Below are 61,911 nucleotides of genomic sequence, written 5' to 3' on the forward strand. Positions count from 1 at the left end.
TCCCCTAGAGACCCAAAGTGTCACTGGTTGGATGATATCACCACAGCTGCAGGAAAGCAGTGCTTCAAGTTGGCAGGCCTGGGCCACATGCCAACCCCTGGAATCAGAGGTGAAGTCAACTCTATCACAGTCACAGTGGCTGAGAGAAAAGGAAAGGGGCAATTTTCCCAGGTGACAGCATATCAGTACCAAGAAAAGGAAAATAGATGCTGGGTTATGAAACTCATACATGTCCTCGACAGTGGTATACATTTTTCATCAAATTCAAAATCAAGTTCCAATGTTTTAAAGGAACAAGACTGGGAAAGATTATTTCTTAATCTAATAGAGCATGCATGCTCAGTCTGACTGTCACATTCAACTCTTTGCAACCCCATAGACAGTAGACTGCCAGTCTCCTCTGTCCCTGGAATTTTCCAGGCAAGAATACTGGAGTGGGTTGCCATTTCCTCTCCAAGGGATCTTCTCAACCCAGGGTTTGAAACTGCATCTCTTGCATCTCCTGCATTAGCAGGTGGATTCTTTACCACTGTGCCACCTGGGAAGCCCATTAATCTAATACAGCAGACAATTATTTTCCCAAATAAAGAAAATACTGATGTCAGGGACTTCCCTGGTGGTCCAGTGGCTAGGACTCCACAATTCCAATGCAGGTTGCCCAGGTTCAATTCCTTGTGAGCTGACTAGATCCCACATCGCTGCAATTATTAAATAAGAGCTCGCATGCTGCATTGAAGATCCTGCATGCTGCAACTGAGACCCACACAAATTAAAAAAAGGTCAAAAGTAATACCCACAGTCACATAGTGGGAGCATACTATTAAAACAGGAACATATCATCTCCTCACACAGATTCTCAACTTCTTCGGATTTCTTTCTTATTGTTTTGTTGTTTAGTTGCTCAATTGTATTCTACTCCACAACCCTATGGATTGCAGCCCACCAGGATCCTCTGTCCATGGGATTTCCCAGGCAAGAATACCTGATGGGTTGTCCTTTTCTACTCCAGGGGATCTTCCTGAATCAGATGAAATCCGAGTCTCTTGCATTGGCAGGTGGGTTCTTTACCACTGAGCCACCAAGGGATGGGCTTATTCTGATTTACTTAATCTTTATTCAGTGAAGATGCACATTTACTTTCTTTCAATGTTAACACTGTGCCACTTCCCAGGAGGCACAATGGTAAAGAATCTGCCTGCCACTGCAGGGGATGTGGGCTCGATCCCTAGGTCAGAAAGATCCCCTGGAGGAAGAAATGGCAACCCACTTGAGTATTCTTACCTGGAAAATTCCATGGACAGAGGAGCCTGGCAGGCTATAATCCATGGGGTTGCAAAGAGTTGAACACAACTGAGTGACTGAGTACACCTTATCTGCAGATAACCTGATCATACATGTAGAAAATATGGTGTTATTCACAGAACTACTAAAACTATCAGGAAATTTCATGAGGTTGCAGCAAATACTAAACATTGGAGGGAGCTAACTCCTCCCCCAAAGACTTAACTAATTGTCCCCAAACTTTTCTACATTGATCAGAAACAAGGTCAGTAGGCCATAAAGTTACAGTTCTATAGTTTCTGAGTTGTTTGATCTTCTGCAAGCTAAGGTTTTTACTTTGGGAGGAATCAGACCTACTGGTAAAGGTGGTCGGCAAACTAGAATTCTGGGGGGGAGGCACACTTTTGAGTAGCAACCACCTACTGTAGGCCAATAGCCTTAAAAAATCAATAGAAAAGTAAAATTTTATCTCAGTATTTCTACCCTTTGGAACCTATCTTGAGGACATAACCAATCAGGCAAAGACTTATACAGAAGAATTCCACTGAATCATTATTAGGGACAAATAGAAACATATTAAATGTTTAACAAGAGATAGGAATACTGGACCACCTGAACTTCCTCTTGAGAAGTCTGTATGCCTGTCAGGAAGCAACAGTTAGAAATGGACATGGAACAACAGACTGGTTCCAATAGGGAAAGGAGTACATCAAGGCTGTATATTGTCACCCTGCTTATTTAACTTATATGCAGAGTACATCATGAGAAACACTGGGCTGGATGAAGCACAAGCTGGAATCAAGATTGCTGGGAGAAACATCAATAACCTCAGATATGCAGATGACAGCACCCTTATGGCAGAAAGTGAAGAGGAACTAAAGAATCTGTTGATGAAAGTGAAAGAGGAGAGTGAAAAAGTTGGCTTAAAGCTCAACATTCATAAAACTAAGATCATGGCATCTGGTCCCATCACTTCATGGGAAATAGATGGGGAAACAGTGGAAACAGTGTCAGACTTTATTTTGGGGGGCTCCAAAATCACACTGCAGATGGTGATTGCAGCCATGAAATTAAAAGACACTTACTCCTAGGAAGGAAAGTTATGACCAACCTAGACAGCAAAGGCAATGCCAAAGAATGCTCAAACTACTGCACAATTGCACTCATCTCACAGGCTAGTAATGCTCAAAGTTCTGTAAGCCAGGCTTCAGCAGTACATGAACCATGAACTTCCAGATGTTCAAGCTGGTTTTAGAAAAGGCAGAGGAACCAGAGATCAAATTGCCAACATTCGCTGGATCATCAAAAAAGCAAGAGAGTTCCAGAAAAACATCTATTTCTGCTTTATTGACTATGCCAAAGCCTTTGACTGTGTGGATCACAATAAACTGTGGAAAATTCTGAAAGAAACGGGAATACCAGACCACCTGACCTGCCTCTTGAGAAACCTATATGAGGTCAGGAAGCAACAGTTAGAAATGGACATGGAACAACAGACTGGTTCCAAATTGGAAAAGGAGTACGTCAAGGCTGTATGCTGTCACCCTGCTTATTTAACTTATATGCCGAGTACATTATGAGAAATGCTGGGCTGGAAGAAGCACGAGCTGGAATCAAGAGTTCTGGGAGAAATATCAATAACCTCAGATATGCAGATGACACCACCCTTATGGCAGAAAGTGAAGAGGAACTAAAGAGCCTTTTGATGAAAGTGAAAGAGGAGAGTTAAAAAGTTGGCTTAAAGCCCAACATTCAGAAAACAAAGATCATGGCATCTGGTCCCATCACTTCATGGGAAATAGATGGGGAAACAGTGGAAACAGTGTCAGACTTTATTTTGGGGGGCTCCAAAATCACACTGCAGATGGTGATTGCAGCCATGAAATTAAAAGATGCTTATTCCTTGGAAGGAAAGTTATGACCAACCTAGATAGCATATTCAAAAGCAGAGACATTACTTTGCCAACAAAGGTCCATCTAGTCAAGGCTATGGTTTTTCCAGTAGTCATGTATGGATGTGAGAGTTGGACTGTGAAGAAAGCTGAGCACTGAAGAATTGATGTTTTTGAACTGTGGTGTTGGAGAAGACTCTTGAGAGTCCCTTGGACTGCAAGGAAATCCAAGCAGTCCATTCTAAAGGAGATCAGCCCTGGGTGTTCTTTGGAAGGACTGATGCTAAAGCTGAAACTCCAGTACTTTGTCCACCTCATGCGAAGAGTTGACTCATTGGAAAAGACTCTGATGCTGGGAGGGATTGGGGGCAGAAGGAAAAGGGGACGACAGAGGATGAGATGGCTGCATGGCATCAGGGACTCGATGGACGTGAGATTGAGTGAACTCTGGGAGTTGGTGATGGACAGGGAGGCCTGGCGTGCTGCAATTCATTGGGTCACAAAGAGTTGGACACGACTGAGCGACTGAACTGAACTGAACTGAGACAGCACATTAAAAAGCAGAGACATTGCTTTCCCAACAAAGGTCCATCTAGTCAAGGCCATGGTTTTTCCACTAGTCATGTATGGATGTGAGAGTTGGAATATAAAATAAAGCTGAGTGCTGAAAAATTGATGCTTTTGAACTGTAGTGTTGGAGAAGACTCTTGAGAGTCCCTTGGACTATAAGGAGATCCAACCAGTCCATCCTAAAGGAGATCAGTCCTGAATATTCATTGGAAGGACTGATGTTGAAGCTGAAACTCCAGTACTTTGGCCACCTGATGCGAAGAACTGACTCATTTGAAAAGACCCTGATACTGGGAAAGATTGAAGGTGGCAGAAGAGGATGACAGAAGTTGCGATGTTTGAATGGCATCACGGACTCAGTGGATATGTTTAGGTAAACTCCAGGAGTAGGTGATGGACAGGGATGCCTGGCGTGCTGCAGCCCATGGGGTTGCAAAGAATTGGACATGACTGAGAGACTGAACTGAACTGACTGAACACTTACATTATGCTACTTCTTATATGCATCCAAATACATGTTTTTGAATAAATTTTTGAAAGACAAAATGCTTATATGTTAAATAAAAACAATTCCAGGAAAAAATTAATACTGAATATGCAAAAATTAATTATTGTTATAGATGATGTGACAATCAGTTGTGTCCAACACTGTGACCCCATGGACTATACAATCCATGGAATTCTCCAGGTCAGAATGCTGGAATGCATAGCCTTTCCCTTCTCAGGAGATCTTCCCAACCCAGGGCTCGAACCCAGGTCTCCCTCATTAAAGGCGTATTCTTTACCAGCTGAGCCATATAAATGCCAATATAAAACTAAGAAAATATTCCAAAGTACCGACCACAGTTAATGCTGAATGAGAAGCCATAATAGATTTTAATTTTCTTCCATTTCCTAAATTGTCTTCAATTATACTGTACTACTAGACTATCTGAAGCCCAGAACCTTCCCTTGAAACCAAGGAGAAAGGCAAGAAACTGTGGAGGCCCAGTATTTGAAAATATATTCAGACACAGAATGATAGTTCAGCTTTATTTTATGCTACAAGAAATACTGAAACACCCTCCTCCTCCAGCCAGTGGAAAACAACAGGGCCAAGAGTGCCTAAGGCCAATATAAGCAAACAATTAGGCCCTCATAATAAATCCCTCTTCTCCTCCTGGTCACCTCTATCTCCCTCCTCCCTCTTCTCTTCTCCATGTAACTCTGTGAACCTCTTTGGGTGCCACTCACTGTGGAGAATCTTTTCACCATTAACCTAGATGTTTTATCATCTGTGCTATATGGATGGAGAATTCTTGAGGCTACTGTAAGAATAAGACTGAAAGCCAGAGGCAGGAGGCTTAAATCCAAAACTTGAGAACACCAGAAAACTCCTAACTCCAGGGAACATGAATTGACAAGAGCTCATCCAAAAGCCTCCATACCTACACTTAAACCAAGCTCCACCCAAGAGCCAACAAATTCCAGAGCAAGACATACCATGCTGATTCTCCAGCAACACAGGAACACAGCCCTGAGCATTAAAATACAGGCTGCCCAATGTCATGCCAAAGCCACAGACACCCCAAAAATCACACTGGACACTTCATTGCACTCCAGAGAGAAGAGATCCAGCTCCACCCACCAGAACACAGATGCAAGCTTCCCTAACCAGGAAATCTTGACAAGCCACTCGTCCAACCCCACCCACACAGAGCAACCTCCAAAATAAAGAGGAACCACATACTTCCAGCCTACAGAAAGGCCACCCCAAACACAGCAATCTAAACAAATGACACTGGGAAGACCCAGAGGGAGGGGATGGGGAGGGAGGTGGGAGGGGGGTTCAGGATGGAGAACACATGTACACCCATGGCATATTCATGTCAATGTATGGCAAAACCAATACAATATTGTAAAGTAATTAGCCTTCAATTAAAATAAATAAATTTATATTTAAAAAGAAATAAACAAATGAAAAGGCAAAGAAATAGTCAGCAGGTAAAGGAACATGATAAATGCCGACCAAACCAAACCAAAGAGGAGGAGATAGGGAGTCTACCTGAAAAAGAATTCAGAATAATGATAGTAAAGAGGATCCAAAATCTTGAAAACGAAATGGAGTTACAGGTAAATAGACTAGAGACAAGGATTGAGAAGATTCAAGAAATGTTTATCAAGGACCGAGAAGAAATAAAAAAGAGTCAATCAATAATGAATAATGCAATAACTGAGATCAAAACCACTCTGGAGGGAACCAACAGTAGAATAACTGAGGCAAAGGATAAGATAAGTGAGGTGGAAGATAGAAAGGTGGAAATAAATGAAGGAGAGAGGAAAAAAGAATTAAAAGAAATGAGGACAGCCTCAGAGACCTCTGGAACAATGTTAAATTCCCCAACATTCAAATCATAGGAGTCCCAGAAGAAGAAGACAAAAAGAAAGGGCATGAGAAAACACTTGAGGAGATAACAGTTGAAAACTTCCCTAAAATGGGGAAGGAAATAGCCACCCAAGTCCAAGAAACCCAGCAAGGATCTCATTCAAATATGAAGGAGAAATCAAAAGCTTTACAGACTAGCAAAACCTGAGAGAATTCAGCACGACCAAACCAGCTCTTCAACAAATGCTAAAGCATTTATTTCATTTACTTAATTTATTTCTCAGGAAACAGAAAAAAGGTTTATAAACTTGAACCCAAAACAACAAAGTAAATGGCAATGGGGTCATACTTATCAATAATTACCTTAAATGTAAATGGGTTGAATGCCCCAAACAAAAGACAAAGACTGGCTGAATGGATACAAAAACAAGACCCCTATATATTCTGTCTACAAGAAACCCACCTCAAAACAAGGGACACATACAGACTGAAAGTGAAGGGCTGGAAAAAGATATTCCATGCAAATGGAGACCAAAAGAAAGCAAGAGTAGCAATACTCATATCAGATAAAATAGACTTTGAAATAAAGGCTGTGAAAAGAGACAAAGAAGGACACTACATAATGATCAAAGGATCGATCCAAGAAGAAAATGTAACTATTATATATATATATATATATATATATATATATATATATATATAAAACAATTATTTTATATATATATAGGTGTGTGTGTGTATGTATATATATATATATTTACATATATATATGCACCCAACATAGGAGCAGCACAATATGTAAAGGAAATGCTAACAAGTATGAAAGGGGAAATTAACAGTAACAAAATAATAGTGGGAGACTTTAATACCCCACTTACACCCATGGATAGATCAACTAAACAGAAAATTAACAAGGAAACACAAACTTTAAATGGACCAGTTAGACCTAATTGATATCTGTAGGACATTTCACCCCAAAACAATGAATTTCACCTTTTTCTCAAGTGCACATGGAACATTCTCCAGGATAGATCACATCCTGGGCAATAAATCTAGCCTTGGTAAATTCAAAAAACTGTGTAATCATTTCAAGCATCTTTTCTGATCACAATGCAGTTAAGATTAGATGTCAACTACAGGGGAAAAAAACTATTAAAAATACAAACATATGGAGGCTAAAGAACATGCTTCAGAATAACCAGCAAATCAGAAGAAATCAAAAAAGAAATCAAAATATGCATTGAAACAAATGAAAACGAAAACACAACCCAAAACCTATGGGATTTAGGGAAAGCAGTGCTAAGTGGAAGTTTCATAGCAATACAAGCTTACCTCAAGAAACAAGAGAAAAGTAGAATACATAACCTAACTTTACACCTAAAGCAACAAGAAAAAGAAGAAATGAAAAACTCCAGGGTTAGTAGAAGGAAAGAAATCATAAACATTAGGGCAGAAATAAATGAAAAAGAAACAAAGAAGACTATAGCAAAACTCAACAAAACTAAAAGCTGGTTCTTTGAGCAGATAAATAAAATAGACAAACCAGTAGCCAGACTCATCAAGAAAAAAAGGAAGAAGAATCAATTCAACAAAATTAGAAATAAAAATGGAGAAATCGCAACAGACAACACAGAAATACAAAGGATCATAAGAGACTACTATCAGCAACTATAGGCCAATAAAATGGACAACTTGGAAGAAATGGACAAATTCTTAGAAAAGTATAACTTTCCAAAACTGAACCAGGGAGAAATAGAAAATCTTAACAGACCCATCACAAGCACGGAAATCGAAACAGGAATCAAAAATCTTCCAACAAACAAAAGCCCGGGACCAGATGGCTTCACAGCTGAATTCTACCAAAAATTTAGAGATCTAACACCTATCCTACTCAAACTCTTCCAGAAAATTGCAGAGGAAGGAAAACTGCCAAACTCATTCTATGAGGCCGCCAACACCCTAATACCAAAACCAGACAAAGATGCCACAAAAAAAGAGAACAACAGGCCAATATCTCTGATGAACATAGATGCAAAAATCCTCAACAAAATTCTAGCAAACAGAATCCAACAACATATTAAAATGATCATACGTCATGACCAAGTGGGCTTTATCCTAGGGATGCATGGATTCTTCAATATCCACAAAGCAATCAATGTAATACACCACATTAACAAATTGAAAGATAAAAACCATATGATTATCTCAATAGATGCAGAGAAAGCTCTTGATAAAATTCAACATCCATTTATGATAAAAAAAAAAAAATCCCTCCAGAAAGCAGGTATGGAAGGAACATACCTCAACATAATAAAAGCCATATATGATAAACCCACAGCAAACATTATCCTCAATGGTGAAAAACTGAGAGTATTTCCCCTAAAGTCAGGAATAAGACAAGGGTTCCCACTCTCAGCACTACTATTTAACATAGTTTTGGAAGTTTTACTCACAGCAATCAGGTAAGAAAAAGAAATAAAAGGAATCCAGATTGGAAAAGAAGTAAAACTCTCACTGTTTGCAAATGAGATGATTCTCTACATAGAAAACCCCAAAGACACCACCAGAAAATTACTAGAGGTAATCAATGAATATAGTAAAGTTGCAGGATATAAAATTAACACACAGAAATCCCTTGCATTCCTATACACTAACAATGAGAAAACAGAAAGAGAAATTAAGGAAACAATTCCATTCACCATTGCAATGAAAAGAATAAAATACTTAGGAATAAATCTACCTAAAGAAACAAAAGACCTACATATAGAAAACTATAAAACACTGATGAAAGAAATCAAAGATGACACAAATAGATGGGGAAATATACCATCTTCATGGATGGGAAGAATCAATATAGTGAAAATGAGTATACTACCCAAAGCAATCTATAGATTCAATGCAATCCATATCAAGCTACCAACGATATTCTTCAGAGAACTAGAACAAATAATTTCACAATTTGTATGGAAATACAAAAAACCTCGAGTAGCCAAAGCAATCTTGAGAAAAAAGAATGGAACTGGAGGAATCAACCTGCCTGACTTCAGATTATACTATAAAGCTACAGTCATCAAGACAATATGGTACTGGCACAAAGACAGAAATATAGATCAATGGAACAAAATAGAAAGCCCAGAGATAAATCCATGCACATATGGACACCTTATCTTTGACAAAGGTGGCAAGAATATACAACGGAGAAAAGACAATCTCTTTAACAAGTGGTGCTGGGAAAACTTGGAAAAGCATGAAACTAGAACACTTTCTAACACCATACACAAAATTAAACTCAAAATTGGTTAAAGATCTAAATTGAAGACCAGAAACTATAAAAGTCCTAGAGGAAAACATAGGCAAAACACTCTCTGACATAAATCACAGCAGGATTCTCTATCACCCACCTCCCAGAGTAATGGAAATAAAAGGAAAAATTAACAAATGGCATCTAATTAAACTGAAAAGCATTTGCACAACAAAGGAAACTATAAGTAAGATGAAAAGACAGCCTTCAGAATGGGAGAAAATAATAGCAAATGAAGCAACTGACAAAAAGTCAGTCTCAAGAATATACAAGCAGCTCATGCAGCTCAATTCCAGAAAAATAAACGACCCAATCAAAAAGTGGGCCAAAGAACTAAACAGACATTTCTCCAAAGAAGACATACAGATAGCTAACAAACACATGAAAAGATGCTCAACATCACTCATTATTAGAGAAATGCAAATCAAAACCACAATGAGATACCATCTCACGGCAGTCAGAATGGTTCCCATCTGAAAGTCTACAAACAATAAATGCTGGAGAGGGTGCGGAGAAAAGGGAACCCTCTTACACTGTTGGTGGGAATGCAAACCAGTACAGCCACTATGGAGAACAGTATGGAGATTCCTTAAAAAACTGAGAACAGAACTCCCATACGACCCAGCAATCCCACTGCTGGGCATACACACCAGGAAACAAGAATTGAAAGAGACACTTGTACCCCAATGTTCATTGCAGCACTGTTTACAATAGCTAGGACATGCAAGCAACCTAGATGTCCATCAGCAGATGAATGGATAAGAAAGCTGTGGTACATATACACAATGGAGTATTACTCAGCTATTAAAAAGAATACATTTGAATCAGTTCTAATGAGGTGGATGAAACTGGAGCCTATTATACAGAGTGAAGTAAGTCAGAAAGAAAAACACCAATACAGTATATTAAGGCAGATATATGAAGTTTAGCAAGATGGTAACCATGACCCTATGTGGAAGACAGCAAAAGAGACACAGATATACAGAACAGACTTTTGGACTCTGTGGGAGAAGGCGAGGGTGGGATGCTTTGAGAGAATATCCTTGAAACATGTATATTACCATATGTAAAACAGATCACCAGTCCAGGTTCAGTGCATGACACAGGGTGCTCAAGGCCGGCAAACTGGGATGACCCTGAGGGATGGGATCGGGAGGTAGGTGGGAGCGGGGTTCAGAATGGGGGATACATGTGCACCCATTGCTGATTCTTGTCAATGTATGGCAAAAACCACTACAATACTGCAAAGTAATTAGCCTCCAATTAAAACAAATAAATTAAAAAAAACTAAAAACAGAACTACCAAATGACCCAGTAATCCCACTACTGAGCATATACCCAGAAAAAAACATAATTCAAAAATGTATATGCACTCCAGTGTTCACAGCAGCACTTTTTATATCCAAGACAGGGAAGAAATCTAAATGTCCATCAATAGATAAATGGATTTTAAAAGACGTGGTACATATATACAATGAAATATCAGCCATAAAAGAGAAAAAAATCATGCCATTTGCAGCCATATGGATGGACATAAAGACTGTGATACTGAGTGAAGTCAGTCAGACAGGGAAACACAAATATCATATGATATCGCTTATATGTGAAATCTAAAAAATGGTAGAAATAAACTTATTTACAAAACAGAAATAGAGTCATAGATGTAGAAAACAAACTTATGTTAACAAGGGGGAAAGCATGGTGTGGGTGGGAACAAATTGGGAGATTGGGATTGACATATACACTCTACTATATATAAAATAGATAATAAGCACCTCCTGTATAGCACAGGGAACACTATTCAGTACTCTGTAATGGCCTATATGGAAAAGAATCTAAAAAAGAGTGGATATATGTATATATATAAGTGAATCAACATTCAGAAAATGAAGATCATGGCATCCGGTCCCATCACTTCATGAGAAACAGATGGGGAAACAGTGTCAGGCTTTATTTTTGGGGGCTCCAAAATCACTGCAGATGGTGACTGCAGCCATGAAATTAAAAGACGCTTACTCCTTGGAAGAAAAGTTATGAGCAACCTAGATAGCATATTCAAAAGCATAGACATTACTTTGCCAACAAAGGTCCGTCTAGTCAAGGCTATGGTTTTTCCAGTGGTCATGTATGGATGTGAGAGTTGGACTGTGAAGAAAGCTGAGTGCCGAAGAATTGATGCTTTTGAACTGTGGTGTTAGAGAAGACTCTTTGAGAGTCCCTTGGACTGCAAGGAGATCCAACCAGTCCATTCTGAAGGAGATCAGCCCTGGGATTTCTTTGGAGGGAATGATGCTGAAGCTGAAACTCCAGTACTTCGGCCACCTCATGCGAAGAGTTGACTCATTGGAAAAGACTCCGATGCTGGGAGGGATTGGGGGCAGAAGGAGAAGGGGACGACAGAGGATGAGATGGCTGTATGGCATCACTGACTCGATGGACGTGGGTCTGAGTGAACTCTGGGAGTTGGTGATGGACAGGGAGGCCTGACGTGCTGCAATTCATGGGGTCGCAGAGTCGGACACGACTGAGTGACTGAACTGAACTGATAAGTGAATCATTTTGTTGTACACCTGAAACTAACACAGAATTGTAAATCAACCATTGTTGTTCAGTCACTCAGTTGTGTTCGACACTTTGCGACCCCATAGACTTCAGCATGCCAGGTCTCTCTATCCCTCACCATCTCCTGGAGTTTGCCCAAGTTCATGTTCATCTCTGATGCTGTCCAGCCATCTCAACCTCTGACACCCTCTTCTCCTTCTACCCTCAATCTTTCCCAGCATCAGGGACTTTTCCAATGAGTCGTCTGTTCACATCAGGTGACCAAAATACTGGAGCTTTGGCTTCAACATCCGTCCTTCCAGTGAATATTCAGGGTTTTCCTTTAGGATTGACTGGTTTCATCTCCTTTCTGTCCAAGGCACTTTTAGGAGTCTTCTCTAGCACCACTGCTTGAAGGCATCAATTCTTTGGCACTCAGCTTTCTTAACTGTCTAGCTCTCACAACCATATGTGACCACTGAGAAGACCTTAGCCTTGAATACAGGGACCTTTGTCGGCAGAGTAATGTCTCTGATTTTAACAGCCTCTCTAGGTTTGCCATCCTTTTCTTGCCAAGAAGCAATCATCTTCTGATTTCATGGCTGCAGTCACCATCTGTGGTGATTTTGAAGCCCAAGAAGAGGAAATCTGTAACTACTTCCACCTTTTCCCCTTCTATTTGCCATGCAGTAATGAGGCTGGATGCCATGATCTTAGTTTTTTAAATATTTAGTCTTAAGCCAGCTTTTTCATTATCCTCCTTCACCCTCATCAAGAGGCTCTTTAGTTCCTCTTTGCTTTCTACCGTTAGACTGGTATCATCCGCGTATCTGAGGTTGTTGATGTTTCTCCTGCTTATCTTGATTTCAGCTTGTAACTCATCCAGCTTGGTATTTCATGATGTGCTCACCATATAGATCAAACAGACAGCATTTAGAGTAAGCAGACAGCCCTGTAGTTTTCCTTTCTCAATCTTGAACCAATCAGTTGTTCCATACAGGGTTCTAACTGTTGCTTTTTGACCCGCATACAGGTTTCTCAGGAGACAGGTACGATGGGCTGGTATTCCCATCTCTGTAAGAGCTTTCCACAGTTTGTCATGATCCACATAGTCAAAGACCTTACTTAGCACAGTCGAAGAAAGAGAGGTAGATGTTTTTCTGAAACTACCTTGCTTTCTCTATAATCCAGCGAATGTTGACAATTTGACCTCTAGTTCCTCTTCCTTTTCTAAAACGGACTTCCCTGGTGGCTCAGACAGTAAAGCATCTGCCTACAATGCAGGAGATCTGGGTTTGATCCCTGGGTCAAGAAGATCCTCTGGAGAAGGAAATGGAAACCCACTCTAGTACTCTTGCCTGGAAAATCCCATGGATGGAGGAGTGTGATAGGCTACAGTCCATGGAGTCACAAAGAGTTGGACATGACTGAGAGACTTCACTTTCACTTTCTTTCTTGTGGACATCTGGAAGCTCTTGGTTCGCATAATGCTGAAGCCTAGCATGCAAGATTTTAAGCATGACCTTACTAGCATGGGAGATGATTTGGCCCCTTTCATGCATCATAGCCTTGTTGTGGCGAAGGGGCTTGCATAACTCAGTGAAGCTATGAGCCATGACGTGCAGAGCCACCCAAGACAGATGGGCCGTAGCAGAAGAGTTCGGACAAAACGTGATCCACCAGAGGAGGGAATGGCAAACCACCCCAGTATACTTGCTGTGAGAACCTCATGAACTGTAAAAAAGGCCAAATCAATGATACTCCAACATAAATTTTAAAAAAACGTCATTTGCAAATATTTTCTCCCATTCAGTAGGTGGCCTTTTTGTTTTTATCAATAGTTTCATTCACTGTGGAAAATTTCCTGTTTGAATAGGTCCCATTTGTGTATTTCTGCTTGTATTTCTGTTCCCTGGGATGTCTCATGCAAACTGTCCTGTTCAGGGTGCCTTGTGGCATTGAGTGCTTGGTGGTTTAACTGTATACTGTTCACTGTCCAAAAAAAAAAAAAAACTTTTTTTGTGAGGATTCTTTGTTGCCTCCTTTTGCTAGGCATTTAATGGTACTATTATGGGATGGATTGTGCCACAGACTGAATGTTTGTGTCCCCTCAAAATTCATGTGTTGAAATCCTGACCTGAAAAATTATGGACTTTGGAGGTGGGGCCTTTGGGAGATGATCTGGGTCATGAGAGTAGAGCCCTCATGAATGGAATTAGTGCCCTGATAAAAGAGACCCCAAAGAGCTCGCTCACCCGTTCTGCCATGTGAGGACACAAGAAGGTGGCTGCTTATGAAGCACAAGTAGGCCATCTCCAGACACGAGATCCGCTGGTACCATGACCTTGGACTTCCAGCCTGTCTATAGTAGACTGTGCTAGTCTGTGATAGCAGCCCAACCTGACAAGCCATAGTGTCCCCCAAAAAGATGTTTAAGACCTAAGCTCCACTGCCTGTAAATGTGACCGTATTTGGAAATGGGGTCTCTTTAGATGTAATCAAGTTAAGATGTAGTCATACAGGCTTGGGGTAGCCCTAATCCAATGACTGGTGCCCTTATAAGAAAAGAAAGTGAGACATAGAGACACACAGGGAGAAGGCCATATAAAAATGAGGCAGAGACTGAAGTGACACGTCTAAGAGTCAAAGAACACCAAGGACCACAGGCCACCAATGTGAGGCTGGGAGCAAGGTGTGGAACAGGATTGCCCTCAGAGTCTGAAGCATGAGGTGCCCCTGCTCCCAACTGGATTTCAGAAAGAGAATAAATTTTTGTTAAGCCATCCAGTTTGTGGTCATGTGTTACAACAGCCCTGAGAAAGTCACATGGGTGCTATCAGCCCAGGAACACTTGGAACCAAATTTAGGCCTTGAAGTCCCTAAAGCACCCCAGCTACTCAAACCCAAACAGCACAGAGCCAGGCCTACAACCCCAAATTCATGCTTTGGTATCCTGTGTCTGTGAGCACCTCATCAACACTCCCTGCAGCCCCAGCGCTGGGGTGAGTTGGGTTGACTTTCGGCCTCCCTTGTGTTCAGTTCCAGAACCTGCATCCTTGGGGCACAGTAGCCTCAGTGGCCTCCTTCTCAGACTCCCATTTCCTCTCAGCTTTCACTCTCGTTGGTTCTAAACTGCTTTAACAGATTTGAAGAATATTTCATCTGTCATTTGTAGTTATTTTCAACAGAAAATTTTGACTACTACTGCCCACGGTTAGAGAAGCCCAGGCTTGTTCTGTCACACTCCTGGATGCTGACTGAATCCTCATTCTGGTACTGCAGACATCTACGTGATTCTGAGAGATCAATCCCCACCTCGGCCCAGACCCACAACGCTCAGACGCAATGGAACCTGCAGAATTCACAGAACAGCTCCATCCCTGGGTCTCCCTGCTTCCAGACGCATCAGACCTACCACACGCCCTGTGCTCTGCTCCACCCAGGATGCGATAGTATCGGCTGTGCCTGCACCCCGCCCCTGACACGCACACCCCTCCCTATGGGGGGGTTCTCCTCTAAAGAAAGGACAGAGCAGGGGCACCTGCATCGAGAGACCAAGGCAGACAGTCCCCTGTTCTCTTCTGACCTGCGATGAGTGCACACGGGGCTTCTCAGCAAACTCATTGCCTATCCTCGCGCTGGTCCAGGGGTTCCACCCTATAGTGGACAGAGATGTAAAACAAACCAGAAAAGATTGGAGACTCCAACAGGGCAATGGATTTAGGATGGAGACTTTAGATGAAGGTAATGTTTCAACTGCAAGCTGAACAACAAAAAGAAACGAGCCATGCAAAGATTTGGGAAAGGGCATCCTCTGCTATGGCTGAGGGCTGGGGGGGAGGGGGGCAAAAGGGGCAAAAGCCTAAAGATACAGTCAAGGAAGGGGAAGAGGGTGACATTGACTCTTGGTAAGAACATGCCAGTCAACCTCTGGCACTCAGGAATGGCCAACTGTGGCTGACTTCTTTGCAGCCTAAGGTCAGGACCCTGGGCCAACCCAGCTCCCTTTTGAGTCCCCATCTGAGAAAACAGGGCTAGCAAGAGAATGTAATTTGTTCCAGCCAACATTTGACTGAGCACCCCCTCCTTCCCCCTTTCTCCAAGTCTTTCCTAAGAAGGCTCCCCACATGTGAACCCCTGCTCTGTCCCTTTGAGATGTCCATGTACCTCCAACAACCCAGGAGAGGCTTTCTAGGGGACCTGAGAGTCATTCCTTTGAAATGGGATCCTCAGGAAGGACAGGGCCTGAGTCTACCCATCTCTGAGTAGGATGGAATCGTAACATCCAAGAACTGACCCCGGGGACGGACACTGCTGACCTCACCACATTGACCCTGACCAACCCGCTGTGGGTTTTCACTGGAGACCCTGCTCACTGACCCCACCTCACTCTCCCTTCAAATCACCAGCACTCCTGTGCCAATCAGAAGGGTGCCTGGCACCCTCGCCTGCTGACCAAACAAAACCAGTTCCTACCCCTTTACCTAAAGGCCAGTTGAGCTGCTCCACAACTGCATATCCTAATGCTGCTGACATGAAACAGATGAGGACCGGGCAGGTAGAGATATGGAGTTAGTATCTAATGGGGATAAGGTTTCCATTAGGGAAGACGAAAAGGTTCTGGGAATGGATGGTGGGGTGGTTGCCCAACCATGTGAATATGCTTCTTGCCACTAAACTGTGCACTTAAAATGGTTAAAATGGTAAATCTTATGTGTATTTTACTACAAGAAAAAAAAAAAAAAAAAAACACCTGCATCATTAAAGTGTTTGGAGTCTGTAAGACTGTTCTAACTCTGTTGCAGAGGAAGAGGGTGGGAAGATTTGGGAGAATGGCATTGAAACATGTATAGTATCATGTATGAAACGAGTTGCCAGTCCAGGTTCTATGCACGATATTGGATGCTTGGGGCTGGTGCACTGAGACAGCCCAGAGGGAAGGTATGGGGAGGGAGGAGGGAGGAGGGTTCAGGATGGGGGAACACATGTATACCTGTAGCGGATTCATTTTGATATTTGGCAAAACTAATACAATTTGTGAAGTTTAAAAATAAAATAAAATTTAAAAAAAAGTGTTTGGAGAACACCTTTGAAAATAAACTTTTAACAATCAGCTTTTAAAAACATAATTTGCAGCTTGGAATTATGTGTTATTAGGTTTAAAGAGTGAGTCACATTATCTTTGAAGTTGCAAGGATTAACAAGCAGTTAGTTAGTTAGCAGTCAGTGTGTGTGTGTGTTTTGTTTTGAGCACCCAATGCAGTCCCTGGGGATGTGCTCAGAGACGTGCAACTGTTAGGAAGTCAGTGCTCACCAATGACTGGGTAACACAAGCACAAAAGCCAGGGGTGGCCACCCCTGTGCTTAGCAGAGCAGTTAATGCAACCGAGAACATGGGCACCTCTGCCATAGAGCACTGTTTATGATGCCTGTGGCAGCCCCACAATGCCACTAGACTCACGAAATCACTTTTGCTTCTTGCTGTATGTTCAGTTGGTTGCACTTAACTGCTCTCAGAGTCAGCAGGGAAGGTCCCATCACAGGTCAGTGTGTGGTCAGCACATTTTCTCATGCCATTTCTGAGTATCCACACAACGGTAACCTCGATGGGGCTAAAGAAGTCTTTACAAAGAAATGAAGAAATGCAGCGAAGGCTTGTGATGGTTCGCCACAAGCGAAACAAATGCAGATAGACTGCAACTGAGTCCCATCAGCTACAGCAGGGCCACCTGGCCCACCTCATGGATGCAATGACAATGTGCTCCAAATTGTACCCACCTGGATTTGGGGGACCACCACCCCCCCACACACAGTGTAGTGTGCAGTTTGACCCTAAGTTGAAATGTCTGTTTTGGAGTCTTGTGGTTTCTATCTTGACTCCAGTTCCAGCCCTGGCCAAGGCTGTTCAAGCACCCCCCTTGCCACAGCTTTGCCACCACGAAGGAAGGAGACACTTGGCTATGTCAGGGCAGAGGTTGCAGAAACCATGAAGCAGCCACACTGCGCACCACCAGCCTGCAAAATGCGGCTGCTGCAGTCCTATTTCCCTTCCTCTGATTCTCCATCCACCCCAGCGGAACAGCATGCAAACAACAGCCTGCTCTCAGCAGTGACTGAAATGAAAGTCAAACCTTGGATGGTCCCATTTTATGGATGGGGAGCCTGAGACTCAGAAAGGTAAAATCACCAATGCAAGCCTCACACCGCAGACAGGCCTAGGGAACACACTGCAGGGCTCCAGCTCCTCTCCAAGGAGCCACTGCTGCTCTCTGCACCTCGGCAAAGCCTGCCGAGGGATGTGTCAGGCCTGGCCCTTCCAATGATGTCCTTCTGTGGCCAAGGAACACACTCAGCCCTGCCCCCTTTCTGACCCATCAGCAGGCAGCGGACCATGGAAGGCCTCCAATTCACCACGGAGGTGGAGCAGCTGTTTTCTAACAGCAGACTCCTATATGCTGTCACCTAAATGCTCTCTTCAGCCTCCTATAAAACAGAGCTGGGGACTTCCCTGGTGGTCCAGTGGGTAAGAATCCGCCTGCCAGTGCGGGGAACGTGGGTTCAAGCCCTGGGCCAGGAAGACCCCACATGCCAAGGAGCAACTACTGAGCCTGCACACCTAGAGCCCAGGCTCTGCAACAAGAGAAGACACTGCAGGGAGAAGCTGGTGCACCGCAACTAGAGAAAGCCCTCAGAACAACAAAGACCCAGCAGAGCCGAAAAGAAATAAGACACTTTTGGAAAAAACTGTTAGGCATCCCACATTATGGGTGGAAATGTGTCCCCTCCAAGAAGACACCGGGCAGCCCTCACCGCAGGCCCTGAGGATGCCACCCACTGCATGTGGACACTGGGTCTTCTCAGGGGTGATCGAGTTAAAGGGAGGTCACGAGGGTGGCCCTAATCCAATGGGACTGTGTCCTTATAAAAGGGGACACTTGGAGATGCAGACACGCACAGAGGAAAGATAACGTGAAGACACAGGGCGCAGACGGCCTCTCCCATCCCAGGAGAGAGGCCTGGAACACACCCTCTCTCACGGCCATCAGGAGAAACTGACCCTGCCCAGTCCTGGATCGTGGACTTCCGGCCTCCACGACTGGGAAACAATACGTTTCTGTTGTTTGCAGCAACCCCCCTCCAAAGTATACACACACAGCTCAGAAACAAGGAGTCTGCCCTCGTACCACCTGCTGCCAGCCACTCGCAGGCAAATCTCTTGGCTGCTCCCACCCCGGACCAAGTTCACAGTAACATACATTCTCTATCAAAGTAATACATGCAAATGATATGCATCCAGAAAATACATAAAACACATAAGGCAAACTTAATCACTGGTAATCCTACCACCACAGCCATCCAAACGGTAACAGCGCACACACAACAGTTCTCCTTTTATTGGGGTCACACTTCATATATCGCTATGTCTGCTGGCTTTTTCACACCCACGTGCTCCAGAGTGGGTTCCAGGTGATGAGGTAGCCACGGCTCCAGAAGTGTTGCCTCCTACTCCACGGCCTTTGGTGGCTACAGATGGCTGCTGCAGCCAGCACCCTGACAGTGCCGAAGTCGCAGATTTAAGGAGGCTGGGACACTCCCTATGTGCTTGTCCATCCCACCCGACCAGCCCCATGGCAGTGGGTCCCCACGCATTGTCAACAGGGCACTGGAAGTCAGCGTTTGTTGCCATTTTGACATCACTTTTTGTCTAGTTTGAGTCTATGTTGTTCTAGTCATTCATGAGGAAGAAATGCTTTTGTATTGTGCTTATTTGATTGCTCTTAACGTGCATTCTCTTAACCAGGTAATGGAGCAGGGTGTGTGGAAGCAATGGGCAATGCCAACATGGAGGTCCTATCTGTCCATCTCCACCACCCAAACCCACGGTCGTGAGGGTCCAGGGGCCACCTGCTTCCCTCACAGGAGGAATCCACCCCCTTGTTTCAGAAGGGTGGTTGAAAACCTTCAGTCTCTCACATCCTGTGGGCCCCATGGGAGGTGGGTGCCCAGCCTGCAGGAAGAGAAGGTTCCAGACAGCAGTGGGTCCTGGCCGGCGCCCAGTCCCCAGCCAGCCCCAAAGCAGCTGCTTTGGGGCAGAGGTGGAACGTGTGTGAAGCTCCCACTACAGCCACTGTGCTGCCTAGGTGGGGGCCTCTGCCCGAGCCGCAGCAATGCTCCTGGGTTGTGGGGGGCAGTGAATGTCCACCTCGCACCACTCTGGGGTCTCCCCTTCCTTCAGCCCCCTTTCAGAGGAGGGAGCTGGTCAGAGAAGCACTCTGGTGTATATGTGTCATCATCTTAGAAGCACTAAACCAATCCCTACCCAGCCAGGAGCCACCACCCAGGATGCAAGTGGTCCAACAGAGCCACCCTTTCTTTTTCCTAGCCATGTGCGTCAGCCCCAGCAGCGGTGTCCAGCTGGAGATGAAGGGTCTGAGGCTCAACAGTCCCCGAGCCTGCAAGCACCTACCCCACTCCCAACTCCATTTTTCCTCACTACAGTTGTTACCTGCCTCTGCAGAGCACAGCAGTCACCATCACCCCAGGGAATAAGCCCTCCATCAGAGCTGCCAATCCCAGAGATGCCTGCCTTCAAACGCATCTGCCCTCATCTGTGGGCACCAGAAGATGACCCTGTGCTGGGCTGAACGGTGACCAACACAGATGCACACGTCCTGACCCCCAGAATGTGTGACTGTGATCTTACTTGGAAAAAGGGTCTTTGTAGATGCGATGAAAGCAAGCATCTGGAGACGAGGTCATCCTGGATGACTCAGGGCAGGGCGGGGGGGAGCTCCAAATCCAGTAAGTGTCCTTGAAAGAGAAGAAAAAGTGGAGGAGACCATGTAGAGACAGAGGCAGATGCTGGAAAGACACGTCCACCTGCCAAGGAACACTGAGGAAGACCACTGAGAGCTGGGAGAGAGGCCTCTAGAAGGAACAAAGCCTGCCCACACCTGGATTTCAGACTTAGGCCTCCTAAGTCACCTGCTCCAGGTCTAAGTCACCTGCTCCAGCAACAACAGGAAACTAATACACTCCCCCAAAATGGCAAGTGCTCTTGTAGAAAAGTTGCAGGATACAGTTTGAAAGAGCATCCATGAGCAGAGAACCTATCTGTGCCTTTAACACGTTCCTGAAGGACCATTTGCAACTGAACACTGGGCTTCAGGAAGTAGATCAGTCTACCCCTGCAGATGACAAGAAAGCCCCCAGCCCAGGCTTGTTTTCAGAACAGGATACTGGCTGGGCCTTCATCTAGCCAGACTGATATCCCAATCCTAGTCCGCCCTGGCACTGCCAGATAGCAGGGGTCCCGCACAAAACCCAGGGACAGGGATCTGTGTCATCCCATTTCCAACCAGGCAGCCCCCGGGGCACAGAGGGATGCTGGGCGCTGAGAAGGAAACCACAATTACAGGGTTGATGCCCACAGCGTTGACATCCTCGGAAATATCCAGATTCTTGCAAAACTGTAAGAGAGTTCTCTGGTGTTGGTACTCTGCCAGAGATGGTGAAGTGGCTTCTGTTGGCCAGGCTGGGGCATCTGGGGCTGGCATAGGGAACAGCATCACAGACTTTGGTGGCAGCGCTCCTGGGGAGGACCAGGGTGCATTGCAGCATCAGACAGCATGGGGCAAGTGTACCTGTGGCATGCACACCTCCTCAGACCAAGAGGTGGTGACAACACTAAATCCGAAGCTGTGCAGGATAAACAAAACAACAAGAGAACAGGCTCCAGTGCAAACACACCGGTACCAAGTCAGGAGGAAGAGATAACCATGGGTTACATCACACACGAAGAGTCCATCCCCCTAATGACCAAAGAGCTCTTGTAAGTCAAGGAATAAAAGACTAACTGCCCAGTAGAAAAATAGGTAAAAAAATCCAAGCAGGCCATTTATACCAGAACTGAAAAGGACCCTTCAAGCTCTGAAGAGATAAGTCAAGCTTACTCTTAACAGAGAGGAGCTCACCTTGTGGGATGGGCACAAGCCCCCCCGCCCCCGCCACTCTTGGACACCATCACCCGTGGCAGAGCTGTCGGGAGAGCAGGAAGCCACACCAGGGTAGGGGCCTCAGTGCTGTCTAGCCCTGGTGGATACTCAATGGTGCCACTTCGAAGGATCCAACCCAAGGTACGTATGAGAGATGCACAAAGATTTTGTACCACAGTGACAACCCCAATGTCCATTAGTAACAGACAGCATCAGTCCAATGTGCTGCAGCCGCCAAGGGAACAGCACCCAGCTTACAAGACCTGTGCCCTGGGCGCTGTGCCAGGTGGCTGGGAGGAAGGCTCTGCCCACCTCAGCCTGGGAAGCTGGTGTCCGGGAGCCCCAGCTGTGGCTCGTGACCTTCCCAGCACAGGTGGAAAAAGTGGGAACCCCAGAGCCAAGCAGCTCAGGCATACAGAACAAAACAAAAGAGCACAGTGGTGGGCCTCGCTGGGGCTCCGTGTTGCCCTAAGAGATGGGAACCCGTGGACGAGGGTGTGGAAGCATGGGGGCCTGCGGCTAGGTCTCGGGGTTCAGAGAGGGCACCCACTCTGTGTCAGCTGCCCCTAGTTCAGGCCCAGGCAGACAGGAGAGGAAAGCAGCAGAGAGCACTGTCCTGGGCTGCCTGGCGGCCTGCAGCCCTACTCGATGCACTCCATGACGTGTATCTGCAGGGTGTCTATGTCAGGAGCCTGATACTGACACTTGGGGCAGCAGAACTTGGGCGGCTCGTCAGGGGGGCTTCTCCTCTGGCTGGACGGGTTCAGGTGAAAGGAGTGATGAGCTGGGGAAAGAGATCAGGCACCAGTCGGGGTGGGCTTCATGTGTGTGTCCCCCTGCACAACTGTGGGGCAAGGCAAGGACCAACACCTGGGCTATAACCACCTGAGTCACCAAGGCTAGCATCTCCCTTTACGGCCCACCCCAGGGGTGGGGGTGTACTGATGGGGAGGAGGGGGCCACGTCCAGTTCCCTCTTCCCCATAGTACTGGGATCCATCGTGCCTCCTCCCACTGCTCGCTCACCTGGGCCAGGGGCTAAGGGGGGCTGGGAGACCTCAACGTGCCGCTTCCTCATGTCTTCAATCCTTTTGAGAAAAGAAAAGAAAGCATCCAATCAACACATCTGGGTCACGTCTCCAGCATGCGCGAGGCTGGGGGAAGGATGGGGTGCAAGGTGGGGAGGGGGAGGCCAGCCCCACCTTGACCCGACAGGCCCAGGACCCAGTGCCACTGCCTGTGGGGCCTGTGCTCCGACACCCACCTGGCTGACTCCTGACAGCTGGTCTTGAGCCTGCTGTATTCCCTCTGCAGCTGCTCCAGCTGTTCTTGCAGGAATTCCTTCTTCTCAGCCAGCTTCTCCCGGGCCTGCCTCTCGGCCTGGAAGTCTGCCTTGTAGATATCCGCCTGGCAAAACCAAGAGAGGAGCAGCGCGTGCTGTCCACCAGCCGCTCCATGCCAGGCCCAGGGAACGGTGTGGGGGGGACGGCAGAGCCCCTGAGCCCCTCAGCATGAAGACGGTCCCTGCCAGGGCGTTGCAAGTTCGAGGAACGTCTCAAGGGGCTCGGAGGCTTTCTGAGAGGCCACTGCCAAATGACACCAGACACATGGCAGGTCCCAGCCCTTGCATCCCAGCCTGCACCCCCGCAGGCCGGCCACAGGGGTGAGCCCTCACCTGGGCTTTTAGCACTGGGACAGTCTCCATCACAATCTTGTGCTGTTCCGCCTCCTCCTTCAGCTTGTCGATCACTTCCTGTTTGGCCACCAGGGCCTCCTCAGCCTGCTGGAGCTGCTGCTTGAGATCCTCCAGCTGCAGTCCCTAGATGTGGGGGACAGGGAGCTGATGGAGCCCCATCTGGCCCAGCCATGGAGGCCGGGCCATCCCCAGGCCGGCCGCTGCTCCTGGGGAGGAGGACCAAAAGGAACCAAAGACGGGGCATTGTGCAAGGCACGGGAAAGGCAGAGGAAGCCAGAGAGGACCGCTGGGGTCACCTGGCACAACCTCGCCCAGGCTGACATTCCATCCTGAGCTGTACAGTCCTCATCCAACCCTCCAAGGGACAGGGGCCAACCACTCCACACAGACTAGTCTCATGCCCTAGTGCTCCACTATGTGCCCACTAAGCCGAGTCTCATAGGTTCCCCCGTGACACCACCTCACAGACGCCCCACAACCCCCTTTCCTGCCCCCACCCCCAGCACACCCACAGAGACACACTCACACACACAGATGCACACACACAACACCCAGCCTTCCCTCTTGAGGTCAAAGGGCCACAGTTTTGTAACTAGCTCTTCATCATGTGACCCAGTTTCAGGTTTTACCCTTATAAGTCTCTTCCAAGTATGTTTCTGTTTAACTATATCCTTGAAATGTGATCACTAGAAACTACACTCAGGATAGGTCTGATGACGACCAATAAGCACAGGGCTCCCAGCCACCTTCAAGACTGATGTGGAAACATTCCCAGGGGACGCCTGGCAGGCGGGAGCAACCATGGAGACAAGTGTGACCCTACTTGGGGCAGAGCATCTGGAGGCCCCCCACTCCATCCACCATGGGCAGCAAACAACACAGCCCAAGCATCTCCACCTCCCCCCACCATCTGGCCTGACCCATCACTCCAGGGCCCTGACCAAGCTCTAGGGTGAATTGAGTATCCCTCTCCAAAGCCAGCTCTGTGAGTCTATTAAGGTAGGGCCTTGACTTCCAATATCCCGGATCTATCGGGGGGGATCAGCTCCCGGACTGCAGGGAGAGGAGCCAGGGGCAGGTCAGTCCCCAACACCCGGAGGACGCCTCTCCCATACTCACTCGGTTCCGCTCACTGCTCACCATGCTGCTCTTCACGTGATTGTCATACTCTTGGAAGAGCTGGTGATAGGCCACCTGCAGCTGGGCCAGCTTCCGCCTGAGGAAAAGAAACCACCTTGTCCTGATCCAGCCACAGCGTTCAACTCCACCCCCTTCCTTCCCCTCAAGGCCAAAGGCCAGAATGTGGCTTCCGAGGTGCCTCTGGGCCGTGCAGGCCACCAGCTCCGAGGCAAGCTTTGCTACCTAGTTCATATCCTTTTCCTCAAATCACGCGTTTTCAAAACAGTATAGAAAGCAATGTGTATCACAAAGCAGAGCTTTGGTCCAACTACACATTTCTGTGAGATTAGCTTTTCTTCATGTACTTCAATCAAAACATATCACAACAAAAACTAAATAACTTCAATCAAAACATATCACATCAAAAAAGAAAGAAAAATAAAAAACCTGTCACAACAGACTGACCACAGCAGCAGCGGACAGGAGAGTCCAGCAATTTTTAGTGAACCAGAGACAATAATGAATGAGATTTATAAAAATGTAATACAAGGTCAGTCTCGAAGTATTTATTCTGGAAGACATAGTTCTTTTTCACAAGAGTATGTATTTTTATGTGCAAAAAATAAAACTAAAAGACAGCTGTCCTGTCCCCTTCAAAAAAGTCAACTTCATGAAGAATCCAGAAAAGCAGGAGGACGGTTTGAGATGAAAGAAGACTCAAAAGACACCCCATCAAAGACAAAGCAGGATCCTCGACAGGACGCTGTGAACGTATGGGCCAGAGGGCGGAATTGGAATGTGGACGGGAGAGTGAAGGATGTCACCCTCTCCAGGACGCCTCGCTGGGGTGTAACGACAGTCAGGGGTAGTGTTGGGCTCCCCTCCACCGCATCCCACTCACTTCTCCTCCGAGGCGGCCTGCCGTTCCATGCGCAGGGCAGCTTCCATGCTTTCGTTCTGCAGAACAAGCTGGTCCACCTGCACGCTGTGCCGCTGTTCCAGTGCCTCCCGCTCGCTCTCCAGCTGCCGGGCCTTTTCGCTGGCCACCCGGGCCCTGTGAGGAAGTGGAGGTCACAGACAGGCCCGGGGGGAGGGGGCATCGGCCAGCCCAGCACCCCTGCCACATGGTGCAAGATGGACGCCATGGCGGGGGACCAGTCCTGGCACAGGGCGACGAAGGGGTAGGCCTCCAGGTGACCCTGGGGTGGGCGCTGGCTGGGGAGACAGGGACGACTGCAGGGCGTCTGGCTCAGGGCGGGTTTGGGCTGGGGACAGCCATCCAGGAAGGCTGTTCTGGGGGTAAAGGAGGTGGTCCCAGGGGAGAGGAGCCCCAGGAACTGCCCATGAGGTTATCACAGGCGGGTGCTGGGTGCGCTGGCCAGGGCCATCTAGTGGATGGGTCAGGAGGGACTGCAAGGAAAGGAAGCAGAGACAGCCAGCCTTGATAGAATTTCTAGAAGGTGGGGAGGGAGAAGTGAGAAATGGGGGGGGGGGCCTGAAAGGGGCACTGCTCCAGAGGCCACGCAGGCTCCACACCTACCCAAAGAGCCTCCTACTTGCCTGCCTGTGGGTATACAGCACTGATGGCCCAGCACCCCCCACCACCCCGGGTCTCCTATGTCTAAACAGCGCCCTGCACTCTGGGTCCAGGCTTCGGCCAGGCCACCGGCTGGATCGAGGCTTCCTCAGCCCCACTGCAGGGTGATGGCGGGGGGCTGCTGGAGATCAGCTCTGGTCCCAGCATCTCTCCATGCCTGGGCCAGTCTATCAGATGCAGATCCTATCTGTAAGCTGACAAAACCCAGCCCTGTCACTGCCATCATCGGATGGGACTGCCACCTGCCAGGGGCCTGATGGGAGACGCCTCCTGCCCTGAGCTGTCTAGCTCAGCATGTACGTGCTCAGCCAAGGGGGTAGGAGTGGAGGTGGGGTGATAGGAAAGCAGGGTGCCCAAGAGCCTATAACTGCTGGAATAACGGCCCTCCAGGGTCGTTAGAGGACCAAAGGCAGTTACAGAACTGCACTGACAGTGTCCCAACTCCAGCAGCTTCTTTTAGGTGCACAGAAAAAAACATAGGCAGAGAAGATACCAGAGTATCCTAAAAATTACATGTGCCTTTTCGCAATACGGAGTGACAGAGGCATGTCTGGGGAGACGGCAGGATGCAACAATCCCAGAGCCTATAGGCTTAGCCTTGAGTGGCCTCCCCCCTCGCCGTCCATTTCCTAGAGGGCAGCACGCTCACACACGCTTACCTCCTGCCTGTTCCCCCAGCCTCCTTCAGGAAGGCATCCGGGACACCGCCCGGGGCACCCTGACCACCTCCAGTGCTGCAAGGGCTAGGGCCACCCTGTAGCCCGAACCCATCAGTCTGGGGCATCTGCAGTAGAGCAGCATGAGAACCCCAGAAACATCCGTGCCCTTTGACCCAAAAACCTCACTTGCAGGAACCTCCCTCTGCAGAAGAGAGTAGCCAGAGGACCTAAGGATGCTGACTTCAGAAGGGCTGGCATGCAAGGCTGGCCCAGGGATGGTGCCCAGGCAGTAGGCTGCTGCGAGTCCTTGACATTGATGAGACAGTTTCTCTACGATAAGTGTGGTCTCTGTGCCTCAGCTGTTGGCACCACAGGGTGGTTTACAGGGCACACCGGCTTTCCTCTGGGAGTCGGGAAGTTTGGCATGTGCCTGGAAGCCATCAGCCCTCAATAATACTCATGGCACTGAGTCTCGAGTGGGCTCCCTAGGTCTCCAGGGGGGGCCTCTGTTGCTGCCTGTGAAGGAAGCATGCTGGGGGCCCCTCAAGGGAGGGAGAGAGGGAACCATAGGCGTGGCGGTCTTCACCCCTGACCCATGTCTTCTGCCCTTGGGGGTCCTGGTGTGTGCCCATTCCTTGTCATCAATCTCAGCTGCGAGGGCTTCCCTGCAGCCCATGGGCTTGCCCTTCCATGCCACCCCAGAAACACCCACTCAGTAAAGAAGCCAAACTCCGGCAGAAGGTCAGAGAGCCCACAGGTGCACTGGGACCCAGGTCCTGGATGCCCAGTACCCCCAGTCCTGTGTGTCCTGTCACAGAGGACATCTCTGGAGGCTCCCAAAGGGTCCTGTTCTCCTCAGGAGCCCTGGCAGTGGCCTCGGGCTGGGCTTGCCCTCCCTGCCACTTCACCTGCTCTCCAAAGCCTGGCGCTCCTTAGTGGCAGCCTCCAAGCGACTCTGGCTCTCTTGCAGCTCCCCCAGCAAGGACGTTACCTGGGCTTTCACTGAGGCCTTGTCCTCAGCCATCTGCTGCATGAAAAAAAAAGAGCCACTTTCTGTCAGCAGTGGTTTCTTGCCAGCTGCCTGCCCCTTGCACCCTCAAGTCCCCGGGGAAGCCTGGAAACACGGTGACAGGCCTCCTGAGGGCTGCCCTCAGCGGCCCCCCTCACCTAACCTCCACCTCTGGAAGCGTCTCCCCCTCATCCAGGCAACTGAAGCGGTGGAAAGAGATCCCGTCCCGTGAGCTCCCCATCCCAGGCCTTCCTCATCCCTGCAGATGGGGCAAAAGGAGAGGCAGGGACATGGGAGCTTCTCCACCTCTGAGACTCAGTGCCAAGGAAGGCAAGACTCAAACAGAGTGACAAAGATACACACTCCGCTCCACAGGCTCCAGGCCATTGGAAGGTGATGTGGACTGACACCGTTTCCAGAAGACTTGCACAAGCAACAAGATGCAAGAGTTGGCCCAACTCCCCTTTGCCCAGCTCCCTTCATCAAGCTGTCCAGACTCCAGTCCCGAGACCGTGGCCTGCTCAAGCCCAGGGTCAAGCCCCAGTCCTCGGCTTTCCCTGCCCCTCAGTACCAACCACCACGCAGACCTCCCAGCCAGGCCTTGGGGCCTGCACACACGCACTCATGCACTCACACATGTGCACCCAGCCCCGCCCACCATTCCTTCTCAAGGGCAGTCTCAGGCCCGTGACCCTCTCCATGTATACACATGTGAAGATGACCTGCTCTGTCTCAAGGCCTTCAGTACCCTCCACAGGCTAAGACTTTCCAGAGTCCTACCTCCAGGACAGACTTGTCTCTTGCAACCCAACTTAGCTATCTGACTGCCTAACTTCTCCACCTCGAAGCCTATGGTCACACCCTATGGATTAATGCCCACACTGCAACCCACCACTGGGCCCAGCCCGCTGAGAGCCCCTTGCTGAGCAGCTACAATAAGCTTGCCCAGGCTCCCAGTTCCACCCTTGTGGCTGTAGGAGTTCCCCAGGGCTGCCCAAAAGGACCACAAATTTGGCAGGTGGTTAGGATAACAGAAACAGATTGCTTTCTAGAGGCCAGGAGTCCAAGAGCAAGGTGTCAGCAGCGCTGGATCATTCTGAGGGCTTTGGGGGAGGATCAGCTCCAGGCCACTGCCTTGGCTTCTGGGGGTGGCCAGAGGTCCTTGGTATTCACCAGCTGTAGCTGCATCACTCCATCTCTGCCTCCATCATCACGTGACCATCTTCCCTGTATGTCTGTTTCTCTTCTAAGGACACCAGTCATTGGATTTAAACCCATCCTCAGCCACTGTGACCTCACCTTAACTTGGTTATATCTGCAAAGACCTCATGTTTAACTAAGGTACTAGGTTACTGAGGTACTAGGAGTCAGGATATGGACATTTTTGGGGGGTAACATAACAATCCATAATATCCCCCACACTTCAGAGGAATCCACATAGCACAGCCCCCTCCCCCAGTTCCTGTCACACTCAGGATCAAAGCCTGAATCCTTCCACTGGCTTACTAATCCCACATGACTAGTCCCCACCATGACTACCTCCTCAGCCCCTCTCCATTCTGCCCCAGCTATGCTTGCCTCTTTAGTCTTCCCTGAACATTACAGGTATGCTTCTGCCTCAGGACCTTTGCACATACTTTCCTCTCCTCTAAAACAGTCTTTCCCCAGAAATCCATATGGCTCATGTCCTCACTGTCTTCCAGGCTTACTCGGTGGCAACTCAGTGAGACCTTCCCCATCTAAGAGTGCGAATAGCCCATACCACCTGTCCTGTTAGATGAATATCTCCACTTGGATATCTAGTCATCCTCTCAAAACTAACCTCAGTAAAACTATACTCCTGATCATACCCAGAAGCCAGTTCCACTCAAGGCCTTCCTTGTTACCAGTAGATGACTAACCCATGCTGTAGTTGGTAGGACAAAACCTTCAAGTCCTTCTTGAGTCCCATCTGCCTCTCACAACTCACATCAGATCCATCAGGAAATCCTGTCAAGATGTATCTTAGAATCTATTTGATGACACTTAGCAGGTAATGGTACTATTTTATGTGTGACAGTGCTGCTGTGGTTATGTTTCTTTCAAAGTCATTTCTTAGAGATCCACATGGAACTTTCTATGGAAAAAATCACAGTGTCTGGAATTTGGTTCTAAAAAATGGGTGAACTCCTAGGTATCTACCTGAAAGAAATGAAGACTCATGTTGGCACAGAAATGTTCATAGCAGCATTACTCCTAACAGCCAGAGTAGAAATGACCCAGATGTCCATCAAATGAAGACTGGATAAAAAAAAAAAATGTAGTCTCTCTCTATACTGGAATATCATCCAGCCATAAAGTGAAATGAAGTATCTGGACAAACTACAGCATGGATGAACCTCAAAAACATGATGCTGAGAGAAAATAGCCAGACACAAGAGCCACACATTGCAGGATTCCACTCACAGGAGATGTGCAGGTACCTGGGGCTTGGGGGGATGGGACTGCAGAGTGACAGCTCATGGGGACACAATTTCTTCCTGGGGTTTCTTCTTGCGGTTTTGGAACTACATAAAGGAAAGAGATGGTTGGCCAACTCTAAGACTATACTAAAAACAATTGAATTCTACACTTCCAAAGGGCGAATTTTATGGTATTTGTGTTTTAGTATGGTTTCTCCATGGTTAACATCTTACCCCTATCACCTGCTGTCCATGTGCAAGAGTTTCTCTTATGTATATACCTGGGGTACAACTGACAAGGTGAGAGTGACCTGAACTTTCAACTTGAAGAAAAAATGCCAGATGGTTTTTCAAAGCAGTGTCACCAATTGATGCTTCCAGCAGCAACATGAAGCCACGGCCTCTCCAATACCCACTACTGTCAGACTTGTCAGCTAGCAATAGGGCTTTGGCAGTGGCTCTGATCGCTACTGTGAAGCCAGCATCCCATCCCGTGAGTACAGGGCAGGCGGATGCTCTGCAGGCATTCTGAGAACCGCAGCCTTCTCCTTCTCCCTTCTGCACTGGTTCAGGGTGGTAGTGGCTTTACTGGTGGCCCCAAAGTGGTATGGCCACGGCCTAACCCACAGTTAGGCCTAACCTGAGCACCGAAGAATTGATGCTTTTGAACTAGATGTTGAAGAAGACTCTTGAGAGTCCCTTGGACTGGAAGGAGATCCAACCAGTCCAGCTTAAAGGAAATCAGTCCTGAATGTTCACTGCAAGGACTGATGTTGAAGCTGAAACTCCAATCCTTTGGCCACCTGATATGAAGAGCTGACTCACTGGAAAAGACCCTGATGCTGGGAAAGATTGAAGACAGAAAGAGACGGGATGACAGAGGATGAGATGGTTGGATGGCATCACTGACTCAATGGACATGAGTTTTGAGTAAACTTCGGGAGTTGGTAATGGACGGGGAGGCCTGGCATGCTGCAGTCCATGGGGTTGCATGCTGCTGCTAAGTCACTTCAGTCGTATCAGATTCTGTGCGACCCCACAGACGGCAGCCCACCAGGCTCCCCCGGTTGCATAGAGTCGGAAACAACTGAGTGACTGAACTAAACTGAACTAACCCGCAGTACGTGTCAATGGCATCTGACCTAGAGACACGGTCACTGCAGATGTGGTGGTGTGAAGATGAGGTCATACTGGAGGAGAGCGGGCCTCTGATCCAGTGACTCCTGAGAACTACAAAAGACTTGGACAATTGAGCAAGCTCTACTGTGACTTCTTGCAGCCAAAGGTCACAACCCTGGGCCGACTCAGCTCCCTTTTCAGTTCCCATCTGAGAAAACAAGGCTGGCAAAAGAATGTACAGTTTGTTCCAGCCAACATTTGACTGAGCATCCCCTTTCTCCAAGTCTTTCCTAAGAAGGCTCCCGACATGTGAACCCCTGCTGCTACTGCTAAGTCGCTTTAGTCATGTCCGACTCTGTGCGACCCCATAGACGGCAGCCCACCAGGCCCCACCATCCCTGGGATTCTCTAGGCAAGAACACTGGAGTGAGTTGCCATTTCCTCCTCCAATGCATGAAAGTGAAAAGTGAAAGTGAAGTTGCTCAGTCGTGTCTGACTCTTAGTGACCCCATGGACTGCAGCCTACCAGGCTCCTCCGTCCATGGGATTTTCCAGGCAAGAGTACTGGAGTGGGGTGCCATTGCCTTCTCTATCCCTTTGAGATGTCCGTGTACCTCCAACAACCCAGGAGAGACTTTCTAGGGGACCTGAGAGTCATTCCTTTGAAATGGGATCCTCAGGAAGGACAGGGCCTGAGTCTACCCATCTCTGAGTAGGATGGAATCGTAACATCCAAGAACTGACCCCGGGGACAGACGCTGCTGACCTCACCACGTTGACCCTGACCAACCCGCTGTGGGTTTTCACTGGAGACCCTGCTCGCTGAACCCACCTCACTCTCCCTTCAAATCACTGGCACCCCTGTGCCAATCAGAAGGGTGCCCGGCACTTTTGCCTGCTGACAGTGGTTACCAAACAAAACCGGTTCCCACCCCTTTACCTAAAGGCCAGTTTAACTGCTCTTTGACACTTGTGTCTTCATAAGATGAGGAAAGATGCCCAGACACCCAGGGAGAAGGCCACGTGACAGTATGTTTGCAAACCACGGAACACTGAGTCCTCCCTGAGGCTAGGAGACAGGCTTGGACCAGATCCTGCCCTCAGAAAGAACCGACCCTGTCCACGCCTAGATCATGGACTTCCGGCCTCCATGACTGGCAGACCACACGTTTCTGTGGCTTCCAACTACCCTGTTTGTGGTACTCTGTTACAGCAGCCCCGGGAACCTGAGACACTCCCCAAGGGCCCCGCCAGGCTGTCTACGCTGCCAGCAGCATGATTTCTGGCTGGACCCTGGGCCACATGTACCAGCTTGATCTCCGGGGCCCAGAAATCAAGTACCTAAGGGGAGCCGTACAGGCGCCCCAGGCCTCCAGGAATGACTCCCCCACAAGCCCCCAGAGGGCACACTGTCATGCATGGCTCCGTCTCTCCTGGACTTGCCCTCCATCCCTTTATCTTTACTGATTTTAACCCGTATCCCAGCCAACGGCTCACCCTAATGCCATAACTGGGAGGACAACAGCTTTCCCCAACTCCAGGAGCCCCCCACCCCGGCGTTCCCAGGCAGGCAGCCATGTCTTTACCTGCTGGCACGTCTTCAGGCGCTCCACCTCCTTCAGGGCCTGCTCCCTCTGCTGGCGCAGTTCACGCTTCTCCAGGCTCAGCCTCACCACCAAGTCCCGGGCCTCCTGGAACTTCTGCATGAGGAAGGCCTTCTCCTCCCTCTGGTTGCCCTGGAAACGCTGCAGCTCCTCACAGCGCTCGCGCAGCATCTGGTTGCTCTGGCGGATGGCGTCTGCAGAGATGGCTGGGGCCAGATAAGCCCAGGGCCCACGGCCCCCCACCGCCCCGAGGACTCCCCAACTGGGACAGCTTCCCAATGCTCCCTCATTTCGCCAATCACTTTCAAGGTCAGCTGCACAAATGACAAGCCCCCAGTGTCCACGAGAGCTTCACTTAAAAATACGTGTCAGGGAGTCCCTAGTGGCCTTGTGGTTGGGACCCAGTGCTTTCACTGCCCTGGCCCGGGTTCAATTCCTGGTCAGGGAACCGAGGTCCCACAAGCCGCACAGTGTGGCAAAAAACAAAAAACATGTCAAATGTCAGTTTCTTTGTTCTTTGTAAGTGACTCTGGAACTCATCTGCCTTTTGCGTGGGTCAGAGCAGGCCCCTGGGTCACTGCCTTCGGGATCAGACTGGGGGCAAACTTCCCTGAGCTCTGCTGGCCCCAGACTGAGGGGGGTCTGGGGGGGCAGGGCCAGAAGTCTGGGAGCAAGCGAGTTCTCTGAGCCTCGCCATCCTCGTGTACACGTTCAATGGGGACAAGCATCCCCATCTCAGAGACAGGACGGGTAACATGGAAAAGCAGCCAAAGTGCCTGGTGCACGAGACAGCTTCAAGAACCACTTTGTCCTCCTCTTCCCGGGCAGTCAGCAAGGGCTGAGGAAAGGAGAGCCACCCACCCAGGACACCCCCAAGCAGCAGCCCACCACTGGTACTGACAAAACCGATCCATGGCCTGTAAAGGTGCTAGCCACCACAGAACTGGATTAGAGGGGGCCCCCTCTCTGTTCAGAACCCCCAACGAGCTAAATAGGCCTATTGATGGAACATTCTTTCGCTAGAACCACAATGGCCCCTGAGCCTGGCTCCAGAGTCACCTTCTATGCACCACAGTCCCCGTAAGACTCCAGCCCTGCAAGGAACGACTGATCTGAGACAGGGCTTCCTGCCTCAAGCCCACGGTGCCCCCACCAGCCCCCACTGTCCTGGGGATGAGCTCAGACCACACATGTGGAGAGCGAGCTGTCGCCCTGCCCCAAACTTGGCTGCCAGCTCAACGTGGCCCCAACACAGAAACATATTTAACGACACCTGGGGGATATTGTTGGTTGTCATACCTGGAGGGGGTACGATTGAAAGGCTCATGCTCCACCCACAGTGGCCCGGACGTCCCTTCCCCAAAGCCGCCCACGGGCCCTTTCTAGGAAGCCCCTGCCTAGCCCAGAGCAGACCACACCCCTTTCTGGAGCAGGTCATGCCCCTTCCAGATAGCCACGCCCTTCCTCAGATAGCCACGCCCCTTTCCAGGATACTGTTTGAGGCTTCTGTCCATGGGGTTGCAGAGAGTCAGACACACGACTGAGTGACTGAATGACAATGGCTGATCAGTACGGAGACACAGGGGCCTGGCGGCATTGGCCCGACAGGGACAACCCAAAAAGATCACCTCAGCTCCAGAGCTCCTTGGAGGGAGGGCAGCCCAGCTTCTCCCTCTGCCTGCCCCTTCTTCTTCACTGCCCTGCCCTGCCCTTCCCATCCCCTCCCCTCCCCAGTGTTGGTCCTAACTCTAAACATTCTGGATGGCACTCTGTAGCTGTGAGTCACTTCCAGAGAACCCCACAGGAAACGAAGGAAGGAGGCTGGCTGAGCCAGAGCCACCAACTGGCTCTCGAACGCCTGCCCACCCCAGTCCCAGAAAACACAGAGGCACTGGGTGAGTGGGGTCAATTCCCCCAGCAGGGCCTGCTCCCCAGACATTTGACTCTGCCCGCCCGCTGTCGCCCTCACCTCGGAGCTCTTGATTCTCCTCCAGACAGCGCTGGAAGGTCTCAGGGGTGCCCTGCTCTGAAGGCACGTGGAGCATGGCTGGCTTCCCCAGAGAAGACTCTTCACCCAGCATGTCCTGGTCCCCTGCCGGACTGCCACTCGGCTGCACCATCTCACACAGTGGACTCTTCCAGGGGGGCCTGCTCATCCAACACGTCAGGGCCTGAAAGAGAGTTAGCAGGGGGAGGATATGAAGAGACCTATGCAGAATTCTCCTACCCTGCAGGACGAGGAGTCCTGGCGTCACACTTCAAGCAGAATGATGAGCATGCTGGCAAGTGGAAAGAGATGTTAACATGGGCTTTCTGGTCTAAGAGGTAGCACATAGTCACCTTCCTAAGGGAGGTACAGGCTCTTCTGTGGGGCTTGGAAAGGTCATGGTTCAGCACTGCTTGTAAACTCTAAATTGAAGTTAAGAACGTCACCAGAGAGGAGAAATCACATAGAAAATTAGTTTTGGAGGGATGTGTCAGTGTGCTGGGAATCCTACCCCACACACACACACTTCCAAGCATGAGTGGAGGTGAGTGGCCCCTCACCTAGTATAGTGAGTTGAATGATGACCCCCAATAAGGTATGCCCATGTGACATGCCTTATGACACCCAGAACCTGTGACTGTTAACTGTGGAAAAGGTTCTTTGCAGATGCGATAAAATTAAGGATCTGGAGATAAGATAATCCTGGATGAGAAAGGCCCTAAATCCAACAAGTGTCCTTATGAGACACAAAAGAGGAGAGACACAGACACAGAGGAGACGCCATGTGAAAATAGAGGCAGAAACAGGAGGGATGTGGTCACAAGCCCAGGGACACCTGAAGCTCCCACAGGCTGGACGAAGCCCAAAGGACCCTGCCCTGGAGCCTCCGAAGGAAGCACAGCCTTACCAACACCTTGACCTCAGGCTCTTGGTCTCCAGAGCCAGGAAAGGATAAACTTCAGTTGTTTTAAACCCTCGCCCCCACTTGTGGCTATCTCTTACAGCAACCCTAGGAAATCCATACACCAAGTAAGAGGGTCTTCACAGAGATCACTCTGAGCCTGGTGAGTGTTCTTTGGAACTGAGGGGCTGAAGTGGATCATCCAGCATTTGATGTGTACTGAGACATCTGAAAGCAGGGCCTGGGCTCACAGATGAAGGCAGGGAGACAGAGAAAGGCTGAGCCATTTGTGTTCTCTTGTTACCTGGAGTACAGAAAGGGAGTCTACACTAGACAGCATCAACCTGGAGCCCTTTTAAGTCCTGCCCAAGAAGACTGGCTACATGAAGAGGAAGCTAATCCCAAGAGAAGTTTCCAGGAGTAGGGCCTGAGCTGCATCAATAGACTTGAACACCCTACTAACCCATTAGCAGTATCTGATGGATCACTGATCCCTGATTCCAGAACAGCCCACTCTCCTGGTTTCCCGCCTACCTCACTGGCTGCTCCCTCTCAGGCTCTTTCACTGGCCCATCCTCATCAACCCAGCCCTTCATGTGGTCGTGCCCTAGGGCTCTGTCCTGGGACCTTTTCTCTAATTTCAGTCACTCTAGTACTAATTCCATCCAGACTCAAAACTGTAGCCCTCATCTTAATGCTAATGATGCCCCAAATCAGAACTCTTTCCTGAACTCCCAACTCACACATCAAATTCCAGATCTCCACTTGGATATCCAGTCATCCTTTCAAAACTAACTTCGGTAAAACTACACTCCTGATCATCCCCAGAGGCCAGTTCCATTCATGGCCTTCCTTGTTACCAGTAGATGGCTAACCCATGCTCTAGTTGGCAGGACAAAACCTTCAAGTCCTTCTTGAATCACATCTGTCTCACAGCTCACGTCACTGAGCTCATCTCACAGCTCATTCCTGCTCAGGATTCAGCAGGAAATCCTGTCAAGATGTATCTTAGAGTCCATTTGATGACACTTAGCAGGTAATGGTACTATTTTACATGTGATAGTGCTGGTGTGGTTATGTTTCTTTCAAAGTCATTTCTTAGAGATGCACACGGAAATTTTTATGAAAGAAATCACACGGCGTCTGGGATTTGGTTCTAAATAATGGGTGAACTGCTAGGTATCTACCTGAAAGAAATGAAAACTCATGTCCACACAGGAATGTTCGTAGCAGCATTACTCTGAACAGCCACAGTGAAAATGACCCAGATGTTTATCAACTGATGAATAGACAAAATCTAGTACATTCCCATGCTGCAACATTATGCTAATAAAAAGAAACAACTCACAAAAGACCACATATTATGATTCCATTTACATGAAATGTCCAGAATAGGTAAATACATAGAGACAGAAAGACTAGTGGATGCTTAGAGCAGGGGTAGATGGGGTGGTGAGAGTGATGGCTGAAGTTCATGGGGTTTCTTTTTGGAGCGATGAAAATGTTCTGGAATTAATGGTGATGGTTATGCAAGTCTGTGAATGCACTGAAAAACCAGTGAACTGTATACTTTAAATGGGTGATTTGTGAGGTATGTGAATTAATTAAAAATATCCACGAGTTCATAACTGTTGAAGCTGGGAAGTGAGTACATTGAATTTACTAGACTATTATACTTTTCTACACCTTTGAAATTTTACACAATAAAATGATAAGAGCAACATCACTGTTCACATAATTATTGTAATAACCTCCTAAAAGCCACCCGGCTCCTACACATGCCACCCCATAGTCAGTTCTCCCCACCGCGCCAGACCAGTCAGCCTGAAAGGTGATTCTGATCACATCCCTCCTCTGCTGGGATTCCCTACAATGGTTCCTTGTTGCCGATAGCTTAAAACCCAAAGTCTCTACCACCATGTACAAGGCCGTGCGCTATCTGTTCTCCCATTAAAGTGAAAGTCGCTCAGCTGTGTCCAACTCTTTGCGACAGTCCATGGAATTCTCCAGGCCAGAATAATGGAGTGGGTAGCCTTTCCCTTCTCCAGGGGATCTTCCAAACCGAGGGATCGAACCCAGGTCTCCTACATTGCAGGCGGATTCTTTACCAGCTGAGCCACCAGGGAAGCCCAAGAATACTGGAGTGGGTAGCCTATCCCTCCTCCAGCGGATCTTCCCGACCCAGAAATCAAACCGGCTCCCACTCTAAGTATTCCTTCGCTCACTCTACTCCAGGTATAGCGGCCTCGTTACTGAGTTCCTCGAACATGTCAGGATGGCCCATTCATCCTCAAGTCAGAAATGATACGAGGTCCGGGAGACATTTATCGTTTTGCAAAGGAGCAAAATGATGCACATGAGGTAAGATACTTAGCTGGCAAGTCATATTTGACGCCTTTTTAAAGAACTTTAACCTGAAATGCACAGATGATGAATAGAAAATGTCTCCGACCTAGAAGAGTCATTCACAAACTAGGGGTGTGGTCAGACTCGGCGCTGGCGGAGAAAAGAGAGGCGGAAACAAACCCGCTCGCCGCCAAAGTAACCTGAGTCCTCAATCGGCCTGCCTCCGCCGGTGCTCTGGAAGTGCGCAGCAGAACCCGGCCGGACCGAATAGGAGGGGGAAGCCTGGTCATCCGGGGAGGGGATGTCGGTGGCGGCAGAACGCCCACCAATGGTACCCTGTCTTCGGAAGAGGGCCACACCTGTCAGCTGAGTCGATCCGACGTGAGAAGGGCGGGAACGGCGGGCCCCGAGCGTTCCTCGGACCCCCGGCGCTCCGAGAAAGTCCGAGTTCCGCTGTAGCCCTTCCCTTCTCCCGCTGCCAACTTCTCACATCCGGCTTCCGGTGTCTAAGCTGTGGCATCCGGAAGTAAAACGCTCAGGTCCCGCCCCTGCCTGGCCGGCCGGCGGAAGCTAGAAGGGAGGCTGCCCAAGCCGGAAACCTGAACCCGCCAGCCTTGGTTGGCCCGCGGGGCATTCCCCAGTAATTAGCGTCGCGACCTGCATTCCCTCTTGTCTCTCCGGCAGGGCCGTCCCCCCTCCCGCTAGGGTTGGAACCACAACGAGGCTATTATCTAATAGGGCTGGTTTGACCTGCTCCGGCGACCGGTCCGGCGAGGGGACGGAGCTGCAGAAGACCCCACCCACCAACAGGGTCAAGGGGCAGGGTCAAGCAGCTGGCGGAAGTGGAGGCCTGCGCGAAAGCGCAGGACCTCCCCGGGGCCCTGCGCCGAAAGCCAGACTCTAGGGGCGGGGTCGGGCCAGGGATGGGGACGCGGGCGAGCTGCGGGGAGCTGCAGGCGGACTCGCGAGGTAGCGGGGACACGGCACAGCCGCAGCCGAGACAGCAGGCGGCCCGCGGCTCAGCGGCCGGCGCAGGTGCTCGAGGGGCAGGGCGGGCCAGGGCTGGGGCCTCCACGGGGGGGGTGGGGGGGTGGGGGGGTGGGGGGGTGGGGGGGTGGGGGGGTGGTGCCCGGCCTGGCCGGGATGCGCGCGCACCTGCCCGCGCCCTCGACCTTCCCCGCCCCACGAGGGAGGGGCCCGAGGAGGCCACACCCCCGTATCTCGCCTGAGGCCGGTCAGCTCAGCCCAGGTTCCCGCCCCCGCCAGTTAAATGGGCCGGCGGGGCACAGCCCGGGGAAACGGCCGGGGACTCGGGGTCTGCGGGTGTGACGGGCAAGAGCAGCGAAGCACAGGTAACCGAGTGGGCGATCGCGGCGCTGCGAGGCACTTTGATTGCCCAGACTTGGGAACGAGGCAAAATCCAGAGGGCCTAACCGATCTGGTACCCTGAGTTGCCCTCATGGGACCCCCGAGGAGACGGAGACCCCGAGAGGGCCAGGGACTTGCTGGGGGTCTGCCCAGCGTGGCAGGAGGAGGGCTGGAGCGACACTCCCATCAGCTGCACTACCTCACATGCTCCAGCTCATTGTAGAGTTTCTGCCTGCATCCTGGGCGACATGGTCTTAGGCAGATCATACGCTGCTCCAGGGGAGTTTTACTCAGTCGCCCCAGAGCTGAGGCCCTAGTAAGAATCCAGTAATGCTTTGGGTCATTTTGTAATATACACCACAGAAGAAGGTTGCCCAGAGAGGATGGCTGGAGCCCAGGGCCAGCAGTTTCTAATTTCCCGAACATCTTGCTCCCCGGGTATTCACAGTCAGTGGTTTCAGTAATGAAACATAAGCTGGAGGAGAGCCCAAAGGACTCCTCCAGAAAGGGGCCAGCTTCTCAGTGCTCCTCTCAGCTCCTGCCTTGTCAACTGAGTTTTTCTTTCACTAGAGAGCGCCATGGCAGAGCAGGTGGCTCTGAGCCGGACCCAGGTGTGCGGGATCCTGCGAGAAGAGCTGTACCAGGGTGATGACTTCCATCAGGCCGATACGCACATCTTTATCATCATGGGTGCATCGGTGAGTCTCCCCTACCAAACCCCACAGCTTAAATGCAGCAGAAGGGACCTCAGGGTGCCGGTGCTTTCCCAACTGCTTGCAGCTGGGCCCTTCGGGCTCTTGCCCCTGCTCAGGGGCCACTGTCAACCCGTTACCACCCAGTGTATACACACCGTGAGGCATTTCTGAAGTCCGTGTGTAGCCATTGAGTGTAGACCTCTGTCCTGGAGCTGGGAGGCCCTTCGGGACTGTCTGGTTGGACTTCCTCCTCCACAGGGGAGACAGAGAGGTAAACAGGGGAAGCAGTCCATTCCAGAAGGGTGTTTTCCAAACATGTTTCTGACTTGACAGATGTCACACAGTCATTGCCAGAGGTAGGATCCAGGGCCCGATCTGTACCTTGTCTGTCTACCCTCAAGGTCGCCAAAGACACACACTTGACCCTTCTTGAAACCCCATCTGTTTGCCCCAACTTCCAAGGCCTCTCAAGGAGCTGAGACCAGCCCCATTGTCCAGCCAGTGGAACTGCCACTTTTCTGTGATCAGAAAGGCCAGATACTAGAAGCAAAGGCAGAAACAGCGTGCTGACCATACATGTCGGGGGTGGTGGAACATGAGAGGATGGGTGGGTTCTCAGAGAGCCATGACCGGTCCCCCTGACTAAAAGCACTCTCTCCATGTGCCACATGGAAATAAGATTGACCCGGTGGCAAGACATGAGAAAGGGCTGGAACACTGTCGACATTTCATCTCAAAGGGAAACTTTTCACCCTGGACGGGACCAAGAATCCGCTCCCCGGGATTACGAACATCTCTGGTGGTGACTTACTATATAAACCTGAAGCGAGAGTTCTACCAAGCTAGTGAGCTCTTGACAGGGCAGGCATGGTCTCTCTGTCCCTTGCACACCCCTGTCCCTTCAGCTCTGGAGGAATTCGATTCTTCATTCATGTATCATAACAGGTCACCGCCCTTTGCAGAATGTGCTTCCTGCCGGTTGTGTGATTCTGGTCAGAATTTGGAAAAAGAGCCAGAATGCAGGGCTTTGTGGGTGAGGAGGGCTGTGCCACTGGGAGGGAAGGGAAGGCCGCCCGAAACTCTCCCCTGACCATCTTATCACCCCAAGACTGTAGGATGCCCAGTAGGGGCGCACAGGGGGCGGCTTAGCCCCTACCCTGGCCCCAGCCTCGTCCCTCGAGGTGCCAGAAAGATTAACACCTGGGACTAGGTCCAAGAAATAGGTTGACAAAGAAAGTTACTCAGGATTATTTTTCCTCCTTCCCCCATCCCCATCCCAGCATGTCCCAAGACACTCCAGCAGAGGATCCCTGACTTCAGTAAATGGCCTATGACCCTAGACCCTCAACTCCGATTAAACACCTCACTGAGAGCAACCAAGTGTGTTCTGTGGCCTGGGCCAAGTGTCTCCTCCTCTCTCAACCCCACAGTCTCCACTTGGCAATGGAAGTCTTTGGAGTATCAAGGGGCCCTGGGGTTCTGTTGAGCTCATTCGGTGACTCCTCCCTGCCTTCATGTGTGGCGGCCTTGGCATTGGGCAACACTGTTTCTTTGCAATCCGAGCAGTTCCCCTTTGCTCTTCTCTGCTCTGAGAGCAATCAGCAGAGGCTTCTAGGGCAGAAAGGGGAAGTGCCTGCTGCAGCCGGCGGGACGGCGGAGGGGGGCGGGAGTAGAGCCTGTTTTTTTTTGTTGTTTTGTTTCTCCCGTTACTGCTGGGATGTGTGGGAGGCAGGCAGGCAGCAGAAACCTGCTACTCTGGGAGACCAAGGAGTTCACAGCACAGTAGGCACCTGCCCTGAGGCCCCCCACGCCCCACTCCCCACCATGGGAGCCGTGCCTGGGGGCTGGGCCCCAAGGTGAGTGTGTGTGACAGCAAACACTGCCAGGCCTTCATGCCCCAGGCCTTGGGAGGCTCCAAGGCCTGCAGAGCCAGGGCCTTGGAGCGGAGCCTGCAAGTGCAAAAAGGATGAGCTGTCCTCCGCGCCTCTCCTCCCTGCCGGCTTTGCCCAACCCAAACCCAGGCGCCTAAGTTCCGCCCTGTCCGAAGGCCGGCTGAGGAGTTACCTGATGGCCTTGCAGCTGCAGCCGCTCCCTGCTCCCTCCTCCAGACTCCCACCCTCGGTAGGAGGGCAGTGGAGGTACTTACAGGACTGGTCCGGAGGCCTCTGGAACCCAAGAACCCCATTTCTCCTTCCAGACTGGTGTTGAGAGAGGAACCCTGGGCCTGCCAGGCTCGAGCCACTCTAATCCCCAGTGGAAACAGAGCAATTGAGATGAGAGAAAGAACAGGCTAAGGAGCCCCCTCGGGCAGAAGTGGCTCCCTGCAGGGTCTGCAGGGTGGTCTTTGCCTCTGGGCCTCAGTTTCCCCGTCTGGGCCATGGGCTCCATGAGTGCTCCAGGGCCCATCCCAGAGATGGGGTCCTGCAAGGGCTGAGCAGGAGGACCCGGGCCCTCTCTCCTCGGGGGGTGTTTCTGGGCTGCCTCCCCTCCTGGGGTGATAAGATTCCTGCTGTGTCACGGTGACTCTGGCGCTCCCCCAAAGGGCTTATGAGTCATGAGCCCCACGGCCTAGGAGGGAGGCCAGGCAGATCCTTGACTCGAGGGGATTGAGCCCACCCCGGTCTCCCAAGTTCTACTGCCGCGTGCTCTACCCTAACACCCTGGATACTTGAGATAAGATTGCGGTGCAGGCCAGATGCGGCAGCAGGCCGCATCCTGCTGCTAAGCCACCATGTGGCCCCAGACTCCTCCAGACCCCATGAGCACTGTGCTCTTGGCCCACGGTACTTCCGGCAGAGCAATCGAGCCCAGGCCACTGGGTAGGGGGCCCTCCTAGGCCTCTGCGCCCCCGCCGCAGTCTGGGTCCTACCTCACTCCTCCCTTGGGTGAGTGACTCAGAGCCCTGGGCCGCTGGTGGCAGGGCTGAGCTGAACAAGGCGAGCAGGTTCCACCCCTTGCTAATCCCAAAGGAACCTGTGAGGGCAGTCAGCTATGGGGCACTGTGACTCAGCAGACAGGACACTAGCCCACTGGAATTTGATCAGAAGCAAACATTCCTCTGGGCCAGGAGGTGCTCACTGACGGGGGATTGATGGCTTCTCCTGCCAGATCCCCACAACAGGAGGTGGGTAGCGGAAAGTGGGCACTGCTGGGCACTGGGAGGAGAGGGGCCACAGGGGTTGCAGCTGGGCTCCAGGGAGACCCCAGCTGGGGGTCAGACACTGACCTTGAAGCGCTGTTATCTCCAGTCTTCCCAGGGAAGGTGGTCGGCAAGACAGGTCCCTGCTCCAGAGCCTTTGGCAATCAGTTCTGAGCGGCTGTCAGACAGGGTCAAGGGCTGCGACACAGAGCACCCTGGTTTGGGAACCACCCACTGGAGCACTCCAGGTTCCGCTAGAGCCCGGAGGTGGCAGAGAAATACTGGCCCATGTGGGCTGGGCACTAGCCAAGACCTGGGCCAGAGCAGACACATGGACTTGTCCACGTGTGGATGTTGGCTCGGCCCAGGAGACGCAGAGTGAACCCACAAATGGGAACTGAGCATGCAAGCCTCAAAAGTGGCCTGCCCTTGCCCCCAGCCAGAGGAGGACTTGCCCACCTAGTAGCTCCCCAACTACCTTCCTCATGGCCTGTCTAGGGGTGCAGATTGCAATCAGTTCTTGTCCTGCAGCTCCTCTCTGCAACAGTCCACCGATGTGACCACATCCAGTGCTGACATGACTCTTAAACGGTCATTTTGCCCTGAAGACTCAGGTCCTCACCCCTGGAGGTGGTTTTCCTGCCCAGTGCGAGACTAGCAGCTCTGCCCAGCAGCCCTTGCTGATTACAGGGCAGGGGGCATGAGAGGGCACCTGCTCTGCACCCACGCCATACCCAGGCTCACCACCTCTTCCACCCACAGTGGAGAATTCCTTTGTCAGGTCACCAAAAGCAAGCAGGTGGCCGTGGCTACAGCAGCTAAACCAGCCTGGAGAGAAGGGACTGGGTGACTTCGTGCGATGACAGCATTGTTGCTCACAGTTGCTGTGTCTTCACACACTTGCCATTATCTTGGAAAGTTTCACATGGTCAACGGCAAGTGCGATACACAGCCAGGGCCGCCCACTGTCTGCTCAGTTGTTCTTTTCAGTCTTTTCATTTGTAGGCAACATTCACACACATCGAAAGACATCTCTGTCCAATCGGTTCTGACCTTTATAACCAGAGACAATGTTTCCATCTCCCCAGCCAGTCCACCTCCTGCTCTGAACTCTCACTTATGTCACTGTGGCTGCTTTGCCTTTTCTAAAGCTTCCCTTAAATCAACTCAAGGTGTTCAGTCTTGTGTGTCCAGCATTCTGGTTCTGAGAATTGCTTGTGCTGAGTAGGTCACTGGCTTGTCCCTTTTTTCTTGGTTTGTAATCTTTGTTCTTGCCCCCTGCACAGCTTGCAGGATCTTCGTTCCCCTACCAGGGATCAAACCCGCAACCCCCTGTGGTGGAGTCCTAACCACTGGACCACCAGGGAATCCCCCTGGCTCATCCCTTGGTGTTGCTGAGTGGGTGTTCCACTGTGTGGATATCCAGCTTGTCCATCTCCTGTTGATGGCCTTTCACTGTGTCCCAGCTCAGGGCTATTGGGAATTATGGCTGCTGTGAACCTTGGTGCAAGTGTTTGCTCCACACCACCTCCAACACCAGATGGCATTAGTTTTTTCAGATTACAACCTTCTGGTGAAGGTCAAGCTGGATCTCACTGTGGTTTAATTTGTATTTTTCTGACAACTGGTCATCTTGAACACTTTCTTGTGTGTTAAGTAACCATTGATTTTTCTTGTTGTGAAGTATGTGGTCAAGCCTTTACTGATCTTGAATTCTTTTCTTGTTTTGTTGTACAGTGGGTTTTTTTCTTTTTAATTGACCTTTTTAACCACGTTCAAGGTACTAACCAGTGGCATTTAACACATTTCATGATATCGAGGGGAGTGGGTTATATATTCTAGATTCTACATCTGGTGAATCTTTTCTCCCAGTCTGTGGCTTGTCTATTCATCTTGTTTTTTTCCCAATTCATCCTCTTAATAGTGTCTTATGATGACCAGGAGTTTCTAATTTTGCTCAAGCCTTCATTCATCCATTTTTCCAGTTACTGCATTTTGTGTCCTAGCTAAGAAATCTGTTTCTACTCCCATCTATTAACTTTTTCAAACCTAAAATCTCATTAATTGTAATAATTTTCATAAATCTTGGTTTCAAGTGGTTTTCTTTTTTTAAATGGACAGGTGGTCAGCTAGAGACCAGGCCTGCGTGACACTTTCTTCCCCACCTTGTCATGTTTCTTGTTCTCTGCCTGCTGCTGGTGGGGCTTCTGGTGGGGTGTTGAGTAAAGAACTGAAGACAGGCCCTCTTTTCTTGCTTCTGGTTGTTGAAAGAGGATTATTTCAACGTTTCCCTACAGTATATGATGTTTGTGGAGTTTTAACAGGGGCTGCTTAGCAAGGTGAGAAAGTTCCCTTTTATGCCTAGTCTGGGAAGAGGTCCTATCATGCTAGGTATCGAAATTTTCTGGAACATTTAATCTCCATCTGGTGAGTTTTAACAAGGTTCCTAGATTAAAAACTCTAAAGGAGTAGACATATGGCTTAGAGCTTTTTTCCTCTAATCTGTTCATGTAGTGAATGTTAATGACTTTTTTTTTCTTTTCAATATCAAACCAAGCTTTCACTTGCAGGATGATCCCAACTTAGTTAGGACATACTCCATGTTTGACATTGCAGGGTTGGGTTTGCTGGTATCTCCTGCAGAATTGTTTGCACCTGTATCTGTGTTCATGGATGAGACAGGCTTGGGACCACCTGTGCGCATTTCTCAGACTCTCTGGCCGCAGGGTCCTGGGGCCACCACACGGCTTGGCAAACACTCCCCAGTCAGGCTTTGCGTCTGAATGGCAGTCTCCGTGGCATGTTGTGAGACCTATTAGCAGAGCTGTCTCTGTAAGGGACAGTTGTCAGGGGCCAGGCTGGGCTTGCTGGGAAGGGTGTGAATGCCATTCTGTCTCCTTAATGACCATTGCCTCCCTAGGTCACTCATTTCATTGTGGTATGTTGGAATTTTCCAGAAAAGTGTCCATTTCATGTAACTTACCAGATGTGGGATAAGGTCGTTCACAGAACCCTCTGCGGTCTTTCCTGTCAGTAGTTTTGTCCCACTGCCCCCATGATTCTTGGTGCCTTTTTAAAAAGCAATCTTTCCCAGGGGACTGTTTGAATTAATTTAATTAGTCTTTTTCAAATACCAAGATGGGGCTTTGTTGAGCTATTCTTTTGGCTTGTTTTCCATTTTATTCATTTTTACTTTGCAGTGTTTCCTGCCTTGTGATTTGTTTGGCTTTTAAATTCTGCTGTCCTTTTTCTAGGGCTTCCCTGGTGGCTCAGTAGTAAAGAATCTGCCTGCAATGCAGGAGACTCGAGTTCAATCCCTGAGCCAGGAAGATCTCCTGGAGGAGGTAACGGCTACCCACTCCAGTGTTTTTGCCTGGAGCATTCCATGGACAGCAGAGCCTGACAGGCTGCAGTCCATGGGGTCGCAAAGAATCAGGCATGACCGAGCAACGATGGATGGTCCTTTTTCGAACTTTTTCAGTTGAACGCTGAGTTCATCAGCTTCGAGCCATTCTTTTTTTTGCTAACATAAGCATTTAAAGTCATGCCTCAGTTTTGTCGCATGCTACTTCCAATGCCATTCAATTCCAGTGAGTCTAGGGTTTTCTTTAGCCCATGAGCTCTTTAGAAGCAAGCTTCTTGTGTTGGCTTTGGTTTTGCCCATTCAACCATAAGACGAGTCTGTGGATCGTGGAACCAGCGGGTTAATGGGGTACCTCCTGGCCAGCGCGAGGTCTCTTTCCCTTAAGGTGCCCCCCAGCAATGTGCAGGCACTCCAGGCCAGGGTCAAGGGCTAGACTGGGCCCCAGTTCAAGCGGCTCAGACTATACACAGTGGGCAGGACAAGCATGCGCAGGTCTACCCCCATGGGGGTGATCTGGGGTATGTCCTCAGCTCCTAACCACGCCTGTTTCTCTGCCACAGGGGGACCTGGCCAAGAAGAAGATCTACCCCACCATCTGGTAAGCCTGTGTCCCCACTACCCTCTGTGGCCCCGCGCCCCCTCGCCCTTGCCACAGCCATGCTCTGCCCTCAGGTGGCTGTTCCGAGATGGCCTTTTGCCCGAAGACACCTACATCGTGGGCTATGCCCGCTCCCGCCTCACAGTGGCTGACATCCGCAAGCAGAGCGAGCCCTTCTTCAAAGTGAGTGGCTTCTGGGGTCTCGGCAGGTGGCACACACCACCACCCCCCGTCCCATCACAGAGGCCCTTCGTCCTGCCCCTCCTGTGCCAGGCCACCCCCTCCCTGGCACCTCCCAGCCCCCTGTGACTTGGGCTTACCACTTCCTTCCCACTGTACCCTGTGACCTCTCAAACATGGAGATACCTGCCTTCTCTCAACACATGGTACTTAGGTGGCATGACTTTGGAGAGACAGCTTTCTCCCAGGTCCCAGTTGGCTGGACTCTGGCTTCTGTCTTAGGGCATTGAGGCCCCCACCCCCACCCCCATGGGCGTGCTGGAGCTGTGAGTGACCCCAGTGCGAGGCTAGGATGGCTGACCTCTCAGGAAGCCCGCTCTGCCTATGGGCTCACAGGAGAGCAAGGGCAGGGAGCCAAGATGCTTGTGTCCGTGTTGCCCAGGCTACCCCGGAGGAGAAGTCCAAGCTGGAGGAGTTCTTTGCCCGCAACTCCTACGTGGCCGGCCAGTACGATGACACTGCCTCCTACAAGCGCCTCAACAGCCACATAAATGCCCTTCACCAGGGCACACAGACCAACCGCCTCTTCTACCTGGCCTTGCCCCCGACTGTCTATGAGGCTGTCACCAAAAACATCCATGAGACCTGCATGAGCCAGACGTAAGGCTGGTCTTTGTCCCTACCTTCCTGCCTCCAGGGTGTGCCCTACCCTGGTGTGACCTGCCCCAGCAAGCTAAGCAGAGCCCCCAGGGCCAACCGGTCTGCTGCTGCTGCTGTTAAGTCGCTTCAGTCATATCCGACTCTGTGCGACCCCATAGATGGCAGCCCAGCAGTCTCCTCTGTCCCTGGGATTCTCCAGGCAAGAACACTGGAGTGGGTTGCCATTTCCTTCTCCAATGCATGAAAGTGAAAGGTGAAAGTGAAGTCGTTCAGTCGTGCCCGACTCTTAGTGACCCCATGGACTGCAGCCTACCAGGCTCTTCCGTCCATGGGATTTTCCAGGCAAGGGCACTGGAGTGGGGTGCCATTGCCTTCTCCGGCCAACCGGTCTAGGGAGTCTGAAAAAGATAGATGCCCCTGGTTTGTTACTTCCATGAATTCAGTCTATGGAGAATGGGCATTTTCCGTTTTCTGGAAGTTTCCCAAAAATGCTCACACCCGTATTTACCATCCAGTTCAGTTCAGTTCAGTTCAGTCGCTCAGTCGTGTCCAACTCTTTGCGACCCCATGAATCGCAGCACGCCAGGCCTCCCTGTCCATCACAAACACCTGGAGTTCACTCAGACTCATGTCCATCGAGTCAGTGATGCTATCCAGCCATCTCATCCTCTGTCGTGCCCTTCTCCTCCTGCCCCCAATCCCTCCCAGCATCAGAGTCTTTTCCAGTCAGTCAGCTCTTCACATGCGGTGGCCAAAGTACTGGAGTTTCAGCTTCAGCATCATTCCTTCCAAAGAAATCCAGGGCTGATCTCCTTCAGAATGGACTGGTTGGATGTCCTTGCAGTCCAAGGGACTCTCAAGAGTCTTCTCCAATACCACAGTTCAAAAGCATCAATTCTTCAGTGCTCAGCCTTCTTCACAGTCCAGCTCTCACATCCATACATGACCACAGGAAAAACCATAGCCTTGACTAGACAGACCTTTGTTAGCAAAGTAATGTCTCTGCTTTTGAATATTCTGTCTAGGTTAGTCATAACTTTCCTTCCAAGGAGTAAGCGTATTTTAATTTCATGGCTGCAGTCACCATCTGCAGTGATTTTGGAGCCCCAAAAAATAAAGTCTGACACTGTTTCCACTGTTTCCCCATCTATTTCCCATGAAGTGATGGGACCGGATGCCATGATCTTAGTTTTCTGAATGTTGAGCTTTAAGCCAACTTTTTCACTCTCCTCTTTCACTTTCATCAAGAGGCTTTTTAGTTCCTCTTCACTTTCTGCCATAAGGGTGGTGTCATCTGCATATCTGAGCTTATTGATATTTCTCCCGGCAGTCTTGATTCCAGCTTGTGTTTCTTCCAGTCCAGCGTTTCTCATGATGTACTCTGCATGTAAGTTAAATAAGCAGGGTGACAATATACAAACTTGATGTACTCCTTTTCCAATTTGGAACCAGTCTGTTGTTCCATGTCCATTTCTAACGGTTGCTTCCTGACCTGTATACAGATTTCTTAAAAGGCAGGTCAGGTGGTCTGGTATTCCCATCTCTTGAAAAATTTTCCACAGTTGATTGTGATCCACACAGTCAAAGGACTTGGCATAGTCAATAAAGCAGAAATAGATGTTTTTCTGGAACGCTGTTGTTTTTTCCATGATCCAGCGGATGTTGGCAATTTGATCTCTGGTTCCTTTGCCTTTTCTAAAACCAACCTGAACATCAGGAAGTTCACGGTTCACGTATTTCTGAAGCCTGGCTTGGAGACCTTTGAGCGTTACTTTACTAGCATGTGAGATGAGTGCAGTTGTGCGGTAGTTTGAGCATTCCTTGGCATTGCCTTTCTTTGGGATTGGAATGAAAACTGACCTTTTCCAGTTCTGTGGCCACTGATGAGTTTTCCAAATTTGCTGGCATATTGAGTGCAGCACTTTCACAGCATCATCTTTCAGGATTTGAAATAGCTCAACTGGAATTCCATCACTTCCACTAGCTTTGTTCGTAGTGATGCCTTCTACGGCCCACTGGACTTCACATTCCAGGATGTCTGGCTCTAGGTCAGTGATCACACCATCGTGATTATCTGGGTCATGAAGATCTTTTTTGTACAGTTCTTCTGTGTATTCTTGCCACCTCTTTTTAATATCTTCTGCTTCTGTTAGGTCCATACCATTTCTGTCCTTTATCGAGCCCATCTTTGCATGAAATGTTCCCTTGGTATCTCTAATTTTCTTGAAGAGATTTCTAATCTTTCCCATTCTGTTGTTTTCCTCTATTTCTTTGCATTGATCACTGAGGAAGGCTTTCTTATCTCTTCTTGCTATTCTTTGGAACTCTGCATTCAGATGCTTATATCTTTCCTTTTCTCCTTTGCTTTTCACTTCTCTTCTTTTCACAGCTATTTGTAAGGCCTCCCCAGACAGCCATTTTGCTTTTTTGCATTTCTTTTCCATGGGGATGGTCTTGATCCCTGTCTCCTGTACAATGTCACGAACCTCATGCTATAGTTCATCAGGCACTCTATCTATCAGATCTAGGCCCTTAAATCTATTTCTCACTTCCACTGTATAATCATAAGGGATTTGATTTAGGTCATACCTGAATGGTCTAGTGGTTTTCCCTACTTTCTTCAATTTAAGTCTGAATTTGGTAATAAGGAGTTCATGATCTGAGCCACAGTCAGCTCCCAGTCTTGTTTTTGTTGACTGTATAGAGCTTCTCCATCTTTGGCTGCAAAGAACATAATTAGTCTGATTTCGGTGTTGACCATCTGGTGATGTCCATGTGTAGAGTCTTGTCTTGTGTTGTTGGAAGAGGGTGTTTGCTATGACCAGTGCATTTTCTTGGCAAAACTCTGTTAGTCTTTGCCCTGCTTCATTCTGTATTCTAAGGCCAAATTTGCCTGTTATTCCAGGTGTTTCTTGACTTCCTACTTTTGCATTCCAGTCCCCTATAATGAAAAGGACATCTTTTTTGGGTGTTAGTTCTAAAAGGTCTTGTAGGTCTTCATCGAACCGTTCAACTTCAGCTTCATCAGCGTTACTGGTTGGGGCATAGACTTGGATTACTGTGATATTGAATGGTTTGCCTTGGAAACGAACAGAGATCATTCTGTCGTTTTTGAGATTGCATCTAAGTATTGCATTTCGGACTCTTTTGTTGGCCATGATGGCTACTCCATTTCTTCTGAGGGATTCCTGCCCGCAGTAGTAGATATAATGGTCATCTGAGTTAAATTCACCCATTCCAGTCCATTTCAGTTCGCTGATTCCTAGAATGTCGACATTCACTCTTGCCATCTCTTGTTTGACCACTTCCAATTTGCCTTGATTCATGGACCTGACATTCCAGGTTCCTATGCAATATTGCTCTTTACAGCATCGGACCTTGCTTCTATCACCAGTCACATCCACAGCTGGGTATTGTTTTTGCTTCGGCTCCATCGCTTTGTTCTTTCTGGAGTTATTTCTCCACTGATCTCCGGTAGCATATTGGGCACTTACTGACCTGGGGAGTTCCTTTTTCAGTATCCTATCATTTTGCCTTTTCATACTGTTCATGGGGTTCTCAAGGCAAGAATACTGAAGTGGTTTGCCATTCCCTTCTCCAGTGGACCACATTCTGTCAGATCTCTCCACCATGACCCGCCCGTCTTGGGTTGCCCCACGGGCATGGCTTAGTTTCATTGAGTTAGACAAGGCTGTGGTCCTAGTGTGATTAGATTGACTTGTTTTCTGAGTATGGTTTCAGTGTGTTTGCCCTCTGATGCCCTCTTGCAACACCTACCATCTTACTTGGGTTTCTCTTACCTTGGACCTTGGACGTGGGGTGTCTCTTCACGGTTGCTCCAGCAAAGTGCAGCCGCTGCTCCTTTCCTTGGACGAGGGGTATCTCCTCACAGCCGCCCTTCCTGACCTTCAACGTGGGATAGCGCCTCTAGGCCCTCCTGCGCCCGCGCAGCCACCACTCCTTGGATATGGGGTTGGTCCTCCCGGCCGCCGCCCCTAGCCTTGGGCGTGGGGTAGCTCCTCCTGGCCACCGCCCCTGACCTCGGACTTGGGTAACTCTTCTCTGCCGTTCATGCGCCGTTGCAGCCTGGCACTCTCGGCCACTGCCCCTGATCTCGGACGTGGGGTAACTCCTCTTGGCCGCCACCCTTCGGGCATGGGGTCCTCCCGGCTTCTGCCCCTGACCTCGGACGTGGGGTAGCTCCTCTCGGCCATGCTCAGTGCGCCAGTCGCAGCCGCCGTCGCGCATCCAGATCCCTATATAGACCCTCAGAGTCAGCTCCCCAGAAATCCCACTGTCCCTGGCAGCAGTCCCGACTAACACTACAAGGTGGCAGTGTTGCTCCACGAAACTTTTTCACTGGTGCTGGCTTATTCTCAGGCCCTCAGCACTTCCCACGGTCCCGTCGACCACCACCAGGGGGCGGTGTTGCTCCACGGAACCCTGCTTCCTGTGACGCAGTAGCTCCTGCGTGCTTGCTTATGTCCCCCAAACCAGGACCATGTCTGTTCCACTTTGTCCAAGGTTTGGATGTGGAATGGCCACATTAACTCTCCGTTAGGATAAAGGGGGCTTCCCTTGTAGCTCAGTCGGTAAAGCATTTGCCTGCAGTGCAGGAGACCCAGGTTTGATCCCTGGGTGGGGAAGATCTCTTGGAGAAGGAAATGGCAACCCAGTCCAATATCCTTGCCTGTAAAATATGGACAGAGGAGCTTGGTGGGCTGCAGTCCATGGGGTCGCAAAGAGTCAGGCACAAGTGAGCGACTAACACTTATTTACTTCCCCACGTTTAAACCCTTGGGGGGAGCTATGCCTTTGTCATCCCCTCCCCCTATTTTCCCACTAGCTCAGGGCACCCCCAGACCCTGCAGGAACCCTGCGTTGCCAGGAGGGAGCAGAGAGGGCAGGAGGTGCTCCTCCCAGTCGCCAGCCAGTCAGGCTAGAAGGCTTCCGAGGAAGCTCTGAGCCTAGCCCCAAGGGCTGGGAATTAGAAGGGGTGTCCTCTGGGCAGAGGCCAGAAGAGACCCAGCCCTGCAGAACTTGGCTGGCCCAGCTGACTGTTGAGAGGAGGCGGGGAGTCTCTGCCTTCACTCTCTAGGGAAGGGAGGGTGGACGGGGATGGGATGCTGAGCCATGCCCCACCCCAGGGAGGGTGATGTAGTTCTGGGTTGTCACAGAGGCTGGAACCGCATCATCGTGGAGAAGCCGTTTGGGAGGGACCTGCAGAGCTCCAACCAGCTGTCCAACCACATCGCCTCCCTGTTCCACGAGGACCAGATCTACCGCATTGACCACTACCTGGGCAAAGAGATGGTCCAGAACCTCATGGTGCTGAGGTGCGCTGGGGCAGGGGTTGGGGGCCAGGGGTCCTGGGCCGCCCCCCTCCGATGCACAGTCAGCCTCCGTGTGCCCCTCCCCCAGGTTTGCCAACAGGATCTTCGGGCCCATTTGGAACCGGGACAACATCGCCTGCGTCATTCTCACCTTCAAAGAGCCCTTTGGCACTGAGGGTCGTGGGGGCTACTTTGATGAATTTGGGATCATCCGGTGAGGGCCTGACTCCCTTATCTGGGGAGGTGGGCACAGGCACCATCCCACTTCCCCTGCAGGTCCCCCCGCCCCGCTCTGGGCTCCTGGACCCTGATGTTCAAGTTGGGCAGCATGAGTGTCCGAGCAGTCAGTGGGGACTGTAAAGGGTGGGGTCACTGTCTTCTGTCTTTCCTCAAGGGGACCTGGCAGACACTGGGGATCAGGAAGGAAGCTCACTGCTTGTTGCTGGAAGGCCGACTTTGAGGCCCTGAATGCCGGGAAGGTGGCCGACGAGGGGCTAAGGCAGCTCATGCCTCACTCCTTCTTGCCCCTAGGGACGTGATGCAGAACCACCTCCTGCAGATGCTGTGTCTGGTGGCCATGGAGAAGCCCGCCTCCACTGACTCAGATGACGTGCGCGATGAGAAGGTGGGTGGGGCCGCCCCCTCCCTGCCCAGCCCCCTTTCCTTAGCCACCCATCCTGAGCACCAGGTGCCCTGGGCCAGGAGGCAGGCAGCCTGTCAGAGAACTGGCAGGGCCATGCAACCGAGCTTCTCCTGGAGAAGAACCGAGGGTGGGGTGAGGTGGTCCCAGAGGGCCCTTGCGGGATGGAGCCTGAAGCCCGGCTCTGGCAGCAGGAGCAAAGCTGCACGCGGGACACCTACTGACTATCAGGGCCACTCGCCCATCCAGGAAGGCCACCCCTGGGCGTTAACATGGCTCCCTGGTGCCCGGTGTCCTCTTTACTCAAGGGGCCTGTCTTCCTGGCTCTCCTGCAGGTCAAGGTGCTGAAGTGTATCTCAGAGGTGCAGGCGAGCAACGTGGTCCTGGGCCAGTATGTGGGGAACCCCGACGGAGAGGGGGAGGCCACCAAAGGGTACCTGGATGACCCCACGGTGCCCCGCGGGTCCACCACAGCCACCTTTGCGGCCGCCGTCCTCTATGTGGAAAATGAGCGCTGGGACGGTAGGTGGCGCCGCCATCCCGTGGGGATGGGAGCCGACCCCTGCAGCCAGCCAAGCGCTCCCCAAAGCCTGCTGTGTCCATCCCCCGTCTCCTCACAGGGGTGCCCTTCATCCTGCGCTGCGGCAAAGCCCTGAATGAGCGCAAGGCCGAGGTGCGCCTGCAGTTTCGTGACGTGGCCGGGGACATCTTCCGGCAGCAGTGCAAGCGCAACGAGCTGGTAATCCGCGTGCAGCCCAACGAGGCCGTGTACACCAAGATGATGACCAAGAAGCCTGGCATGTTCTTCAACCCCGAGGAGTCGGAGCTTGACCTGACCTATGGCAACCGATACAAGGTGGGCACTCGCCCGCCCCCTGGGCAGGGGCGGCAGCCCAGGGCTCCACAGGGCTCAGCACCTTGGTGACACCCTGTGGCCCGCCCACAGAACGTGAAGCTCCCTGACGCCTACGAGCGCCTCATCCTGGACGTCTTTTGCGGGAGCCAGATGCACTTCGTGCGCAGGTGAGGAAAGGCACCCCCCTCGCCCTCCCTCCTCCCCCGCCCCCTCTCCATCCCCCTCTTCGTCCCCCTCCCTCCGTGGTCACACTGGGCCTCCCATCCCCACCCCTGTCCCTTCAGTGATGAACTGCGGGAGGCCTGGCGGATCTTCACTCCACTGCTCCACCACATCGAACGCGAGAAGGCCCGGCCCATCCCCTACGTGTACGGCAGGTACGTCTATGCAGAAGGTGCGGCGGACAAGACGGGGTGTGGATCGGGGGGTGACGGGAGTGGAGGGGGGGCGAAGGGGGACCCTGTGGCTCAGGGCTCCCTCACCGCTCCCCACTGCCTGTCCCCCTGCCAGCCGGGGCCCTGTGGAGGCAGACGAGCTGATGAAGCGTGTGGGCTTCCAGTACGAGGGCACCTACAAGTGGGTGAACCCCCACAAGCTCTGAGCCGGCCCCCCTCCTGTGCGCCCTGGGCCTGCCCACCTCTCTCGCTCTACACCCCCTCCCACCAGACCCAGCTCCAGAGGACTCGGGACCACTGCCCCCAGCCCCACATTCCTGCCCTGGGCTGGGGCCACCCCCCACCCACTCCTCGGCCCAGTCGCATTCCTCGGCCAGCCAGCACTGTGACCCCACCCGCACCCGACCCCAGCCAGCCTGTATCCCCGGGACTGAGCCCCCCCCCCACCCCACCGCCCGGAGCAAGGAAGAGGAGGGCTATAGTTGGGGAAGACAGGGGCAAGGTCCTCAGAAGGCCGAGAATGGGCCCCCTGCACCCCCAGTCTCAGCGCCATTCCACATTCCTGGTCCCCCCACGGAAGGGACGTTCACGCCACCCAGTGCCCTCCCTGCGCTGGGCCCTCCAAATGTCCGTGTGCCCCCCAGGCCCCCCATCACCATAACTCAGCACTCCACAACCACCCCGTCTCACTCCCACAGCACCCCCCACCCCCCGCCCCAAGGTGGCACCCTCACCACCAGAAAAGCAAAAGCAGCAAAGTGCCATTAAATCAGCAAACTAAGCCACCTGGCTCTGGGTCCTTTCTTGCCTCCTGCGACCGTGGAAGGGCACCCCTGTGGCTGCCTGCCCGCCTGCCCTGTCCCCACCATCGGCTTGCCCCAACACCCACTTCCCTTGACCACCAGATTGGGTGGGCACGTGGATTACCTCCACCCCAACCGAGCCGTGGGATCTTGTCAGAAGACCACTTGTGGCACAAGAACAGGTCATGTTCCTTTCATTCATTTCCCCCCGCCACGACAAAGTATTTAGGAAGGAGTGGCTAAGGGACTTGGGGACATAAACCAAGGGGGACAGGCGAGTCCAGGGCACACAACAGTCTGGCACCACGGAGTGGTACACAGCTGGCCTTCGCGCCTGAGACCAAGAGCAGGCGCCCTCCAGGGGATCTGCTGGCTTCCTTGAGCCTGGCTGCCTCTGGCTCCATCTTCACATAAGCTTCTCCCTTGACCAGGACACCAGTCATCCTGGACTGGAGGCCCAATCTCCCCCAGAATGACCTTAATCTCAACTAGCCAGATTATCTCTGCACATGCCTCATTGCTGAACAAGGGCACAAGGGGCCAGGTGAGCCTGCCCCCCAAAGGCAGTGCCCCCCCGGGCGTCTGTCCAGCCTTTTCCCTCGACCAAGCATCAGGAAGGGGGCTGCAGCCGCTCCTGTGGTCCCCGCCCTGGGCCTGAGTTCTGGGACGTGTGGCTAACCCAAAACAAACATACAGGATGCTCCTCGTTTGCCGGGATGTTTCATGGAGGGACCAAGCCAGCCACCCAACATGTGACCTGAGTAGGCAAGGTCCACTCCACAGGTCCCCGCGGCTGGCAGGGCTCAGGGGTCATGGAGCCAGGGAGGTCTGTGACCGCGGGGCCAGGCCCGTAGGCTGTTGGTAAGAGCTTGGCCACCATGGCTCCTCACTTGAGCTTAGGCTATGTAGGGAGACCACCAGGTTCACGTGGACCTAGATTGAGCAGAAAAGGACTTGCTGGGCTAGGGACAGCTGGAATCCAGACCCATGGTGCCTTCAGGTCCGCATGGAGCAGCTGAGAAAGCCCCTTGTGGACATTTGGGCTTCATTTGGGGTAGGGACGCTGGCCTTGGTTCTCTTCCCTGTGCCGGTGGCCTGGGGAAGGGGCAGTGAGTCCTTCGTTCTAATGCTCTGGCTCCTGCATAGCTACAAAGAGTCCTGTCCTGTCCTGGATGCTATGGGGCAGCTGTGTGCCCACAAAGGCCAGACGCTGTGCTTAGTCGTTCAGTCATGTCTGATTCTTTGCGACCCTGTGGACTGTAGTCCGCCAGGCTCCTCTGTCCATGGAATTCTCCAGGCCAGAACACTGGAGTGGGTTGCCATTCCCTTCTCCAGGGGCTCTTCCCCACCCAGGGATCCAACCACGGTCTCCGGCATTGCAGGCGGATTCTTTACCATCTGAACCACCAGGGAAGCCCTCAGGAGAAAAAGCAAAGAAACAAAAGAGCCTTTCTTGACCCTGCTGGGGTCTTTGTGCTCAGGGACCCCTCACACAGCTCCACAGACACCTACAGACTTTGGGGGACCCAGTAGAGCTGAGTTCTGGGGAGAGTCATCCCAAGCCCCTTGGAAAGCCTTCTGGCATGGCATCACTGAGTGGGACACTTAACAGCGTGGAGGATCCATGTAGGGCCAGGAACCGGAAATGGAGGAGAGACTAAGCTCTTCCTGGACTCCCAACATGTGATGACTACGTGGGAGCAGGGAGGGCAGGGTGGGGACCCCCAAGCTGATCCTCTCTGAGTGTCCCCACCATGACAGAGGGCCCAGGCTAGAGAAGTTAGTGGACAGCTCAGATCTTGGTGCTACCCTGTGGCAGAGATGAGAGGGCCCTGGTGAGGATGCTCAACTATCACCGGATGCCCAGTGCCAATGAAGGACAGACATGAAGGACCTGAGAAGGACAGTAGCTGTAATCTCAGCTCTAGGAGCTTGCAATGCAAAAGAGGCATGAGGTCCTGGTTGTTGTTCATTCACTCAGGCATGCCCAACTCCTTGAGAATGCATGGACTGCAGCACGCCAGGCTTCCCTGTCCTTCACCATCTCCCGGAGTTTACTCAAACTCGTGTCCATTGAGTCGGTGATGCCATCCAAGCATCTCATCCTCTGTCGTCCCCTTCTCCTGTCCTCAGTCTATCCTAGCATCAGGGTCTTTTCCAATGAGAAAAGGCTCTTTGCATCAGGTGGCCAAAGTATTGGAGCTTCAGCTTCAGCATGAGTCCTTCCAATGAGTATTCAGGGTTGATTTCCTTTAGGATGCACTGCTTTGATCTCCTTGCTGTCCAAGGGATTCTCAAGAGTGTTCTCCAGCACCACAGTTTGAAAGCATCAATTCTTTGGCACTCAGCCTTTGTTATTGTCCAAGTCTCACATCTGTACATGATTACTGCAAAAACCATAGCTTTGACTAGATAGAACTTAGTCAGCAAAGTGATGTCTCTGCTTTTTAATACTCTGTTTAGTTTTGTCATAGCTTTTCTTCCAAAGAGCAAGCGTCTTTTAACTTCATGGCTGCAGGCACCATCTGTAGTGATTGTGGAGCCCAAGAAAATTGTTGGTCCCTGTTTGCATTGTTTCCCCATCCATTTGCCATGAAGTGATGGGACCAGATACCATGATCTTAGTTTTTTGAATGTTGTTTTAAGCCAGCTTTTTCACTCTTCTCTTCCAGCCTCATCAAGAGGCTCTTTAGTTCCTCTTCTCTTCCTGCCATAAGAGTGGTGTCATCTGCATATCTGAGGTTATTGATATTTCTCCCAGCAGTCTTGATTCCAGCTTGTGATCCATCCAGCCTGGCATTTCTCATGATGTACTCTGCAAATAAGTTAAATAAGCAAGGTGGCAACATACTGCCTTGACATACTCCTTTTCCTATTTGGAACCAGTCTGTTGTTCCATGTCCAGTTCTAACTGTTGCTTCCTGACCTGCATACAGGTTTCTCAAGAGGCAGGTCAGGTGGTCTGGTATTCCCATCTCTTTAAGAATTTTCCAGTTTGTTGTGATCCATACAGTCAGAGGCTTTAGCATAGTCAATGAAGCAGAAGTAGATGTTTTTCTGAAATTGGCTTTTTCTATGATCCAAAAGATGTTGGCAATTTGATCTCTGGTTCCTCTGCCTCTTCTAAATCCAGCTTGTACATCTGGAAGTTCTAAGTTCACATACTATTGAAACCTAGCTTGAAGGATTTTGAACATTACTTTGCTAGCATATCAAATGAGAGCAATTGTGCGGTAGTTTGAGCATTCTTTGGCATTGCCTTTCTTTGTGATTGGAATGAAAACTGACCTTTTTCAGTCCTGTGGCCACTGCTGAGTTTTCCAAATTTACTGGCACATTGAGTGCAGCACTTTCACAGCATCATCTTTTAGGATTTGAAACAGCTCAACTGGGATTCCATCACCTCCACTCACTTTGTTCATTGTCATGCTTCCTAAGGCCCACTTGACTTCACACTCAAGGATGTCTGGCTCTAGGTGAGTGATCACACCATCGTGGTTATCTGGGGTCACTAAGACCTTTTTGTATAGTTCTTCTGTGTATTCTTGCTACCTCTTCTTAATATCTTCTGCTTCTGTTAGGTCCATACCGCCTCTTTTATTGTGCCCATCTTTGCATGAAATGTTCCCTTGGTGTCTCTAATTTTTTGAAGAGATTTCTAGTCTTTCCCATTCTATTGTTTTTCTCTTTCTTTGCATTGTTCACTTAAGAAGCCTTTCTTACCTGTCCTTGCTATTCTTTGGAACTCTGCGTTCAATTGAGTATATCTTTCCCTTTCTCCTTTACTGGTTCCGGTTAAGAGCATTCAACTGTCACCTCCATTCCAGGTGCCTACAAGGAGGCACAAGATTGAAGGGGGGGACCCTGTAAGGACAGTCACTGGTCCCCTCATCTCTGAATAGTCCTTAGGGCCTCACTGAGTCACACCTTTGTACCTACTCTGGCAGTGGCAGAGGTGGCATTGGGTGAGGGCATTCAACTGTCACTGGCAACCCAGTTGCCTAATCTAGGGTCCAGGCAAGAGGTCCCGTGTAAGAACAGGCACCTGTCACCTCAGCTCCGGGTGCCTACTTGGGAGTAGAGGCAGGAGATGCCAGCACAAGGGCATGAGCACAGAGGTCCCCGTGAGCCCTGTCACTTGACAACTCCGCATGCAGCGTCTGCACAGAGAAGGCAATGAGGGATTGGCTGAGAGCACGGGTTCTGGGTGCCCACAGTTGGCACGAGGAGCCAAGCAAACACCGGGAACTAGCACTGCGGCTGTGGGAGCTGCCCTGCGGATGAGCAGGAGGGCCCAGAGGAGACATTCTGCACTGGGGCGCGTGACTTGCGAGGGTCTCATCCTCTCTTAAGTCCCCGTCGAAAAATATTCCCAGAGAAACAAAGCCGCCCACTGAAGCACAGAAGACTGGGGAGGAGTCCTGGGCCTCTGGCCCTGCACCAGTGTGGTTTCCCTGGGGTTGATGAATGTGTCATTGGGCCCTCAGGAGGACTCATTAAACCAGCGTTTCCAAAATGTCTGCTCTGAGAAAGACGTAAACAGTGTCCTCTAAGCACTAGCAGTCTCCCTGCTGCCTGGTGCCTGGCTGGCAGCTCCAGGGAGGGACCAGCCACCAGCTTCATCTATTGGGCACCACAACACCCAGCATTGCAGGAAAGACCACTGAGGGAGGGCATGGTGCCCAGGGCTTGGTACTCACAGACAGGTGTTGTTGTCCAGTCAGTCATATCTGACTCTTTGCAACCCCTTGGACTGCAGCATCCCAGGTTTCCCTGTCCTTCACCATCTCCCGGAGGTTGCTCAAACTCCATTGAGTCGGTGATGCCATCCAACCATCTCATCCTCTGTTGTCCCCTTATCCTCCTGCATTCAATGTCCCAACATCAGGGTCTTTTCCAGTGAGTCAGTTCTCCACATCAGGTGGCCAAAGTAGTGGAGCTTCAGCTTCAGCATCAGTCCTTCCAATGAATATTTAGGACTAATGTCCTTTAGGATTTTCTGGTTTGATCTCCCCGCAGTCCAAGGGACTCTCAAGAGTCTTCTCCAGCACCACAGTTCAAAAGCATCAATTCTTTGGTGCTCAGCTTTTTTTATAGTCCAACTCTAACATCCATACGTGACTACTGGAAAAACCATAACTTTGACTAGATGGACCTTTGCTGGCAAAGTGATGTCTCTGCTTTTTAATACTAGTCTAGGTTTGTGATAGCTTTTCTTCCAAGGAGCCAGCGTCTTTGAATTTCATAGCTGCAGTCAACATTTGCAGTGATTTTGGAGCCCAGGAAAATAAAGTCTATCGCCGTTTCCATTGTTTCCCCATCTATTTGCCATGAAGTGATGGGATCGGATGCCATGATCTTACAGATAGCAAATAGTCAGTACTATGTGATCCCAAATACTAATCGCTGACAGCTGCAGCAGGGGCCTGAAACATCACCTTGATCTTGTAGGGAGAAG

The 61,911-nt window shown here is 50.5% G+C and overlaps 2 protein-coding genes across 10 annotated transcripts; one reads left to right on the top strand and one right to left on the bottom strand.

The window, feature by feature from the left end:
- Positions 1-19,314: 19,314 nt before the first annotated feature.
- Positions 19,315-44,207, bottom strand: IKBKG (inhibitor of nuclear factor kappa B kinase subunit gamma). Of its 7 annotated transcripts, none has more exons than XM_027535014.1 (10): positions 43,712-44,207; positions 35,158-35,359; positions 33,171-33,382; positions 27,924-28,042; positions 25,661-25,813; positions 24,760-24,856; positions 23,620-23,763; positions 23,209-23,351; positions 22,971-23,032; positions 19,323-22,729 (listed from the first exon to the last, which is right to left on the bottom strand). In XM_027535014.1, exons 2-10 carry the CDS (start codon positions 35,342-35,344, stop codon positions 22,587-22,589), a joined length of 1,260 nt encoding a protein of 419 aa, XP_027390815.1. In that variant the 5' UTR covers positions 35,345-35,359; positions 43,712-44,207; the 3' UTR covers positions 19,323-22,586. The 7 variants fall into 7 exon arrangements, with proteins under 7 accessions (XP_027390812.1, XP_027390815.1, XP_027390813.1 ...); XM_027535012.1 differs by lacking the exon at positions 43,712-44,207 and adding an exon at positions 42,632-43,279; XM_027535015.1 differs by lacking the exon at positions 43,712-44,207 and adding an exon at positions 39,173-39,243.
- G6PD (glucose-6-phosphate dehydrogenase) lies at positions 38,995-56,432 on the top strand. 3 transcript variants are annotated; one of them, XM_027535007.1, is made up of 14 exons: positions 39,034-39,457; positions 40,361-40,488; positions 46,879-46,968; positions 47,549-47,586; positions 47,661-47,769; positions 48,209-48,426; positions 53,604-53,762; positions 53,848-53,973; positions 54,291-54,384; positions 54,735-54,921; positions 55,020-55,255; positions 55,346-55,422; positions 55,540-55,632; positions 55,766-56,432. In XM_027535007.1, the coding sequence occupies exons 1-14, from the start codon at positions 39,346-39,348 to the stop codon at positions 55,854-55,856; spliced, it is 1,758 nt and encodes a 585-aa protein (XP_027390808.1). In that variant the 5' UTR covers positions 39,034-39,345; the 3' UTR covers positions 55,857-56,432. The 3 variants fall into 3 exon arrangements, with proteins under 3 accessions (XP_027390809.1, XP_027390808.1, XP_027390810.1); XM_027535008.1 differs by lacking the exon at positions 46,879-46,968 and having other exon boundaries at positions 38,995-39,457; positions 55,766-56,358; XM_027535009.1 differs by lacking the exons at positions 39,034-39,457; positions 46,879-46,968 and adding an exon at positions 39,669-39,774 and having other exon boundaries at positions 55,766-56,358.
- Positions 56,433-61,911: the final 5,479 nt, after the last annotated feature.

This window comes from Bos indicus x Bos taurus, chromosome X, assembly GCF_003369695.1.
Source record: "Bos indicus x Bos taurus breed Angus x Brahman F1 hybrid chromosome X, Bos_hybrid_MaternalHap_v2.0, whole genome shotgun sequence".
NCBI lineage: Eukaryota > Metazoa > Chordata > Mammalia > Artiodactyla > Bovidae > Bos > Bos indicus x Bos taurus.

What these genes read in the sequence shown, in the direction of transcription:
- G6PD (XM_027535007.1), top strand. Translation starts at nt 39,346, where the DNA reads ATGGGGACGCGGGCGAGCTGCGGGGAGCTGCAGGCGGACTCGCGAGGT. An exon ending in CAGAACCTCATGGTGCTGAG is followed by an intron (nt 53,763 to 53,847) that starts GTGCGCTGGGGC and finishes CCCCTCCCCCAG; the next exon opens with GTTTGCCAACAGGATCTTCG. An exon ending in GGAAAATGAGCGCTGGGACG is followed by an intron (nt 54,922 to 55,019) that starts GTAGGTGGCGCC and finishes GTCTCCTCACAG; the next exon opens with GGGTGCCCTTCATCCTGCGC.
- IKBKG (XM_027535012.1), bottom strand. Translation starts at nt 42,670, where the DNA reads ATGGGGTTCTTGGGTTCCAGAGGCCTCCGGACCAGTCCT. An exon ending in GAGGCCTCCGGACCAGTCCT is followed by an intron (nt 35,360 to 42,631) that starts GTAAGTACCTCC and finishes ACTCTCTTTCAG; the next exon opens with GCCCTGACGTGTTGGATGAG. An exon ending in GCCTGAAGACGTGCCAGCAG is followed by an intron (nt 28,043 to 33,170) that starts GTAAAGACATGG and finishes TTTTTCATGCAG; the next exon opens with CAGATGGCTGAGGACAAGGC.